The sequence below is a fragment of the Oncorhynchus kisutch genome, linkage group LG28 (genome assembly GCF_002021735.2).
Source record: "Oncorhynchus kisutch isolate 150728-3 linkage group LG28, Okis_V2, whole genome shotgun sequence".
Classification (NCBI taxonomy): Eukaryota; Metazoa; Chordata; class Actinopteri; order Salmoniformes; family Salmonidae; genus Oncorhynchus; species Oncorhynchus kisutch.
Window position 1 is genome coordinate 35,665,548 of NC_034201.2, and position 72,089 is coordinate 35,737,636.

The 72,089-nt window shown below is 41.7% G+C and overlaps 2 protein-coding genes across 7 annotated transcripts; one reads left to right on the forward strand and one right to left on the reverse strand.

The window, feature by feature from the left end:
• The first annotated feature begins 10,942 nt into the window (after positions 1–10,942).
• Positions 10,943–32,375, forward strand: LOC109873011 (protein C-ets-1). Of its 6 annotated transcripts, none has more exons than XM_020464483.2 (10): positions 10,943–11,258; positions 17,900–18,011; positions 18,129–18,209; positions 19,028–19,147; positions 22,464–22,664; positions 27,889–27,963; positions 28,109–28,339; positions 29,719–29,973; positions 30,139–30,257; positions 30,443–32,375. In XM_020464483.2, the coding sequence occupies exons 2-10, from the start codon at positions 17,945–17,947 to the stop codon at positions 30,656–30,658; spliced, it is 1,365 nt and encodes a 454-aa protein (XP_020320072.1). In that variant the 5' UTR covers positions 10,943–11,258; positions 17,900–17,944; the 3' UTR covers positions 30,659–32,375. The 6 variants fall into 6 exon arrangements, with proteins under 6 accessions (XP_020320072.1, XP_020320075.1, XP_020320073.1 ...); XM_031808288.1 differs by lacking the exon at positions 10,943–11,258 and adding an exon at positions 17,428–17,537; XM_020464484.2 differs by lacking the exon at positions 17,900–18,011 and having other exon boundaries at positions 10,945–11,258.
• Positions 32,376–64,601: 32,226 nt separating this feature from the next.
• On the reverse strand, positions 64,602–67,710 carry smtlb (somatolactin beta). The gene is made up of 5 exons (XM_020464432.2): positions 67,667–67,710; positions 67,163–67,341; positions 66,307–66,420; positions 65,943–66,122; positions 64,602–65,736 (listed from the first exon to the last, which is right to left on the reverse strand). The coding sequence occupies exons 1-5, from the start codon at positions 67,680–67,682 to the stop codon at positions 65,536–65,538; spliced, it is 690 nt and encodes a 229-aa protein (XP_020320021.1). The 5' UTR covers positions 67,683–67,710; the 3' UTR covers positions 64,602–65,535.
• Positions 67,711–72,089: the final 4,379 nt, after the last annotated feature.

Sequence of the window (72,089 nt, forward strand, 5' to 3'; positions counted from 1 at the left end):
CACCAGTCAAAAGTTTGGACACACCTACTCATTCAAGGGTTTTTCTTTATTTTTACTATTTTCTAGATTGTAGAGTAATAGTGAGTACATCATAACTATGAAATAACACATATGGAATCATGTAGTAACCAAAAAAGGGTTAAACAAATCCAAATATATTTTATATTTGAGATTCTTCAAAGTAGCCACCCTTTGCCTTCATGACAGCTTTGCACACTCTTGACATTCTCTCAATCAGCATCATGAGGTAGTCACCTGGAATGCATTTCAACGAACTGCTGTGCCTTGTTAAAAGTACATTTGTGGAATTTATTTCCTTCTTAATGTGTTTGAGCCAATCAAATCAAAATTTCTTTGTCATATTTCACCTTACAGTGAAATTCTTACTTACAAGCCCTTAACCAACAATGCTTTAAGAAGTTAAGAAAAAATAAATAATTAAGTGTTTAGTAAAAAATAGAAATGAGAAAAGGAAAAACAAACAAATAATTAAACAGCAGCAGTAAAATAACAAGTGAAGCTATATACAGGGGGTACCAGTTAAGAGTCAATGTGGAGGCTATATACAGGGGGTACCAGTACAGAGTCAATGTGGAGGCTATATACAGGAGGTACCAGTACAGTGTCAGTGTGGAGGCTATATACAGGGGGTACCAGTACAGTGTCAATGTGGAGGCTATATACAGGGGGTACCAGTACAGTGTCAATGTGGAGGCTATATACAGGGGGTACCAGTACAGTGTCAATGTGGAGGCTATATACAGGGGGTACCAGTACAGTGTCAATGTGGAGGCTATATACAGGGGGTACCAGTACAGTGTCAATGTGGAGGCTATATACAGGGGGTACCGGTACAGAGTCAATGTGGAGGCTATATACAGGGGGTACCAGTTAAGAGTCAATGTGGAGGCTACATACAGGAGGTACCGGTACAGAGTCAATGTGGAGGCTACATACAGGAGGTACCGGTACAGAGTCAATGTGGAGGCTATATACAGGGGGTACCAGTACAGTGTCAATGTGGAGGCTATATACAGGGGGTACCAGTTAAGAGTCAATGTGGAGGCTACATACAGGAGGTACCGGTACAGAGTCAATGTGGAGGCTACATACAGGAGGTACCGGTACAGAGTCAATGTGGAGGCTATATACAGGGGGTACCAGTACAGAGTCCATGTGGAGGCTACATACAGGAGGTACCGGTACAGAGTCAATGTGGAGGCTACATACAGGAGGTACCGGTACAGAGTCAATGTGGAGGCTATATACAGGGGGTACCAGTACAGAGTCCATGTGGAGGCTACATACAGGAGGTACCGGTACAGAGTCAATGTGGAGGCTACATACAGGAGGTACCGGTACAGAGTCAATGTGGAGGCTATATACAGGGGGTACCAGTACAGAGTCCATGTGGAGGCTATATACAGGGGGTACCGGTACAGAGTCAATGTGGAGGCTATATACAGGGGGTACCGGTACAGAGTCAATGTGGAGGCTACATACAGGAGGTACCGGTACAGAGTCAATGTGGAGGCTATATACAGGGGGTACCGGTACAGAGTCAATGTGGAGGCTACATACAGGAGGTACCGGTACAGAGTCCATGTGGAGGCTACATACAGGAGGTACCGGTACAGAGTCAATGTGGAGGCTACATACAGGAGGTACCGGTACAGAGTCAATGTGGAGGCTATATACAGGGGGTACCAGTACAGAGTCCATGTGGAGGCTATATACAGGGGGTACCGGTACAGAGTCAATGTGGAGGCTATATACAGGGGGTACCGGTACAGAGTCAATGTGGAGGCTATATACAGGGGGTACCGGTACAGAGTCCATGTGGAGGCTATATACAGGGGGTACCGGTACAGAGTCAATGTGGAGGCTACATACAGGAGGTACCGGTACAGAGTCAATGTGGAGGCTATATACAGGGGGTACCAGTACAGAGTCCATGTGGAGGCTATATACAGGGGGTACCGGTACAGAGTCAATGTGGAGGCTATATACAGGGGGTACCGGTACAGAGTCAATGTGGAGGCTATATACAGGGGGTACCAGTTAAGAGTCAATGTGGAGGCTATATACAGGGGGTACCAGTTAAGAGTCAATGTGGAGGCTATATACAGGGGGTACCAGTTAAGAGTCAACGTGGAGGCTATATACAGGGGGTACCAGTTAAGAGTCAATGTGGAGGCTATATACAGGGGGTACCAGTTAAGAGTCAATGTGGAGGCTATATACAGGGGGTACCAGTTAAGAGTCAAAGTTAGTTGAGCTAATTGAGGTAATATGTATATGTAGGTTGAGTTAAACTGACTATGCATAGATTATAAACAGAGTAGCAGCAGCATAAAAGAGGGGTCTGGGTAGCCCTTTGATTAGCTGTTCAAGCATCTTATGGCTTGGGGGTAGAAGCTGTTAAGAAGCCTTTTGGACCTCGACTTGGCGCTCCGGTACCGCTTGCCGTGCGGTAGCAGAGAGAACAGTCTATGACTAGGGTGGCTGGAGGGTGGCAATCAGTTGTGTTGTGACAAAGTACGGGTGGTATACAGAAGACAGCCCTATTTGGTAAAAGACCAAGTCCATATTATGGCAAGAACAGCTCAAATAAGCAAAATGAAATGACAGTCCATTATGACTTAAGACATGAAGACATGAAGGTCAGTCAATCCGGAAAATTTCAAGAATTTTGAATGTTTCTTTAAGTGCAGTCAGAAAAACCATTTAGCGCTATGATGAAACTGGCTCTCATGAGGACCACCACAGGAAAGGAAGACTCAGAGTTACCTCTGCTGCAGAGTTCAAGTTACCAGCCTCAGAAATAAATGCAGCCCAAATAAATGGTTCACAAAGTTCAAGTAACAGACACATCCCAACATCAACTGTTCAGAGGAGACTGCGTGAATCAGGTCTTCATGGTCGAATTGCTGCAAAGATACCACTACTAAGGTTCACCAGTAAGAAGAAGAGACTTGATTGGGCCAAGAAACACGAGCAATTGACATTAGACCGGTGGAAATCTGTCCTTTGGTATGAGATTTTTGGTTCCAACCGCCGTGTCTTTGTAAGTCGCAGAGTAGGTGAACGGATGATCTCCTCATATGTAGTTCCCACCGTGAAGCATGAAGGAGGTGTGATGGTATAGGGGTGCTTTGCTGGTGACAATGCCAGTGATTTATTTAGAATCCACAATCACTCGACCTCAACCCGAATAAGATGGATTGCAATGAGTTGGACTGCAGAGTGAAGGAAAAGCAGCCAACAAGTGATCAGCATATGTGGGAACTCCTTCAAGACTGTTGGAAAAGCGTTCCAGGTGAAGCTGGTTGAGAGAATGCCAAAAGCTTACAAAGGAGTCATCAAGGCAAAGGGTGGCTACTTTGGAGAATCAAAATAATAAAATATATTTTGATTTGTTTAACACTTTTTGGTTACTACTTGATTCCATTGTTTTATTTCATAGTTTTGATGTCTTCACTATTACTGTACAATTTAGAAAATAGTAAAAATAAAGCAAAACCCTTGAATAAGTAGGTGTGTCCAAACTTTTGACTGGTACTGTACTTTTCCGAGTAAAGCAGACAGAGTATATAGCATTTAGCAAAAAAACATGATTATTTGTATCTCTGAAATTAAACTACCAAGTGATTCTAAACAAATACATCTGTCAATGAACAACAAACCCATGCCATGATCAGATAGTGAAAAGATCACACCAATCTCTTTCATAATTTATTTAAACAATAAAACATTATTTACCAACATTTCTGAAAATGGATATGTATCATTTTAGAATGAAAATATTAATATGGACAGAATAAATAAATGTCCCATTGTTTCTAACAGGCATAATGTGAATCAAATCAGTAATTCTCACTCCCAAATCAGTAATTCTCACTCCCATACCTCTCACTACCACCCAAGACCTGGTCAACATCAGGATTCATAAATCAGAGTTTGGGTTAATTCAGTTTTCAATTCAGTCCATTCATTTACTTCCTGAATTTCATATTGTTTTCTATGTTTTCATTTCAGGTCATGAATTGCACATTTTCATCTCACTTCCTGAATTGACTGACTATAAAACGAAATGAATCTCAACCCATGAGTGTAGTGCACAAGTACGCCGCCAGGAGTGGAGGATGGCTCTTAATAATGGCTGGAATGGAGTTACTGGAATGGAATCAAACACATGGTTTCCATTTGTTAGATTCCATTCCAGTTACCCCATTCCAGCCATTATTATGAGCCATCCTCCACTGGGCAGCCTCCTGTGGTGAAGATGAGAGTGAGAGTGATGTTTCTCTGGATGACTGTTGAAATAGAAGTACTCCTGGCGGCGTACTCGTGTACTACATGTATGGTTCAGATTAAATTAGTTCCATTAATTCAGATGGAATTTAGTTCAGATGAATTCATTCCATTTCAGCCATTACTCTGAGCCTGTCCTCCCATATTAAGGTGCTACCGGCTGCCTGTGATCGTCACCGACCCAAATTTGTGTTAAAACGGATAAGTGAACTTTGTTATACAGAGCGACAATCAGCGGAGAGATATAAATAAAGTTTAGTTTTTCTATCCATAAAGCAGAAAAGGTCAACACTCCAATATTGCATGTCTGCAACCTCCAGGAGCAGCAGGGGCTGGCACATACATTATAACCTTCTATATACATTCTGGACACATGTACTCTGACATTTCTCTGTCAGCAGAATGCCAACAGAGCCATCTTTTACTGTAGCTATTTATCTTCGTTACTGAAGGAGCCCTCCCAATGGGCACAGACATCAGTTCAACGTCTAGTTTTGATTTGGTTGAGTTGTCAACTAAGGTGAATTCAACAAAAAATGGTCACCATGTCATTGGATCTAGATTTAAATTTGAGGACTTCATTGATTACCTTTTTCAAATCCAATCAGTTTTCCACATTGATTCAACGTCATCACAATTAATTTTTTGGTTGAAATGAGGTGGAAACAACGTTGATTCAACCAGTTTTTGCCCAGTGGACTTTAGTGCAGGTTTTGGCCATTGTTTTGGCCACTTAAAATTAAGTCTTAATTCACTGATTCAATTAATTCATAATTCATTTTCACATACATGTGAGAGGCCCTTGATCTGCTTTATCAAACACATTCTGCGACTATTAAACTGCACTTTGGGCATCACCCAGGGGCATGGCCATGGCAGTGCATGTGTGGATGTGGAAGTGGTGTGAGTAGGTGCAATTTTTTGAAAGTGAGCTTCTCTTTACGGCTGTACTTGTGATAAGGATATATGTTGAGAGTACAGTACGAAACAGGGTCTACAGTCAATCACGGATTACAAAAAGAAAACCAGCCCAGTCACTGACCAGGATGTCTTGCTCCCAGGCAGACTAAATAACTTTTTTGCCCGCTTTGAGAATAATACAGTGCCACTGACACGGCCCGCAACCAAAACATGCAGACTCTCCTTCACTGCAGCAGAGGTGAGTAAAACATTTAAACGTGTTAACCCTCGCAAGGCTGCAGGCCCAGACGGCATCCCCAGCCGCGCCCTCAGAGCATGCGCAGACCAGCTGGCTGGTGTGTTTACGGACATATTCAATCAATCCCTATCTCAGTCTGCTGTTCCCACATGCTTCAAGAGGGCCACCATTGTTCCTGTTCCCAAGAAAGCTAAGGTAACTGAGCTAAACGACTACCGCCCCGTAACACTCACTTCCGTCATCATGAAGTGCTTTGAGAGACTAGTCAAGGACCATATCACCTCCACCCTACCTGACACCCTAGACCCACTCCAATTTGCTTACCGCCCAAATAGGTCCACAGACGATGCAATCTCAACCACACTGCACACTGCCCTAACCCATCTGGACAAGAGGAATACCTATGTGAGAATGCTGTTCATCGACTACAGCTCAGCATTTAACACCATAGTTCCCTCCAAGCTCGTCATCCTGTTTGGCCCTGTCCGGGGGTGTCCTCGGATGGGGCCACAGTGTCTCCTGACCCCTCCTGTCTCAGCCTCCAGTATTTATGCTGCAGTAGTTTATGTGTCGGGGGGCTGGGGTCAGTTTGTTATATCTGGAGTACTTCTCCTGTCCTATTCGGTGTCCTGTGTGAATCTAAGTGTGCGTTCTCTAATTCTCTCCTTCTCTCTTTCTTTCTCTCTCTCGGAGGACCTGAGCCCTAGGACCATGTCCCAGGACTACCTGACATGATGACTCCTTGCTGTCCCCAGTCCACCTGGCCATGCTGCTGTTCCAGTTTCAACTGACCTGAGCCCTAGGACCATGCCCCAGGACTACCTGACATGATGACTCCTTGCTGTCCCCAGTCCACCTGGCCATGCTGCTGCTCCAGTTTCAACTTCCACCTGACTGTGCTGCTGCTCCAGTTTCAACTGTTCTGCCTTATTATTATTCGACCATGCTGGTCATTTATGAACATTTGAACATCTTGGCCATGTTCTGTTATAATCTCTACCCGGCACAGCCAGAAGAGGACTGGCCACCCCACATAGCCTGGTTCCTCTCTAGGTTTCTTCCTAGGTATTGGCCTTTCTAGGGAGTTTTTCCTAGCCACCGTGCTTCTACACCTGCATTGCTTGCTGTTTGGGGTTTTAGGCTGGGTTTCTGTACAGCACTTTGAGATATCAGCTGATGTACGAAGGGCTATATAAATAAATTTGATTTGATTTGATTTGATTTGATCAAGCTCGAGACCCTGGGTCTCGTCCCCGCCCTGTGCAACTGGGTACTGGACTTCCTGACGGGCCGCCCCCCAGGTGGTGAGGGTAGGTAACAACATCTCCACCCTTGCTGATCCTCAACACTGGGGCCAAACAAGGGTGCGTTCTGAGCCCTCTCCTGTACTCCCTGTTCACCCACGACTGCGTGGCTACGCACGCCTCCAACTCAATCATCAAGTTTGCGGACGACACAACAGAGACGAGACGACCTACAGGGAGGAGGTGAGGGCCCTCGGAGTGTGGTGTCAGGAAAATAACCTCACAATCAACATCAACAAAACTAAGGAGATGATTATGGACTTCAGGAAACAGCAGAGGGAACACGCCCCTATCCACATCGATGGAACAGTAGTGGAGAGGGTAGGAAGTTTTAAGTTCCTCAGCGTACACATCACAGACAAACTGAATTGGTCCACCCACACAGACAGCATCGTGAAGAAGGCGCAGCAGCGCCTCTTCAACCTCAGGAGGCTGAAGAAATTTGGCTTGTCACCAAAATCACTCACAAACTTCTACAGATGCACAATCGAGAGCATTCTGTCGGGCTGTATCACCGCCTGGTACGGCAACTGCTCCGCCCACAACCTAAGGCTCTCCAGAGGGTAGTGACGTCTGCACCACGCATCACCGGGGGCAAACTACCTGCCCTCCAGGACACCTACACCACCCGATGTCACAGGAAGGCCATAAAGATCATCAAGGACAACAACCACCCAAGCCACTGCCTGTTCACCCCGCTATCATCCAGAAGGCGAGGTCAGTACAGGTGCATCAAAGCTGGGACCGAGAGACTGAAAAACAGCGTCTATCTCAAGGCCATCAGACTGTTAAACAGCCACCACTAACATTGAGTGGCTGCTGCCAACACACTGACTCAACTCCAGCCACTTTAATAATGCGAATGGATGGGAATTGATGTAAAATATATCACTAGCCACTTTAAACAATGCTACATAATATAATGTTTACATACCCTACATTATTTATCTCATATGTATACGTATATACTGTACTCTATATTGCATCTATACTGCATCTCTATACCTCATCTTTATGTAATACATGTATCACTAGCCACTTTAAACTATGCCACTTTGTTTACATACTCATCTCATATGTATATACTGTACTCAATACCATCTACTGCATCTTGCCTATGCCGCTCTGTACCATCACTCATTCATATATCTTGATGTACATATTCTTTATCCCTTTATACTTGTGTGTATAAGGTAGTAGTTTTGGAATTGTTAGTTAGATTACTCGTTGGTTATTACTGCATTGTCGGAACTAGAAGCACAAGCATTTCGCTACACTCGCATTAACATCTGCTAACCATGTGTATGTGACAAATAAAATTTGATTTGATTTGATTTAGAGGGCGACACATACCCTGTGGCTATGATTGTTTCCTCCTCAACACCAAAGATGTGTGTGAACAGCTTGAAAAGACTGCTGCCTTCTTCTGTCTATGACGTGTGCCTTTGTTTGTCGCACAACTCCCACTCGCATTCATACTTTCAAACTCATAAAAGCACACAGGAATTAATACACTGAGAGAGTCAGTCACACACATGGACTGCATATGTACTTCTATGAACATAAATTAACTCATAGCTGTACATAAAATTAGATATGGAGAAATAAAATACATGTTTGGGTTGTGGCCATAGGGTGTTGCAGTAGAGGAAACCTAATGTTGTTTTCGTAATTTTTTTATTTAACTAGACAAGTCAGATAAGAACAAATTCTTATTTATAATGATGGACTTCTGGGGAACAGTGGGTTAACTGTCTTCTTCAGGGGCAGAATGACAGATTTGTACCTTGTCAGCTCAGGGATTCGATCCAGCAACCTTTTGGTTACTGGCCCAACGCTATAACAACTTAAACGACAGGAAGATAACAGCAGGGAGAAAACAGCAGGGAGAAAAAGGGTGGAGTGAAACTGGGAGCTACAACTTAAACTTGTCCAATAAGAACACGAATTGTCCCAGGATGTTGCAAAGCATTGAACTAATATGTGCTCTACAGAACACATCCCAGGCCTAGTGTGAGAGGATGTCAGAAGGACACTTTGTGGATTGGGTGGGGGGTACAGCCATGTTTCCTTTTCTCTTCTATGTAAACAGATGTGAACAAGGTGGGGCATTGGGAAAAGAGGAAACTAATCAGCTTCATAACACATTTATTCCTGTCATAAACCACTGAGATAGAAGACCTCACTCTCTCAATTATCCAAGTTAACATTGGCAAAGCGCCATCTCTTCCATTTAATCTGAATGAGTCATAAACGTGTATGTTGTATTGAGCCCAACGACTTGCTAACTTAGGGGTGAATACTAACTTCCACTTAAATGGAATTTTCCCTTAGTAATGCATTGATGTCAATGTAATGCATTGATGTCAATAAGTGAACATTTTACTTAAGTGGATGTTAGGATTCACCCCTTAATGGGAAAGGGAAAGGGGGATACCTAGTCAGTTGTACAACTGATCGCATTCAACTGAAATGTGTCTTCCACATTTAATCCAACCCCTCTGAATCAGTAAAATACATGTGTTGTTAGCAAGATTGATATCGTAATAATAATTGGTCGTCTTTGTCTGTGCCACACAATGCTTCATTCACTGTGTGTACTAATTAAGTCATTCCTGAATGCGCATTCCTCCTCAGACGTTTGGTCAGTCAGTAGGCTAGACAACGAATGCGTCCAAAATGGTACCCTTTTCCCTACATAGGGCCCTGGTCAAAAGTAGTGTACTATATAGGGAATAGGGTGCCATTTGGGATGCAGCCTATGTGATTGAGTGGGGAAGACAATGTTAAGAGAGGCCCTATGAGCCCTGGTCAAAAGTAGTGCACTATATAGGGAATAGGTTGCCATTTGGTATGCACTATACCATATGTGATTGAGTAAGGGGAGACAGCGCTAAGAGAGGCTGGGGGGGAGAGATAATGGACTTACGACCACTATGATTTGATGGAGGGCACATGATGGCAGTAACGGGATGAGCTGACTCTTTGACTGGGCTAATTGGTCGGAATGAGCCAAAGCTTTGTTCACTCTGACCCCTTGTCTGTCCCTCCTTCCCCACAGGGAGACCCTGCTGGACCCTTGCCCCACAGACCACACTACACTGTCCCCTCTGCCTCTCCACACAGTCCCCACAGACCACACTACACTGTCTCCTCTGCCTCTCCACAGAGTCCCCACAGACCACAGACCACAAGGAGAGGAGACTGGGATAGGCAAGGCACTGAGGACACAAGATGCATTGTGTGTGACAGGGTGTGTGTCTGTCTGTCTGCGTGCATGTGCGCATGCATGCGTGTGCATGTGTGTGCGTGTGTGCGAACGAGCAGGCATGTGTGCGTCCTTGAGTGAATGAGTGAGTCAATGAGCAAGCAAGTGACAAGGTGTATGTGTGTGTTTGTGCTTTGTGGTTAGAATCAGTCACCAAAGGAAATATTCCAATCAATGTGACTTGGTGTCTCTCCACTGACTGGAAATGCTAACTGGGTCTCATTAATATGGAACAATCAATCAGGCTTCAGAGTGAAGTTTCCCCTAGGTACAGATGTAGGACCAGTTTCCTTTCCCCCAATCCTATTACTTAAACATTAGTGTTGAAATTGCAAAACGGACCCAATATCAGCGCTTAGGGGCACATTCAATCTACTCACAGAAGGACAGCATTAAAGGCAAAAAACAAACTGTAACGACACAGTGCAACATTTTCTACACACACGTTGCCTCATTCCTTGACTGGATGATGGACAAGTTGAATTTGACTGACTCCCAGAATAAATCTATTATTAGATCATCTGTCTGCATTCACTCAGGCTATGGAATCCACATAGACGTTTTCACCCTGGGATATTCCATCTATTCAATGTTATTAATCAGTCATAAACCAAACCAACTACTATGAAGTTCAACTAATGCGTCCTCCTTTTTCAAGCTTGAGAAGGGAAATTAACATGAATGTAATGCTATTTGTAGAACACATATAGTTATTGGTGCATGACTCACCTTGGCATGGACTCACACTCATTGTAAATAATTTAACGGTTTTATTTACCTAAAATTGCTCTGTTTATGATTAGTAATCTGACAGGCATCTGTAGAGTTTGTGGCCTCGCCTCTAATACGCGTCATGTGTCAAACCCTGCCCCTTTCAGCGAAGAGCGTAAAACATAATCATCACGAGTGTTTGTTGTAGCTTTCAGTGGCGTATACGTCATTTCAGAGGGACTTATTACACACTTTTATGTTTTAAGAAAAATTATGGGGAATAATACCATTCGAAGTTGACAATAAAGGGATCGCAATCAAGATTCGCCCAGAGCTCAAATAGCCTACGAATCAATCAATTGAATAACTCATCAATCGGCAGCGGCTGGGACTCTGTGACGGCTGTGATAATTGGATCAACGTTGTGAAGAAGCTGCCGAGATGACGGCAGTTCTTGATATCAAACCAGCGTTAACTTTGATGAAGTCCGAAAAATTCGATTGTAAGTAGCTTTGTCTAATTATTATTTGTATTACTGATATGACATCTAGGCATACTTTGAGTTTACACAGTCAGACAACTACCAATATTAACCCTATTGCAGACTATTTATGTTGAGTGCCATAAATATGATGTGTAGCATCAGAATGCCGTTTCATTTGATAGCTTTTATTCCATTTAGCCTATGTAAATGATGGAGAACACGATTGTGTTATCATACATGCATACATTTTTTTTATAACGCAAAATTGTATTCTAGCTATGCAGATAAGTGATGATTTAGGCGCGCATCAGTAATTGTGCACACCTTTTGTTAACATCGGTAAATAGCCCACCCAATTTACCTACCTCATCCCCATACTGTTTTTATTTATTTACTTTTCTGCTCTTTTGCACACCAGTATCTCTACCTGCACATGACCATCTGATCATTTATCACTCCAGTGTTTAATCTGCTAAATTGTAATTATTCGTCTACCTCCTCATGCCTTTTGTACACAATGTATATAGACTTTTTTTCTCTACTGTGTTAGTGACTTGTTTATTGTTTACTCCATGTGTAACTCTGTGTTGTCTGTTCACACTGCTATGCTTTATCTTGGCCAGGTCGCAGTTGTAAATGAGAATTTGTTCTCAACTAGCCTACCTGGTTAAATAAAGGTAAAATTGTGAGAAAAAAAACATTAATTAATGGCAGCACTCGATTAAGATTAATCGGTGCACCGGTTTATCCCTGTGACAGTGACTTCAAATCGAACAGTATAATCTGCGCTGTTCGGTCAGGTTGTTAACAAGGCATCATGGTGCATCGTTCAGAAATATAACTCTTTTCTATAAAATATATGTTCAAATTAGTTTTCATTGGGAATGCAGATAAAGCGTTTTAAAAAAAAAATCAAAAGCAATCATTTTTGCATGTGAAAACACAGAATCCTACTCATTACCCCGTGCTTAACCTATGTCACTTTTGTTTTGAGCCGACTTTTGCTGTTGGCCAGAGCTCACCTTGCTCACGCGCGAGAGGCGTAGCATTCGTTCCAAAACGAATGCTATCACATGTCCGACGACAAACTTCTTCCACCGGGGCAACTCGGTCCCCTCACTAGCTAAAGTCGTCTATTGGCTCAGATACCCTTTTTAGCATAGGTTACTGACTTGTCTACACTTTCTTACCTGTTTTTAGATGTTCTTGTTAGTTTTCTCTCATCAGTGTTATGATATATCTCACATTGCCATAGTTGTCCTATTTGTCACCCATAGACTCAGTTGTCAATAGGTTGCCAATGCTTAAATATCAGATTATGTAGCTTGCTCCCTTTTTATATTTGTTTCATATTCTACTTTCATTGATATGATTCAAACTATATGATTTCTCAGATGTTTTTGCTCAAGACTTGCTGTGTCAATGCAGACGACATAAAACGTCATGGAAACTAGGCTATTCACACATTCGTCAACCACATTAAACTAAGATCCAAGTGCGAAAACAGAGTACCACACACACACACAATGTTCATGTGATCAGCAGAGTGTGAAAGTGCTGATAGTTACAGCATTGTCTGCACAAGCTTGCACCATCCTGCCAACTCTCCCAACAACCAGCCTCTTCACTCAAGGGGGAGAGCTACCACACTGAGTACACTTGTTTTATTACACTTGTGCTCAGTGACAATGGTATTGTAAAAAAGCGCTATTAAATGAGTTAGAGGTTGAAATGTTATGTCTATAAGCCCTAAATGTCTAATGACGTTTGTTGTGATGGGTTTAGCCTGTCACATCTTTCAAAGCCGTGTTGGGCTGGTGAGGTTCTGGCAGGTGTTGGACATTTAGCGAGAGCAGCCTTTTCCACCATTTTGCATTGTGACACACGTTACCTCTCCGGTCCTGGAGATGTCTCACTTAGGATATGCACACTAGTCACTGATAGGAATCTGTGTCCCCATCTGATCACTGCCTGTGATCACTAGACTTCTGGAGAACGTCTTTGCTTGAAGTAAGCCGATCAGCCAGGTACATGATGACTGAAACATTAGCTGTCAAAATAAAGCCAGCTACTGTGGATAGGGGACAGGCCACACCTGTGGAGATACTTTTTTTGGGCAGGATGCCCCTGAATCAACAGCAAAAAATGATTAGAATGTTATGTTACAATTGTTTAAATAATGGGTTCATGCTGAGACCAAGGTCTCTATCACAGATGATCCCTGTATACACATCAGTATACACTATACTAATCAACATACATCAATATATGAAAAGAAAAACATAATCACAGAAAAATAAACACATTCTTCACCAAAAAGTTCCTTAATCAGCCTTTTGAATTGCCCTAGAGGCACCATTTTAATTTTAATTTTTTTAACCTTTATTTAACTAGGCAAGTCAGTTAAGAACAAATTCTTATTTTCAATGACGGCCTAGGAACAGTGGGTTAACTGCCTGTTCAGGGGCAGAACGACAGATTTGTACCTTGTCAGCTCGGGGGGTTGAACTTGAAACCTTCCGTTTACTAGTCCAACGCTCTAACCACTAGGCTACCCTGCCGCCCCGAGTGGCAGGGTAGCCTCTAAATACAACTTTAGAGAGCCTTTGATATCATTCCACAAGTAAGGTACAGAAACTAAATGCAGATTTACCTAACTCAGTGCAGATCGAAGGGCTAACTCAGTGCATACCTGAGACTGAGTCTGGAATCTTGTACATCTGTAAGTAAACAATTAAGTTACAGTGGAAGTTTATGCCAGGAGGGCTTTATAGACAAAAATAATGCAATGCGTCGATCTACGAGACTTCAGAGAACCAGCCTACTTTTCAAAACAGTGGCAGCTGCACTCTTATAGATAATATTGCCATAGTTTACAGCTCTAGGATCTTAATTTGATCACTTTTGTTGCTGAGAATTTGTGCAAGAAATCCAAACTTGTATTTTATTCAAGCTTTAAAAAGGGTTCTACATTTTTATTTCCAATTTAAAATGTGAGACTTGATTTGAACTCAAAAAATGTCCATGAATTATAAATCACATTTCCTGTCACTGCAAAATTATTTCCTGCTGTAGCAAACTGGTTCAAATTAAGATACTACATCTGTGTAACGCTTATGAATGTCGACTGAAATTTTTTTTCTGCTATTTAATGAAAGGTATGACTTATTCCTGTAAAAGAAGACCATTTTAATTAGGACTGGGACAACAAGGTATGTAGGTAGTCTAGTGATTAGAGCATTGGGCCAGTAACCAAAAGGTTGCTGGATTGAATCCCCGAGTTGACAAGGTAAAAATGTCATCCTGCACCCCCTAACCCACTATTTCCCGGTAGGCCGTCATTGTAAATAAGAATTTGTTCTTAACTGACTTGCCTAGTTAAGTAAATAAAAATACCAGTATCGCAATATTTTTTTTCCATGCCAAAAATGAAAAGACTTGGTCCTTTTAAAAACCTGCTGTATGTAAAAATATTATTTACTTTATCTTGGAAAATAAATAAATGTGACTTTGGATGACAACATAATGTTTGTTTCCAACATTAGGGCTATTTTCCTAAGGAAGTTAAATCTGCTTCGTGTTTTGTTTCCTTTCCACAATACTAATGAGTATCGCGATACTGGTATTGGCCCTAATTAAATTTTCTTAAGTAACTCGTCAATCCAAATAACCGGATATTTATAAGCGAGGACACGATCAATGAGGGCACCATCCAATGTACATATGGTTAAATGATCAGATATATTTTTACATGATTTGGAAATGTTTAATTCAAAGTCAAACACAGATCTTCTTGAGTGATATTATTGCAAGATGTTTTGAATTGAAGTGAGCTATTTTAGGTTGTTTTTAGGTTTTCCTAGGTGTGTTCAATGTATTGTTTACATCATGGGGCTTTCCGTAGTGCTTGTATAGCAATTCTAGGACAGTCGCGTAACTCCTCTTGTGGTAAGAACATGTGAGGCGTCTGTTTTACTGTGAAAGGTGGCAGTTAAATATGAAATGGTCATGCCTCGAAAGCTTTGGGTATCGTAATGAATGCTAGAGTCAAAAGGTTCGGGGGGGCCGGGGGAATATTTTTATATTTTATAATGTGTAGGATTTCGTCATGTGACCTAGTTGATTATACTGAGAGTGACTTGATTTAAATAATGTAGAAAAAAAAAAAAATTATATGAAAAAAATAAACTATTCACACTTTGATGTGGAGTTCCAGGAAGTAGGTTGAGGCATTGTCCGACAAGGGTGGCTAGGTGAGCCTGTCATGTGTGGAAGAGGGGGGCCGCATTCCATTCCATTCTCTTACACCCTGGCCTTGGTGTGCTTTCTCTAAACAGTTTAGTTCTCTTGGCATGCCAGTGGACTGACTGGACTGCCTCATCCCGCCTTGTAACGCTTAGTCATAAAACACAGGGTGCGTCCCAAATTAGCACCCAAATCTCTATAAAGGGCACTACTTTTGACTGAAGCCATATGGGTTCTTTGCAATGTATAGGGTACCATTTGGGATGTAGCCACTCTCCTAATCTGAGATATATTATCAGCTCTGAATGACAGCCATGCCAGAGAATGATTAGGGTTTAGAATAATCACAGAAACCCAAGCTGACTGGTAACCTGCATAATGGTTCTGTGATCTTTTAACTAGACCACCGGGGTAACATGGCTGTGTGCGTGGTGGAGGGCGTCTCCTCAAGCAATACTCTCAATGGGAGATCATTGCTCAGCCCATATATTTTGTGAGGGTGTGTTCTCGTTTCCCTCTCCCAGCACATGATGACACACGCGTGAGTCAGGCTTAGTGGTCCACGAAATCCAGCAATGTCATAGAGGGTGTCAAACTAATTCAGTGATTTAAAAAATAAAAAAAACGTTTTTCTTCCCATCTCCCTAATCACTTATTCATGCACTTTTGAATCTGTTTCATTAGAGTTTTTTCCCCCAGAATGCCCTGAGGAAAAGGTGGATATCTTTAGAAACTAGATTTTGACCCCAAGTAATGTTTTTATCTGAAATGTTTAATCAAAATGTAATACATTACCTTTGTTGTTTGATGCCCCTGACTCAAAAAAAATCTGTTTGACTCTTATGTCTTCATCTTATGTATCCAAACAGACATCAGTATTTTTAAACAGAAATTATGTTTCTCGGCTAAATAATCTAAACTGGATATATCGCCCAACATCTTTGACACATACAAAGAGAACAAAAGTCACAAGCTTTAGGCTAGTTGGCAATTGAAATGAACAGCATGTTTGAATGTGTCAGTAGTGAGACAAACTTGCATAAACTAGGGCTGTGACAATGCCAGTATCCCAATTATTTTGTCAATAAAAAAATTAAACAAATATTTGGGGCAAAAAAGAAAACATGAAGCAGACCTAACTCTTTGGTCCTTTAAATACCTGTATGTAAAATATTGTTTGCAATAGCTTGGTAAATAAATGTGACTCTGGATGACAATATGAAGTTTGCTTCCCACATGAAGGCTGTTCGTTAAAAGAAGTTAAATCGGCTTCTTGTTTTGTCTCCTTGCCACGATACTAACTAGTGTCTTTATACTGGTATCGTCCCATGTCCCAATATGAACCTACATGTTTTTAGCAGTAACCATCTCTGGTAGCATTCAAAATGAAAAATACACACCAACTAAATTAAGTTAGTTTCAATTGCCAAAAAGTTGCTATCTGCTTATTAGGTCATTGTTAATGATTTCTGGGCTATGCAGACAGTGCAGTGGGAATGTTCCAACAACTCTGACCTGGACTGTGTTGTACACCATAACTTGAGGTTCCCACTTGGGCCCTTGTGACTTCCTGTGTCGCTGTTGGCAAACAGGGGCAGCCAGACTATCCCAGAGACATCATAGCAGGATATCCAACATGTGGTTCCCATTCCCTGTCTCTCCTTGCCACAGATTCCAGGAAATTTCCACAACTCTCTGAAAGAATATCGTAGGCTAGACTGGAGTGTTTGCCAGTGACATGTCTGGCTTTGTGATGGCTGCCCTTTTTTAAACCATGTTTTAGAACAGGAAGTTATTAAGGGAGTGATTGGATAGTGGGTGTTTTAGTAGTATGAGCTTTGATTGGGATTTTCTGTAACAGGCAGGACAATAAAGTGGGCTGAGAGTACAATGAAACAAATCAACCTGCTCACAAACTTGATACTGAGGGGAAAAAACAGAAGTTCTCAGTGCAATTCTTCTCCTCTCCTCAACCCTACCCCCTCAGTAACCAACCATGTGATCTTCTGGTGGCAAGCCACAGAATGCAGATTTCACACCCCCTGACCCCTGGTATGTTCAAAATGGAAACTGTTAATTATATTCTATATTCTCTTGATGACTCTAGATTGGCCATAGCCAGTGAGTGTCTGACACTCATCAGTCTGACTGGTTTTAAGGACAGTCTCTGGTGCATTTTTATCTTTACTGACATTAGTTGCAATAGCACCGGAGGAGATGGCTGCCGTTTTACGGGCTCCTAACCAATTGTGCTATTGTGTTTTTTTCCCCCCGCATTATTTGTAACTTTTTAAATTTTATGTGGTATTTCTGCCACCGTCTCTTTAGCGAAAATAGCTTCTGGATATCAGGACAGTGATTACACACCTCGTACTGGACAAAAATACATTATATTTTTTTATTTGGACGCAAAGGATTTACTTCAGACACCGGACAAGGTCCAAATCCCCGTCAATCGCATGAAGAAGAGACAGAGATATCGTGGAAGTAGGTCGGGGTGCCTTGTAAGGATCCGCTGGCGAGTGGGTAATCCGCCTCTACCATCAGTCCTATTAGCCAACGTGCAATCATTGGATAATAAACTGGATGAGCTCCAATCAAGACTCCCAACGGGACATTAAACTGTAATATCTTATATTTCAGAGTCGTGGCTGAACGACGATATGGATAACCTACAGCTGGGTGGATTTTCCGTGCATCGGCAAGATAGAACAGCTGCCTCTGGTAAGACAAGGAGTGGCGGTCTGTCTATTTGACAATAACAGCTGGTGCACGAAATCTAATATTAAGGAACTCTCTAGGTTTTGCTTGCCTGAGGTAGAGTATCTCATGAAAAGCTGTAGACCACACTATTTACCAAGTGTTTATCTATATTTTTCGTAGCTGTCTATTTACCACCTCAAACCGATGTTGGCACTAAGACCGCACTCAACAAGCTGTATAGGGCCATAAACAAACAAGAAAATGCTCATCCAGAACTGGCGTGCCTAGTGGCTGGGGACTTTAATGCAGGGATACTTACCAGCATGTTACATGTGCAACCAGATTATAAAAAACCTTACTCCACACACTGACGCGTACAAAGCTCTCCCTCGCCCTCCATTTGGCTAATCTGACCATAACTATATCTTCCTGATTCCTGCTTGCTACTCTGTTTATTATCTATGCTTAGTCACTTTACCTACATGTACATATTCCTTGAATTACTTCAACATTAAATATATCCAAGTTGGTGCTTTTGACTCTCTGGTTTCGGGGGGTGGACAGGCACAGGGCTTCTGTCTCTTTGGTTTTGGTGGGGCAGGCGCAGTGATCAGGGCAAGGCCCCTTTTCATGCTGTTTGTGGTATAAACCACTGTGTTTGGGCCACGACGAGTCGATGGAGCGGACAGGAGACTTGGGAAGTTGTGTGACATACTAAACAAGTAGAACCGTCAATGCATACTAATGTTTCCTGGAACCCAGTTTACAGTATGGTATCAGATTGGTGACCAAGGGTACTAGCATTGGGGCTGAGTTGTTTTTTTTGTTCTTATTGGCAGATGTGGACTTCAGCGACGTGCCCCTGCTCACCCCGGGGAGCAGGGAGATGATGTCACAGGCCCTGAGGGCCACGTTTAGCGGCTTCACCAAGGAGCAACAGAGACTGGGCATGCCCAGAGGTAAGTCCCCCCCCCCCTGCACAGCATTCAGAAACACACGGCCTGTGGCAACCAATAAAACAGGGCCCTGTTTAGGAGAGCATTAATGTTAAATGTTCAGGGCCCAAATTCAAAAAGCATCTCGGAGTTAGATTGCTTATCTAGGATCAGTTTGCATCTAAAATCACTGCTATTCTGAGACGCTTTAAGAATATGGGCCCAGATAGAAATTAATTGTGTAGAATAGGTGTCTGTACATGAAGTACAGTGCCTTTGGAAAGTATTCCGACCCCTTGACCTTTTCCACATTTTGTTACAGCCTTATTCTAAAGTTGAAAAATTTTCCCCCTCATTATTCTACACACAATACTCCATAATGCCAAAGCAAAAACAGGTTTATAAATGTTTGCTATTTTATTACAAATAAAAAAATGGAAGCCTCACATTTATAAGTATTCAGGCCCTTTACTTTGGCAGTGATTATCACCGTCTTCTCCCCCTTCTTTGGGGGAGTTTCTCCCATTCTTTGCAGATCCTCAAGCTCTGTCAGGTTGGATGGGGAGCGTTGCTGCACAGCTATTTTCAAATCTCTCCAGAGATGTTCGATCACTCCTGCGTTGTGCTTAGGGTTGTTGTCCTGTTGGATGGTGAAACTTTGCCCCAGTCTGAGGTTCTTGGTGCTTTGGAGCAGGTTTTCATCAATGATCTCTCCTTGATCCGTTCATCTTTGCCTCGATGCTGACTAGTCTCCCAATACATGCCGCTGAAAAACATCCCCCAAAGCATGATGCTGCCACCATGCTTCACTGTAGGGATTGTATCCGGTTTCCTCAAGATGTGACGCTTTGCATTCAGGACAAAGTTCAATCTTGGTTTCATCAGACCAGAGAATCTTGTTTCTCATGGTCTGCAAGTCTTTAGGTGCATTTTGTTAAACTCCAAGTGGGCTGTCATGTGCCTTTTTACTGAGGAGTGGCTTTCGTCTGGCCACTACCATAAAGGCCTGATTTGTGGGTGCTGCAGAGGTGGTTGTACTTCTGGAAGGTTCTCCCATCTCCACAGAGGGACTCTGGAGCTCTGTCATTTCCCTGACCTTGCAGGGCAGCCTGCTCTAGGCAGAGTCTTGGTGGTTCCACACTTCTTCCATTTTAAGATTGATGGAGACCACTGTGTTCTTGGGGACCTTCAATGCTGCAGACATTTTTTTGGTACCCTTCCTCAGATCTGTGCCTCGACACAATCCTGTTTCGGAGCTCTACGGACAATTCCTCTGACCTCATGGCTTTGTTTTTGCTCTGACATGCACTGTCAGTTGTGGGACCTTATATAGATCTGTGTGTGCGGTTCCAAATCATGTCCAACCAATTGAATTGTTGGACTCTAAGTTATAGAAACATCTCAAGGATGATCAATGGAAACAGGATGCACCTGTGCTCAATTTCGAATCTCATAGCAAAGGGTCTGAATACCGACGTAAATAAGGTATTTCTGTTAATAATTTTTTTAATAAATTTGCAGACATTTCTAAATGTGTCTGTCATTATGGGGTATTCTGTGTAGATTGAGTTTTTGAATAATTAAAAGAATCAATTTTAGAGTGGTTAATGTAACAAAATGTGGAAAGTCAAGGGGTCTGAACACTTTCTGAAGGGACTGTATATGAATCGTGTAAATTGTATACGTTTCTATCTGAAATGTTTTGCATATTTTACACACACAGGTCAATCAAAGTTTTTGATTGATGAAACGGAGCAATACCTGCCCTATTTATTTTTCTCTGAGGCAAATATTTTGACCCAGCAGGAATGTGCTGCCTCAACACTGTTTACAACATGCGGGTGGGAGCTGTCTGTCAAAGCCAAGTTGGTTGCAGTGGTGTAAAGTACTTAAGTAAAAATACTTTCAAGTACTACTTAAGTTTTTTGTGGTCTGTACTTTACTATTTATATTTTTGACTTCACTATATTCCTAAAGAAAATACTACTTTTTATTCCATACATTTTCCCTGACACCCAAAAGTACTCGTTACATTTTGAATGCTTAGCAGGACAGGACAGTTGTCTAATTCACAAACTTATCAAGAGAACATCCCTGGTCATCCCTACTGCCTCTGATCTGGTGGATTCACTAAACACATGCTTCATTTGTAAAGGATGTCTTTTAGTGTTGGCTTGGATTTAAATAAACTAGAAAATGTGTCTGTTTGCTTAATGTAAGGGATTTTAAATTATTTGTACTTTTACTCTTGATACTGAAGTATATTTTAGCAATTACATTTACTTTTGATACTTCAGTATATTTAAAACCAAGACTTTTACTCAAGTATTTTACTGGGTGATTCATGTTTACTTGTCATTTTCTATTAAGGTACCTTTACTTTTACTCAAGTAGGACAATGGTTACTTTTTCCACCACTGTTTGGTTGTTAACCCAACTTACAATATACCTCGACATGACAACCCATTCACTCCCTTCAGAGTAGGCATGAGACCATGTGACCTGGTGGGAGAGTTGGAGGAGCAGCCTGTTAAGAGTAAACAAACGTGTGTGGCGTGGATAGACAGTGAGTCACTCTGTCTAGGGGGTGTCTGTTAATAAGCGCCTATGAGTCTCGGCAGTTGCTGAGGAATTTTGGTGCAGGGAGTTTTAACTTTATCTGCCAAAAAGTCTAAGGATTGGGATTCGGTGCGAGAGGGTTATAACTTCTGCTAAACACCACACTATACACAAGTGTATATGATGCTCCTCAAACAGTTTTGAGAATACATTTTATTTTTGGACAAGGTCCCACTGACTTAAAGCCGGAATCCCTATTTGTGAAACGGCTACATGCGTTTTAGGATATTACAGCAACAAAGTTAGTTCAAACAAAACCATTTATTTAACCAGGTATGTACTGCAAATAGTTTATTCCACAATGCTGGATGCCTGTTTCTCCAACAAAAACGTGCTGGCAATGTTTAACTTATGGCGATTTCAGATTAAGGTTGACCTGCTCCCAGTGTCAAACCGTTGATGTTAGTGTGTTGTACAAAAAGTGCTGTTTAAAGCTGGATGTACAGTATTGCTCCACAGATAATACATTGTCATGAATGATGCACAATTTATCATGAATAATAGCAAAATACATTTTATTTGTGACTGTCCCAGCCTCTTGCTCTATGTTTTGGCCCTTGGCAGAAATACTGTGTTGATCCAACACTGTAGAGGGTCACTGTTAAGTAACCAACGTATCTGCATACACAGCGACATATGATCCAGATAGTGTGATCCCTGTGTATTCACTGACTAAGGAAGACTGTTTTTGATTTTACAACCCTTCCTCCTCTGTGTCCAGACCCCAGGCACTGGTCAGAGAGCCAGGTGGGCCAGTGGCTGCTGTGGACAGTGAACGAGTTCAGCCTGAAGAGCGTGGACCTGCACTGCTTCCGTATGGCCGGGGTAAGTCTCTGTGCCCTGGGGAAGGAGTGCTTCTTGGACCTGGCACCTGACTTTGTGGGGGACATCCTGTGGGAACACCTGGAGATGATGCAGAGAGGTAGGTAGCACCTGTGTCATCGTTACATTTCTATTAGCATCATTACTAGACCAGCAACATACAGTAGCCTATGGCTATTCACATCATTGCTAGGCCAGCAGCATACAGTAGTAGCCTATGGCTTTTAGTATCAATTTTAGGCCAACAACATCCATTAAGGCTATTAGCATCACTGCTAACCCAGCAACATGGTGCCCATAACCTTACTGGATTACTAGTTATTAAGGGTCAAAAGCTGAAGAACATATGCACATCCAGGTACTTTCCGCAGTTGCTGGAGCAAACTCATGGAAAACACCTCACTGCTGCTCCACGCCGCACACTGCTGCGCCATGCCTAATGATGACCTAAGGGTTGAAATGTTGTTATAAATAAATATCACCTGGGCAGCAGCTAAACTTCCTGGGGTCCTGCAACATTAGGGTGGTTAAATACAATTAAAAATATTAGATGACATTCATCGCCATTTACCCATTTTTGTCTTAGCTCTCCCGATCAACACCTGTGATTGCTTTATGCCTCTAATGTCAATATGTCTTGTCTACTGCTGTCTCGGCTAGTTCTTATTGTTTTATTTCACTGTAGAGCCCTCAGTCCCGCTCAACATGCCTTAGATAGCTCTTTTGTCCCACCACACACATGCGGAGACCTCACCTGGCTTAACTAGTGCCTCCAGAGACAACTTCTCATCGTCACCCAACGCTTAGGTTTACCTCCACTGTACTCACATCCTACCATACCATTGTCTGTACATTATGCCCTGAATCTATTCTACCAAGCCTAAAAATCGGCTCCTTTTATTCTCTGTTCCCGACGCACCAGACGACCAGTTCTTATAGCCTTTAGCCGTACCCTTATCATACTCCTCTGTTCCTCTGGTGATGTAGAGGTTAATCCAGGCCCTGTAGCCCCCCAGTTCCATTCCCCAGGCGCTATCATTTGTTGACATCTGTAACTGTAAAAGCCTTGGTTTCATGCATGTAACATCAGAAGCCTCCTCCCTAAGTTTGTTTTATTTACAGTTTTACAACACTCCGCCAACCCTGATGTCCTAGCGGTGTCTGAATCCGGGCTTAGGAAGGCCACCAAAAATTCTGACATTTTCCATCCCCAAGTACAACATTTTTCCACCAAGATAGAAATGCCAAAGGGGGTGGAGTTAGTCTGCAGAGTTCTGTCATGCTATCCAGGTCTTAAAGGTTTTAAAAATCCACCTTTCCAGAAATAAGTCTCACTGTTGCTGCTTGTTATAGATCCCCTTCAGCCGCCAGCTGTTAATTCCAGCTGTGAATGTTCCCCACTTATCTTCAGAGTTTGCACTGTCAGGTGACCTAAACTGGGATATGCTTAACACCCTGGCCATCCTACAATCTAAGCTAGATGCCCTCAATCTCACACAAATTATCAAGGAGCCTACCAGGTACAACCATAAATCTGTAAATACGGGCACCCTCCTAAATCAAATGTATTTATATAGCCCTTCGTACATCAGCTGATATCTCAAAGTGCTGTACAGAAACTCAGCCTAAAACCCCAAACGGCAAGCAATGCAGGTGTAGAAGCACGGTGGCTAGGAAAAACTCCCTAGAAAGGCCAAAACCTAGAGAGGAACCAGGCTATGTGGGGTGGCCAGTCCTCTTCTGGCTGTGCCGGGTGGAGATTATAACAGAACATGGCCAAGATGTTCAAATGTTCATAGATGACCAGCAGGGTCAAATTAATAATAATCACAGTGGTTGTCGAGGGTGCAACAGGTCAGCACCTCAGGAGTAAATGTCAGTTGGCTTTTCATAGCCAATCATTCAGAGTATCTCTACCACTCCTGCTGTCTCTAGAGAGTTGAAAATACCAGGTACGGCACAGTTAGCACGTCCGGTGAACAGGTCAGGGTTCCATTGCCGCAGGCAGAACAGTTGAAATTGGAGCAGCAGCATGGCCAGGTGGACTGGGGACAGCAAGGAGCCATCAGGCCAGGTAGTTCTGAGGCATGGTCCTAGGGCTTAGGTCCTCCTCCGAGACAAAGAAAGAAAGAGAGAATTAGAAAGAGCATACTTAAATTCACACAGGACATCGGATAAGACAGGAGAAATACTCCAGATATAACACTGACCCTAGCCCCCCGACACATGAACTACTGTAGCATAAATACTGGAGACTGAGACAGGAGGGATCGGGAAACACTGTGGCCCCATCCGAGGATACCCCCGGACAGGGCCAACCAGGCAGGATATAACCCCACCCACTTTGCCAAAGCACAGCCCCCACACCACTAGAGGGATATCTTCAACCACCAACTTACCATCCTGAGACAAGGCTCAGTATAGCCCACAAAGATCTCCGCCATGGCACAACCCAAGGGGGGGGCGCCAACCCAGACAGGATGACCACATCAGTGAATCAACCCACTCAGGTGACGCACCCCTTCCAGGGACTGCATGAGAGAGCCCCAGTAAGCCAGTGACTCAGCCCCTGTAATAGGGTTAGAGGCAGAGAATCCCAGTGGAAAGAGGGGAACCGGCCAGGCAGAGACAGCAAGGGTGGTTCCTAGATATCATCCTGACCAACCTGCCCTCTAAATACACCTCTGCTGTCTTCAACCAGGATATCAGCAATCGCTGCCTCATTGCCTGCGTCTGTGGTCAAATGACCACCCCTCATCACTGTCAAATGCTCCCTAAAACACTTCAACGAGCAGGCCTTTCTAATCGACTTGGCCCGGGTATCCTGGAAGCATATTGACCTCCATTCCATCAGTAGAGGATGCCTGGGGATGCCTGGTTATTCTTTAAGTACTTTCCTCACCATCTTAAATAAGCATGCCCCATTCAAAAAAACAGAACTAAGAACAGATATAGATAGCCCTTGGTTCACTCCAGACTTGACTGCTCTTGATCAGCACAAAACCATCCTGTGGCGTACTCCATTAGCATTGAATAGCCCCCGCAATATGCAACTTTTCAGGGAAGTCCGGAACCAATATAAACAGTCAGTTAGGAAAGCTAAGGCTAGCTTTTTCAAACACAAATATGTATCCTGTAGCACTAATTCCAATAGGTTTTGGGACACTGAAGTCCATGGAGAATAAGAGCACCTCCTCCCAGCTACTGACTGCACTGAGGCTAGGAAACGCTGTCACCACTGATAAAACTAAGATAATCAATCATTTCAATAAGCATTTTTCTACGACTGGCCATGCTTTCCACCTGGCCACCCCTACCCCGGCCAACAGCTCTGCACCCAAATAGCTGATGTTCTGAAAGAGCTGCAAAAACTGGACCCCTACAAATCAGCTGGGCTAGACAATCAGCACCCTCTCTTTCTAAAATGATCCACCGCAATTGTTGCAACCCCTATTACTAGCCTGTTCAACCTCTTTCGTATTGTTGGAAATCCCACACAGCTTACTGATGGCTGTGTACAGGTACAGTGAATCTGTATATAGCCCACCCAACTACCTCATCCCAATGTTATTTATTTTGAAGTGTACCTATGATATGCTATGCTTTGTAAGTAGGAAAACTTGCAAAATCGGCAGTGTATCAAATACTTGTTCTCCCCACTGTATATTAGCATAATTGCTAGGCTATTGAGAGACTATGGCTATCATCAGCGCAAAATAGTTTAACGGACATCAAACCTATTGTATAAAATGTGTTAGCATCCGATCCCACAAACATTAATACTTTACTGTGGCACTGTTTAGTTGGCATACAGTGGGGCAAAAAAGTATTAAGTCAGCCAACAATTGTGCAAGTTCTCCCACTTAAAAAGATGAGAGGCCTGTCATTTTCATCATATGTACACTTAAACTATGACAGACAAAATGAGAAAAAAATAATCCAGAAAATCACATTGTAGGATTTTTAATGAAATTATTTGCAAATGATGGTGGAAAATAAGTATTTGGTTATTAACAAAAGTTTATCTCAATACTTTGTTATATACCCTTTGTTGGCAATGACAGAGGTCAAACGTTTTCTGTAAGTCTTCAAGGTTTTCACACACTTGCTGGTATTTTGGCCCATTCCTCCATGCAGATCTCCTCTAGAGCAGTGATGTTTTGGGGCTGTTGCTGTGCAACACGGACTTTCAACTCCCTCCAAAGATTTTCTATGGGGTTGAGATCTGGAGACTGGCTAGGCCACTCCAGGACCTTAATGCTTCTTACGAAGCCACTCCTTTGTTGCCCGGGCGGTGTGTTTGGGATCATTGTCATGCTGAAAGACCCAGCCACGTTTCATCTTCAATGCCCTTGCTGATGGAAGGAGGTTTTCACTCAAAATCTCACGATACATGGCCCCATTCATTCTTTCCTTTACACGGATCAGTCGTCCTGTTCCCTTTGCAGAAAAACAGACCCAAATAATAATGTTTCCACCCCCATGCTTCACAGTAGGTATGGTGTTCTTTGGATGCAACTCAGCATTCTTTGTCCTCCAAACATGACGAGTTGAGTTTTTACCAAAAAGTTATATTTTGTTTTTATCTGACCATATGACATTCTCCCAATCTTCTTCTGGATCATTCAAATGCTCTCTAGCTAACTTCAGATGGGATTTTTGCTCACCGCTCTTGTGATAATTTTGAACCCACGGGGTGAGATCTTGCGTGGAGCCCCAGATCGAGGGAGATTATCAGCGGTCTTGTATGTCTTCCATTTCCTAATAATTGCTCCCACAGTTGATTTCTTCAAACCAAGCTGCTTACCTATTGCAGATGCATTCATCCCAGCCTGGTGCAGGTCTACAATTTTGTTTCTGGTGTCCTTTGACAGCTCTTTGGTCTTGGCCATAGTGGAGTTTGGAGTGTGACTGTTTGAGGTTGTGGACAGGTGTCTTTTATACTGATAACAAGTTCAAACAGGTGCCATTAATACAGGTAACGAGTGGAGGACAGAGGAGCCTCTTAAAGAAGTAGTTACAGGTCTGTGAGAGCCAGAAATCTTGCTTGTTTGTAGGTGACCAAATGCATATTTTCCACCATAATTTGCAAATAAATTCATAAAAAATCCTACAATGTGATTTTCTGGATTTTTTTTCTTCTCATTTTGTCTGTCATAGTTGAAGTGTACCTATGATGACAATTACAGGCCTCATCTTTTTAAGTGGGAGAACTTGCACAATTGCTGGCTGACTAAATACTTTTTTGCCCCACTGTATATATATTTTTGTGTTAAAGCGGGGAGGGGGGTACCATCATAACTAACATGTCTTTCTTGGTAAAGATGTGAGGCATTTCCCCGTCAATGGCTTGATGCCCACATTCCAGGAGTCCCGGTTCACTTATGACTACTTTGCCAGTGAGTATAGCTTCTCTGCCTCTGCCCAAAACACAAGAAACAACTATTGTCTAAATCATACTGTCCATTTTATAATGGAGAGAAATATCATTACTCCCTTTTTTGGGAGAGATGTAATGTCTCTCCCCCCAATTCTTCTCCGTAGACTATGGAACTGAACGTGCCCAGTGCATCCTTCCATCGGACAACTCAGAGCCAGGCATCATCACAGAGTCCAATCAGACACTTCTACCAACCACCTGTGAGGACCTGCTGTCAATCAAGACTGAGAACGGACATTCTACTGGCCCACTGGGTCCTAAGCAGGGGGACTACCTCACCATCAAACAGGAAGTGGTCTCCCATGACAACATGTGCATGGGGCACGTCATTCGAGGTAAGACCACAGTCATGTAATATAATAACATATGCCATTTAGCAGATGCTTTTGTCCAAAGATATTTACGTGCGTACATTTTTTTTTCACCTTTATTTAACCAGGTAGGCTAGTTGAGAACAAGTTCTCATTTGCAACTGCGACCTGACCAAGATAAAGCAAAGCAGTTCGACACACAACACATGGAATAAACAAACATACAGTAGAAAATCTATATACAGCTTGTGCAAATGAGGTAGGATAAGAGAGGTAAGGCAATAAATAAGCTGCGACGTAATTACAATGTAGCAATTAAACACTGGAATGTTAGAATGTGCAGAAGATGAATGTGCAAGTAGAGATACTGGGGTGCAAATGAGCAAGAGAAATAAAAAAATATGCTATGGGGATGAGGTAGATTGGATGGGCTATTTATAGATGAGCTATGTACAGGTTCAGTGATCTGTGAGCTGCTCTGACAGCTGGTGCTTAAAGCTAGTGAGGGAGGTAAGAGTCTCCAGCTTTAGTGATTTTTGCAGTTCGTTCCAGTCATTGGCAGCAGAGAACTGGAAGGAGAGGCGGTCAAAAGAGGAATTGGCTTTGGGGGTGACAAGTGAGATATACCTGCTGGAGCGCGTGCTACGGGTTGGTGCTGCCATGGTGACCAGTGAGCTGAGATATGGCGGGGCTTTACCTAGCAGAGACTTGTAGATGACCTGGAGCCAGTGGGTTTGGCGACAAGTATGACGTGAGGGCCAGCCAACGAGAGCATACAGGTCGCAGTGGTGGGTAGTATATGGGGCTTTGGTGACAAAACAAATGGCACTGTGATAGACTGCATCCAATTTGCTGAGTAGAGTGTTGGAGGCTACTTCGTAAATGACATCGTCGAGGATCGGTAGGATGGTCAGTTTTACGAAAGTTATACATGCATGCATGCATACATATTTTATCTTATTGACCTCAGTAGAAATCAACCCACGACCCTGATGTTGCAAACGCCATGTTCTATCAATTCAACCACATTCTCCTCCACCTTAAATGCTATAGAAGACATCATGGGAGAATGTTTGTCTGCTATTTATAATATTCTCCTGTACATTGAATGTATGACATTTTAGCCTGGTAGAATCAGATTAAGCAAGGAGATAATTTAACAAGCTCATTATGGACATTGTGTAGATGGATATTATTCACTGTGATGCAAATGAACATTCAGTTTTATGATCCTCATTATAAATACCTTGTTGGTGTTCAGTATTGCACACAGTAGCAACTATTTTGCAGCAGACTATTTTAGAATTTTGGTTCAGGTAGTGCCCCCATGCTTCACTTTGTTTCAAAATGTTTCCCCCCCCCCCAACTGAACATGGCCGTGGTGTTCCACTCTTTCATCCCAGGTAAAATTGGGGGCCAAGAATCCTTTGAGAGTGTGGAGAGCCTAGAGGCTTGTGAGCGTCTTACCCAGTCCCGGGGCAGCCACTTCTGCAGTCTGCAGCGTGTGCCCTCCTACAACAGCTTTGACTCAGACGACTATCCGGCCACGCTGCGTGGCCACCCAGCCAAAGGCACCTTCAAAGACTTTGTGAAGGAGCGCATGGACCTGACCAAAGACAAGTCTGTCATACCGGCAGCGGCTCTTGCGGGATACACAGGTGTGTGTGTTTATGTAACCCAAGAATGCAAAACAATTGCTGACTACCTGGTAGGTGACTATATTTGCTGACTACCTCAAAAGGTGATTATTTGTTTCTTTGAGATTCAATTAAATACCAAGTAATTTAAGTAATAAACTATGTTCCTTGGTTGTGCTTCCACAGGAAGTGGTCCGATCCAGCTGTGGCAATTTCTGTTGGAGCTCTTGACCGACACTTCCTGTCAGTCGGTCATCAGCTGGACGGGAGATGGCTGGGAATTCAAATTGACCAATCCCGATGAGGTGAGAACATCCCTTCCACTTAGATCATCACGTCATCCTATATCCAGTTACTAATTCACATTGACAATACCTAATGGAATAGACAAAGTTAAAAGTATGTTTACTTGATCTTGCCATAGGAAATTGGGGATAATTTGACCCTCTCCCGCTCTCTCCCACCTTTCGTCCTCACTCCTCCCCTCCAGGTGGCTAGGCGCTGGGGCCAGAGGAAGAACAAGCCCAAGATGAACTATGAAAAACTGAGCCGCGGCCTGCGCTACTACTACGACAAGAACATAATCCACAAGACGTCTGGCAAGCGATATGTCTACCGCTTTGTCTGCGACCTGAACGGCCTTCTGGGATACAGCGCAGAGGAGATTCACGCCATGCTTGACATGATGCCGGACACAGGAGAGTGATGTGGGTGTGGTCTGACACCACCAGGTAACATACACGCTTGTGTAGGACAGGGGTTGCCAACAGGTTGCCTGTGGGCTAAAACAGAATTTTTTGTGATTTTTATTTTTGTTTTTATTTTTTTTGTGGGGGGGCTCTCCAAAGTTGAGTTTAGAGGGATTTTAGTTTTGGTCAAAAAAGACTCAAATCACCAGGAATTCAGAAAAAAGGAGACTTTAGGAAATCTGTTCCCAAGAATTCCATAAAAAAAGATGTGATTATGTCTCAAAGTAGGAGTAGGAAATGATTGTTATTTTCAAATACTCTTTTTATTATTGTGTTCTGGCAAAAATCATCTCAAGGCTGAATCTAGTTGCCTACTGCTGTTGTAGGAGATCATGATGAAAGCATTTACAATCACAAAACAAAGACATTATGCAAATATAATCAGACTCCTGTCAAGTTGCTGAAGACAATGGAAGCGAGTTACTTGGAAATGGACATTGCCATCACCCAAGGAGGTTAGATCATTTTATTCAAATGGAGCACATGGTAAAAGAAATGTACCCTTTGGGACCTAAGACTGGTGTTTTTCTGTGTTCAGTATTGTTCTCTGGAAACCACATTGACAATCCACAGCCATTTTAGCAGCCAAGCATTGGGCTTTTTGTGTCAGTCTCAAAGCAATGACTCTACTCTTACACAATGGGCTACTGAAGTCCTTTTTAATGAATGATTTGTTTGAGGACTGCTACAGACATCCAGGGTATGGAGGGCAACACTAGGTGCTCTATATATCTATCAATGCCACCACTGTCATGTTTCCACCTGCCAAAAATATGTCCAATTTGTCATGTTTCCCTGACCAAAGACATGCACGAGACATAATTCACTGTCTCCACATGCTTTGTCATGAGTTCCCCTAAATGTGTTAAGAGCTTTCACATTTCGACTGTTACCCTGGGTTGTATTCACTAGGAAATAAATTGAAGAAAATGGACCGAAATGGGAGGGACTACCTGAACCTGTCCAATAAGAAACTAGTTTGTGTTGCAAAACTTTTTGCTACAGGTTGTTGCGGTGTACCCTATTGAATATGGTTAGAAAGGTGTGAAGTACTCTCATATTTGAGGGAACCAAACCCTACAACCAAATGCTATCGCAATTATTTTACAGCATTTGTTTCTTTTTTATAATGTAGTTTTGTATAATGTTAAAGTTTATTTTTTTTAAATGACAGACAGCTGGTTCTATGCGTGGGGACGCTTGATGAATACAGACCCGAGTAGGAGTGCTGATCTAGGATCAGTTGTTCCCTTAAGTTATTAAGAAGAATACATTGAAAGAGGGGCTGGCTGGCTGATCCTATATCAACACTCTTAGTCTGAGACTCTTTGAATATAGGATTTTTTAAAAAGGTGCAGTATCCTCTTTCTTGCTTTATACATTCAAGATTTCTTGGGCTGAGCCTGGCCTATCGCTGAACATGAAGAGCAGAGCTTTTATTATGATTGTACATGAGAATGTTGTATACCAAACAGTATAAACAAAACTAACTGTGTGGGTTCCTATTTTTACTCCTCACGTACACACAAATGCCCATGTAACACACAGAGCTAAAAATAGCCACAGTTGAGTAGCGGCTAGACCGACATCATTGCCAAACGTGGGGCTGCTGGACAGGAAATTCCACCTGATACATGTTAAACTTAGCTGTTAATAAAGAAGTGATTTATTGTCCATTGTTTTGCCCCTGTCCCTCTGGATTACATGCTTAGTCTTAGCCCATGTGACATACTAGGCCTAAGGTATAACATTCTCCCAGGGTCAGCTCGATGACTTGAAACAGGAGAAAGGCAAGATGACAGCAATCTAAGTCATTGAGAGAGGACATTAGTTCTGTGTGTGACTCCATGATAACAATGACAGATAAATCTCGAGGGACAATCAAGGCAGAACATGGTTGTGGGCGGAATCTCTACACGAGACGCAGGCATCTGAAGAAAAAGTGAGGGAAATGGTCTCTGAGATGGACCACAGGAAGATCGAGATGGAGCTCGCCCGCAGGACTGGAAAACCCAACACCGGCCCAGGTGATAGGCCGATAGTGGTCAAGTTTCTGAGGTTCAAGGACAAGGTAGGTGTTCTGGAAAGAGCCAAGAACTTGAGGACTTCAGAGCCAAGAACTTCAGGACTATCCTGAAGCTGTGCGCCAGAAGAGGGAAGAACTGATCCCAGCCATGAAAGCTGCCTCCCTCCCTCCCAGAAGGCTGGAAGGGATGAGAGAGCCAAGCCTATGGGTTTGTTGCTTCACACACACACCAATTGATTAATGGACTGCTGAATTTACATTTTATTATTTTGCTTTTTTTGTGCTTTTCAGTATTATGTCTATCTCTGATAAGCTACCCAGGAAAGGGCTGAAAATAGCCCATATTAATATATGTAGCCTTATTTATTTTTATTTATTTCACCTTTATTTAACCAGGTAGGCAAGTTGAGAACAAGTTCTCATTTACAATTGCGACCTGGCCAAGATAAAGCAAAGCAGTTCGACAGATACAACGACACAGAGTTACACATGGAGTAAAACAAACATACAGTCAATAATACAGTATAAACAAGTCTATATACAATGTGAGCAAATGAGGTGAGAAGGGAGGTAAAGGCAAAAAAGGCCATGGTGGCAAAGTAAATACAATATAGCAAGTAAAACACTGGAATGGTAGTTTTGCAATGGAAGAATGTGCAAAGTAGAAATACAAATAATGGGGTGCAAAGGAGCAAAATAAATAAAATACAGTTGGGAAAGAGGTAGTTGTTTGGGCTAAATTATAGGTGGGCTATGTACAGGTGCAGTAATCTGTGAGCTGCTCTGACAGTTGGTGCTTAAAGCTAGTGAGGGAGATAAGTGTTTCCAGTTTCAGAGATTTTTGTAGTTTGTTCCAACTGTGTGGGTTTGGCGACGAGTATGAAGCGAGGGCCAGCCAACGAGAGCGTACAGGTCGCAATGGTGGGTAGTATATGGGGCTTTGGTGACAAAACGGATTGCACTGTGATAGACTGCATCCAATTTGTTGAGTAGGGTATTGGAGGCTATTTTGTAAATGACATCGCTAAAGTCGAGGATTGGTAGGATGGTCAGTTTTACAAGGGTATGTTTGGCAGCATGAGTGAAGGATGCTTTGTTGCGAAATAGGAAGCCAATTCTAGATTTAACTTTGGATTGGAGATGTTTGATATGGGTCTGGAAGGAGAGTTAGAAATAAAGAAATAAAGTAGAAATAAAGTTCATGAAATCAACTTGCCAAAATCAGATAACATTCATATATTTGCCATTTCTGAGACTCAGAAATGTTTTCAAGGTGTATCCGTACCCATTGGATGCAGTGATCACAATATAGTGGCTATATCCAGGAAAGCCAAAGTTCTAACAGCTGGGCCTAAAATAGTGTATAAGGATTTTGCTGTGACTAATGTGGATGATGATAAAAATATTTGTTGGTCTGACGCTGCACTTGAATTTATGAAATTGCTTCTTCCAATTATTGATAAACATGCACCTGTTAAGAAACTGACTGTTAGAACTGTTAGCGCTCCATGGATTGATGAGGAATTGAATAACTATGGTTGAAAGCGATGGGGGAAAAATAATTGGCTAGTAAGTCTAGCTGCACATCTGAATAGCTTACTTTCAGCAAATTGAGAAATGATGTGACTAAACTCACCAAAAAGAAGAAACTTTTATGAAGCCTTAAATGAAACTTTAAATGAAATGATGGGGAGAAAGACATATGCTCCATCTTTCATCGAATCAGATGGCTTATCACAAAATCATTTCATGTTGCAAATTATTTTAATGATTATTTCATTGGCAAAGTGGGCAAACTTAGGCAGCAAATGCTAACAATGAACACTGAGCAATTGTATTCATGCATTAAAAAAATAATAATAATGAAAGAAAAGCATTGCAGGTTTGAATTTTGTCCTGGCATTGAAAACTTAGATGGAACGCTACTGAGGATGGTAGCTGACTCTATAGCCACTCCTATCTGTCTTATTTTTAATCTGAGCCAAGAGGAAAGTATTTGTCCTCAGGCCTGGAGGGAAGCCAAAGTCTTATCGCTACCCAGAGTGGTAAAGCGGCCTCTACTGGTTCTAACAGCAGACCTATTAGCTTGCTGCCAGCTCCTAGCAAACTGTTGGAGAAAATTGTTTGACCAAATACAATGCTATTTCTCTATAAACAAATTAACAACAGACTTTCAGCATGCTTATAGAGAAGGGCACTCAACATGTACTGCACTGACGATTTGTTGAAATAAATTATTAATAAGAAGATTAGAGACAAAGTAGAGTTGCAACTGCTCTGCCCACAACCGTAAGGCTCTCCAGAGGGTAGTAAGGTCTGCACAACGCATCACCGGGGGCAAACTACCTGCCCTCCAGGACACCTATACCACCCGATGTCACAGGAAGGCCATAAAGATCATCAAGGACAACAACCACCCGAGCCACTGCCTGTTCACCCCGCATTCATCCAGAAGGCGAGGTCAGTACAGGTGCATCAAAGCAGGGACCGAGAGACTGAAAAACAGCTTCCATCTCAAGGCCATCAGACTGTTAAACAGCCACCACTAACATTGAGTGGCTGCTGCCAACATACTGACTCAACTCCAGCCACATTAATTATGGAAATTGATGTAAAAGATGTTTCACTAGCCACTTTAAACAATGCCACTTAATATAATGTTTACATACCCTACATTACTCATCTCATATGTATATACTGTACTCCATACCATCTACTGCATCTTGCCTATGTCGTTCTGTACCATCACTCACTCATATCTTTATGTACATATTCTTTATCCCTTTACACTTGTGTGTATAAGGTAGTAGTTGTGGAATTGTTAGGTTAGATTACTCGTTGGTTATTACTGCATTGTCGGAACTAGAAGCACAAGCATTTCGCTACACTCGCATTACCATCTACTAACCATGTGTATGGGACAAATACAATTTGATTTGATTTAATTGTGGGAGCTATACTCTTTGATTTCAGTGCAGTCTTTGATATTGACCATAACTTTTCAACCCCAGCTCTGAATCTACGATATGGCAATCTTCATAATAGAACTAAAGAGTTTTTTAAAAATGGAAGCTTCTCTAATGTCAAACATGTAAATTGTGGTATATCACAGGGTCCATGTATGCTGATTATCAGCATCCACAGCTAATAAAGAGTTGCAGTCGGTTTTGGAATAGGTGGCCAGTAAAAAAATGGTCCTGAACATCTCTAAAACTAAGAGCATTGTATTTGCTACATATCATTGCCTAAGTTCTAGACCTCGGCTGAATCTGGTAATGAATGGTGTGGCTGTTGAACAAGTTGAGGAGACTAAATTACTTGGTGTTACCTTAGATTGTAAACTGTCATGGTCAAAAAATATAGATTCAATGGTTGTAAATATGGAGAGAGGTCTGGCTGGAATAAAGAGATGCTCAGCTTTTTTGACACCACACTGCACATGTAAGTCCTGCGGGCTCTAGTTTGATCATTTTTTGATTATTGTCCAGTCATATGGTCAAGTGCTGCAAAGAAAGACCTTGTTAAGTTGCAGCTGGCCCAGATTCGGTTGATCATTTGGTGTGTCTAAATAAAGGGTCATTGATATTACTCAATTTAATAAAAGGGAAATTACATTGTGAACTAAATTATTAATCATATTGCTTTAGTAAATCATTTTTAAAGTGCTAATGACCTTATATTTGAGCATCTGTGGCCTCTTCAATAACCTAAAGCCATTAGTGTTACTAGTCCTACCTGTGTCACAATGTTATAATAATGGTACAAATTATATAAAGTCACTGAGCTGTCATATTAGTTCATTTAGAATGGGAAGATGTACCCAAATACATTTAAATAAAAGCATATAGAAAAATGTACTTCATTTTTTCCAAAAGGCCTGCCCAAATGCCACCGCAATTCTAGAATGACCCAAACATTGAAAGTACAATGAATAAAGGCAGACAATTGAGTATACAGTGCCTTGCAAAATTATTCATCCCCCTTGGCGTTTTCCTATTTTGTTGCATTACAACCTGTAATTTAAATGGATTTTTATTTGGATTTAATTTAGTGGACATAAACAAAATAGTCCAAATTGAATGTGTTTCAAAAAATTCAAAAAAATAGAAAACGGAAAAGTAGTGTGTGCTTATGTAGTCACCCCCTTTGCTATGAAGCCCCTAAATAAGATCTGGTGCAACCAATTACCTTCAGAAGTCACATAATTAGTTAAATAAAGTCCACCTGTGTGCAATCTAAGTGTCACATGATCTGTCACAGGATCTCAATATATATATACACACCTGTTCTGAAAGGCCCCAGATTCTGCAACACCACTAAGCAAGCGGCACCATGAAGACCAAGGAGCTCTCCAAACAGGTCAGGGACAAAGTTGTGGAGAAGTACAGATCAGGGTTGGGTTATTAAAAAATATCAGAAACTTTGAACATCCCATGGAGCACAATTAAATCCATTACTAAAAAATGGCAAGAATATGGCACCACAACAAACTTGCCAGGAGAGAGCCACACACCAAAACTCACAGACCAGGCAAGGAGGGCATTAACCAGAGAGGCAACAAAGAGACCAAAGATTTGCATCTCTCTTGCTGTAACCTGAATTGAGAATGTTCAAGTGGATGTCACACATTGCCTGCTCACACGTGTCTTATTGGTGCTCTATGATAACTGCAACTATACTGAACAAAAATCAAAATGTAACATGTAAAAATGTCAAAGATTTTACTGAGTTACAGTTCATATAGTGGAATCAGTCCATTTAAATAGATAAATTAGGCCCTAATCAATTGATTTCACATGACTGGGCAGGTGTGCAGCCATAGGTGGGCCTTGGAAGGCATAGGCCCACCCACTGGGGAGCCAGGCCCAGCCAATCAGAATGAATTGGTCCACACAAAAAAAGGGCTTTATTAGACATAAATACTCCTCAGCACCACCCCCACCTGTGGTCTCGGATGGTCCCACACGTGAAGAAGCTGAATGTGGAGGTCGTGGGCTGGCATGGTTACATGTTTTCTGCGGTTGTGAGACAGGTTGGAAGTACTGCCAAATTCTCTAAAACGATGTTGGAGGCAGCTTATGGTAGAGAAATTAACTTTCAATTATCTGGCAACAGCTCTGGTGGACATTCCTGCAGCATGCAAATTGCACACTCCCTCAAAACTAGAGACATTGTGGCATTGTGTTGTGTGACAAAACTGCACATTCTAAAGTGGCCTTTTATTGCCCCAAGCACAAGGTGCACCTGTGTAATGATCACTTTTTAGGTGGATGGATTATCTTGGCTAAGGAGAAATGCTCACCAACAGGAATTTAAAGAAATTTGTGCACACAGTTTGAGAGAAATACATATTTTTTGTGCATATAGAAATATTTTGAGAGCTGTTTTATTTCAGCTCATGAAACATAGGACCAACACTTTACATGTTGTGTTTATATTTTTGTGTACAAAAGAGCCAATTCTAAATCAATGGATTTCTTCCACATGGTTACTAACACAGAAAGCCCTTACGTTGTGACAACTTCTTCTCAGCTCTGCGCTTACTCATCAAACTAAAATGATGATAATTGCTTCCACTTTGCGTACTACCTTTTCAGTAACCTTTTGCATTGTTTGGGCTTGTTGCTAGGCAAGTGAAGGGTATGTGGTAAAATGCTGTCAGTATTACACCTTACTCTGAGGTGGTAGGTAGGTGGATGTTCTGCAATCACATGGCTTTTGATAAGTAAAAAATATACTATACTTTGAACTTCTCCTTTGTTTATACATAATGTCAATTAGATAATGGTAGGAGTTACAGCAGAATATCACAGTGGTGTCATATGGTCATTGAGTTAATTAATTTGATATAACCTGATAAAGGCACTTTTCTTTTAAAATAATCCCCAATGCTTCTGATGCACTGACATCTGGGGAGAAATCTGAGAGGCTGTTAAAGCACAATGTTTGAGTCTGATAAATATACATGGAGATTAGCGGCAGTTTTGGATTCAATACTCGGCTTTAATGGATACAGATGGGTCAGTTATGTCACTTCCTGACCTTAGTTCCTTTTTTATGTCTCTATTTTAGTTTGGTCAGGGCGTGAGTTGGGGTGGGCATTCTGTTTTGTGTTCTGTTTTCTATTTCTATGTGTTTGGCCTGGTATGGTTCCCAATCAGAGTTAGCTGGAAATCATTGTCTCTGATTGAGAACCATACTTAGGCAGCCTGTTTTCCCACTATGGGTGTGGGTAGTTATTTTCTAATAAAATGCCGAACATGTACCACGGTGCACCTTGGTCCTCACGTTCTTCCTCACCTTCTTCCACCAATGACAATCGTTACTTTGCTCTCTGTTACTGGGTCTGTCCTAATATGGACTATAACAGTGACATACCTCCACATGGTGTGTTTCCTCCATACTCATTGTTTTGCTTGACAAGGACAGCAATGGAGTTAGCAAGAGCACAACAAGATCTGGGACCAGGCAAGGTCAGACCAGTAACACACTAAATAAGATGTACCAATGCACTGAAGTCAGAGTATCATTTTCTGAATAACACATATAAACACAATGAGGGTGAAAGGTCCCAGTTAGGCCACAAACCGCAAACTGCACAGGCCATGACCTCAACTCCATTTAACTACAAACATCCCAGGGGGTTTCTGACAGGGAAGTATGATCTGTGCATATACATTAATTGGTTGCATCAGGTCATTATGACACCAAAAAACTATTTTCTATTTCTGATCCACTCCACTCCACACGACAGGAAACAGCAATAAAAAAATGTATTCTAAAAACTGAGGTTGTCCTAATATGGACACCATGTTTTCCAAATGAGTGTGCGACACCACTATGTTAAATTATATACGATTGGCCAGTATTGTAGTACTCGAGACTGGTCTTGAGTCCGGTCTCAAGAAAATATATTGAGTTTCTCAGTCTTCTCTCAGTTCTCAACTGGTTTTGGCATGGAACAGCTCACAGAAGAATGACATTGGTAGCCGATAAGGTACGAGAGACGTATCATCGTATGATATGTAGTAAATGCTAACTAAGGCAACAACAGGTATACAAACCAGCTATTGAAAAAGTTTGGTCTGAAGTGTTGGTTAGTAAGCTATTTGTGAAGAGCAATTGTCGTCACACGCTGTTTGCATCAGGGGGGTAGACATGGATGGACCTGAGTGGATAGAGGCCCACCCACTGAGGAGCAAGGCCCTGATAGGCCCACCCAATCATATCGATAGGGTTTAAGCATTATTGTGGACGTAGACCATCACACAGGGTGCCTTTCCTTCGCTGGGCAGGCCGTTTGGGAACTTTTTGGCAAAATGATGACTTCCCATTCCAAAAAACACTTAATGTTCATTAGCACACAAAGCAACTGGTGACCTAAAGTTTAAAGTGGAACTGACAGCATTTTAACTACTTTGCAGATATGAAACAAACAGATAATCATAGTATCAGTCCAAAATATCAAATTCCCAGTTTATGCTACAAAACCAACTTTATAAGAGGTTTAAAAATAGGTTCTATTTGACTCAACATTCCATGACATACACTAAATCATTGTTGGCAGAATAGATGGATTCAGGTCAATGCATGATTAATATAATTCATCAATACATTACTTGGTTGTCCAAAACATATTGCTATCCCATTGTAAATCACAGCTGCCCTGGAACATTGTTTGCTGCCTCCATTCAATATGCACTGTTTCAGTTATAATGACTCAATATTCTGGACAAAAACGAACAAATGTAACTAAGGCTGGGAATGTCAATACAATCAAACTGGCAAGGGCAATGATCACAAGTCATTCAAACCCTGGCTATATCGTATCTATTTATGTAGCAAGCTAAAAACACGGCGTGGGTGAGTGACTGACTTTTCCCCCTCATATCATTTTTTTCTTTGATTATACACAGCCAAAGATGCAAGTGTCATTCGGTTAGCCTGCAAGAAGTAGAAAGACTGTTATACAGTGTCATGACGTTGGCTTGGGGGAAGGTTTATGACAGTCATAAATACCTACTACCCCCTTTTTCCTCTCTCTACCCTACTGATGTTACATTTGCAAACCCCTTGGTTAACATAGAGATTCTGGCAACATCAGAAGGTGGGGGGAAATTAACTATATTCTGGTAATCTGAACAATTGAACATATGCAGTGGTACTTAATGAATATGATGTCAGTTCGGTTGTCATCTGAGACTTCATCAATGATAAGATGACAAACTCTACAATGGAAAGTCTACACATCAGAGTTATCGGATTCACATGGAATTGTTGTGCAATTTAAATGTTTGAATATTAAATTATTCGTGATGGGATGAAATGTGATTTTAGCTTCTAAAATGTGAGATTTGGGTTTTTATAAGGTAGGGCTCTGCTCAATCAGTGGCCCACCCCTTATGAAGGGACATGGGCTATAAAACCTTTCAAACACGCCCTGCTCTCCCTTCCTATATAAAGCCTTGACGACAATGTAACCTCCTGTTCTGAGGATGTGAGGACGACGGTCCGATGTCAGAATGGTTCAGATAATAACTACAGAACGAAGCCAACTTCAGCGTGAGCTTTGGTTGCGAATGGTATGAACTTTGAACTCTTATTCACTACAGAAGTGATACCTCCTAGCCGTTGAGTTAGCAACAGCAGATGCAAACGCAAGTTAGGAAGGAACAGACAGAGTATTCCGTCTACCACACAACGACGTTACTACAACGTATCCAATTGACCACCAGAGACATTCTTCAAAGGACAAAGGACTCGGTTTGGCAACACGGCCTTCCATCTACCACCAACCTACTGAAGTGCAGCTCAGAGTAAATATTTATTCCATTTTCCTTTTCCAAATGGGCGGTAATTTAGAATGCATAAGATATTGTATTTACGATAGGATAGCACAGCTTGGCCCTTTGTTCCTCAGTCTTCCCGCTCTTTCACTCAAACCCAGCCCCTTTTCTCTTGTGTAACCAGCTGTCATATCTGTTCCGCCCGCTAGGGATGTTTTCCTTTATGACGTAATTTGTAATCATGTTATGATTTAATTATGTGTATGTGTAATTCTGTGTGATTAGTTAGGTATTTAGTAAATAAATAATTAAACCCAATTTTGTATTGCTAATTCAACTTGTTAGCCAGGGTTCGTGCAGATAACCAAGAATTTACAACTTTCAGATGAGACTGTATTAAGATGACGATTAATATTGACTGCTATTGATGTAAAATATTACTAGGTCTTTAAGAGTTTATTCGGAAGATAACAGCTCTATAAATATTATTTTGTGGTGCCCTGACTCTCTAGTTAATTACATTTACATGATTAGCTCAATCAGGTAATATTAATTACGGAGAAATTACACTTCCGGCATAGCCAAAGACACGACAACAGTTAGCATATCTCTTGGATTCACCTGATTAATTTACGAATGCGCAACACCTGCTGAATAAGACCGATGTCATTAAACGTAGGCAAAAAAAGTTATAATTAGTCAAGAATGCTCTAGATAATATATAAACAGCCTAACCAGCTCTGTTTCGGTGGGTAAAATGATCAGAGTGAGGTGTTCTCTCGTTTGTGTAGCTAAACTCAGCAAAAAAAGAAACGTCCTCTCACTGTCAACTGCGTTTATTTTCAGCAAACTTAACATGTGTAAATATTTGTATGAGCATAACATGATTCAACAACTGAGACATAAACTGAACAAGTTCCACAGACATATGACTAACAGAAAATGAATAATGTGTCCCTGAACAAAGGGGGTGTCAAAATCAAAAGTAAGAGTCAGTATCTGGTGTGGCCACCAGCTGCATTAAGCACTGCAGTGCATCTCCTCCTTGTGGACTGTACCAGATTTCCCAGTTCTTGCTGTGAGACGTTACCCCACAATTCCACCAAGGCACCCGCAAGTTCCTGGACATTTCTGTGGGGGAATAGCCCTCACCCTCCGATCCAACAGGTCCCAGACGTGCTCAATGGGATTGAGGTCCGGGCTCTTCGCTGGCCATGGCAGAACACTGACATTCCTGTCTTGCAGGAAATCACGCACAGAACGAGCAGTATGGCTGGTTGCATTGTCCTACTGGAGGGTCATGCCAGGATGAGCCTGCAGGAAGGTTACCACATGAGGGAGGAGGATGTCTTCCCTGTAACGCACAGCGTTGAGATTGCCTGCAATGACAACAAGCTCAGTTCGATGATGCTGTGACACACCGCCACAGACCATGACGGACCCTCCACCTCCAAATCAATCCCGCTCCACAGTACAGGCCTTGGTATAACACTCATTCCTTCGATGATAAATGCAAATCCGACCATCACCCCTGGTGAAACAAAACGGCGACTCAGTGAAGATCACTTTTTGCCACTCCTGTCTGGTCCAGTGACGGTGGGTTTGTGCCTATGGGCAACATTGTTCCTGGTGATGTCTGGTGAGGACCTGCCTTACAACAGGCCTACAAGACCTCAGGCCAGCCTCTCTCAGCCTATTGTTGACAGTCTGAGCACTGATGGAGGGATTGTGCGTCCCTAGTGTAACTCAGGCAGTTGTTGTCCCGCAGGTGTGATGTTCGGATGTACCGATCCTGTGCAGGTGTTGTTACATGTGGTCTGCCACTGCGAGGACGATCAACTGTCCGTCCTGTCTCCCTGTAGCACTGTCTTAGACGTCTCACAGTACGGACATTGCAATTTATTGCTCTGGCCAAATCTGCAGTCCTCATGCCTATTTTCAGCATGCCTAAGGCACGTTCATGCAGATGAGCAGGGACCCTGGGCATCTTTCTTTTGGTGTTTTTCAGAGTCAGTAGAAAGGCCTCTTTAGTGTCCTAAGTTTTCAGAACTGTGCCCTTAATTGCCCCACTCTTAGTGTCTTAACGACCGTTCCACAGGTGCATGTTCGTTAATTGTTTATGGTTCATTGAACAAGCATGGGAAACAGTGTTTAAACCCTTTACAATGAAGATCTGTAAAGTTATTTCGATTTTTATGAATGATCTTTGAAAAACAGGGTTGTTTCTTTTTTGCTGAGTTTAGCAAGCTAGCCAACTTCAGCTAGTTAACTTGGGTGCTTGGTTGGGACAAGCATGCATTGGCAGGCAAACTTCAGAAGGACGAGGAGGCTACAATTCCTCATTGTTTATCAGTGCAAATTTTATTTAAATTAAAAAATAAAAATCCCACATTTTTTTCTCCCCAATTGGTAGTAGTTACAGTCTTGTCTCATCGTGTAACTCCCATACGGACTCTGGAGAGGCAAAGGTCGAGAGCCATGCATCCTCCAAAACACAACCCAACCAAGCCACACTGTCCATCCAATTGGAAGCCAGCCACACCAAAGTGTCGTAGGAAACACCATACACCTGGCGGCCGTGTACTGCGCCCGGTCCGCCACAGGAGTCGCTAGTGCTGGCCAAACCCTCTCTAACAACGCTATGCTAATTGTGCGCCGCCCGGTCGCGACAGAGGCTGGACTCGAACCCAGAATCTCTAGTGGCACAGAGATTGCAGTGCCTTAGACCACTGCGCCACTCGGGATGCCTATCAGTGCAATTTTATAGGCCAACTAGCTGAAATGTTCCTTCTTTAGATTTTAGCTCATCTAGCTCTAGCTACCATCAGTTGTTGATCTTGTTGTTGGCTGGCGGGTAGCCTAGCAGTTGGAGCATTGGCTAAGTAACCAAAAAGTTGCTGGATTGAATCCCTGAGCTGACAAGGTAAAACATCTGTCATTCTACCCCTGAACAAAGCAGTTAACCCACTGTTCCCCGGTAGGCTGTCATTGTAAATAATAATTTGTTATCTAACTGACTTGCCTAGTTAAATAAAGGTTACATTAAAAAAAAGTGCATAACGGAGGTATAGAGAGCCTGGTCTTCCATGGTTGTTTGATCAATAGGATGTAAAGTTTCCCAAATGTAAGATGACTCCCGTGGTGTTTACATATTTACAGAAATTCATTCTGGTGTCTTTTGGCGAATGCGTTCTAATGATCTAAAGTCATGCTGTTGCAACTGCCTTTAAACACACAGTCCAGTTCAAAGTCAACTGTAGCTCTGATTTGGCTATAGCATTCCGGTCTTTGTTGACCCCGGTCCTGGACAAGACAAATGTCTTTATTTGGTTTTATTTACTACAGTGTCTATTAATTGTCCAAACGCATGGCCAATGTCCCACTCTATATTGCTATAGTGTTTTCACAAATGCCTTAGTATACATAATTCCCAAACATTGTAAGAATTTATGAAAAACTGGAAATGTCCAAGTGGTAGCTTGTCAGATTTTATTAAATTTATTTAAAGGGTCATTCTTCCTGGGGTTGTATAGATACAGATTTTAATGAGATTTAAACAATGTTTCACAACAAAAATTATTTTGAAAGAGATGGCTATATAACACAATTGTAGTTTATCTACGTCAATTTGAATGCACAGGGATACCGTGATGAGATCCTGAGGCCCATTGTCGTGCCATCACCTCATGTTTCATTCTGATGATGCACAGCCCCATTTTGCAAGGATCTGTACACAATTCCTGGAAGCTGAAAATGTCCCAGTTCTTCCATGGCCTGCATACTCACCAGACATACCACCAATTGAGCATGTTTGGGATGCTCTGGATCTACAGCGTGTTCCAGTTCTTGCCAATATCCAACTTCGCAAAGCAATTTAAGAGGAGTGGGACAACATTCCACAGGCCTCAATCAACAGCCTGATCAATGCTATGCGAAGGAGATGTATTGCTCTGCATGAGACAAATGGTGGTCACTTCAGATACTGACTGGTTTTCTGATCCACGCCCCTATCTTTTTTGTTAAGGTGACCAACAGATGCATAGCTGTATTCCCAGTCATGTGAAATCCATAGATTAGGGCCTAATGCGTTTATTTTGAGAGACTGACATCCTTATATGAACTGTAATTAAGTAAAATCGTTGAAATTGTTGCATGTAGTGTTTGTATTCTTGTTCAGTGTATAAACAAGCATACATTCCTAACTGCATTGTGGTAGACGTCATTACCACACGTAAGCATACATGGGTTTAGAATTGGATTGGAACTGGGAGTTCCCAGATTGTGACAGCAATGAGTTATAATCACATTAACCAAGTCCAGTCTGAGGACTCCTTAGGGAGATCAGATGCACGCAGGCAGGCACGCAGACACACAGACACACAGTACAACCACACAGTGAGACATGGCTGTGTGTGTGTGCGTGTGTACGTGTTTGCACTCTGTCATCTGCTCATTCCTACCATGCAACAGTAGTTTATCATTAGGCCCATAATCACTGTTCTCCATCATTTATTAGCAGGACTCTAACTGCAGGGCGAGATCAGAGATTTAGTGAGGAAGGAAGGGGCATACATTGGCAGGAGACTGCGGTGCAATGTGCAAAACCAATATAGCATAAGCAGGTGTAATACTGATCTTACATGCTTCTTTTATTATTCTAGACCTTTTACAAATTCGCCAAACTGTTGAACGTTAAATTGTAAAAGGTACTGGTAAAATGCCCTTCCTTTGCAACACTACACATGCTTGATCTACTCTCACTCAAAACGCAGGTATGTGTCTGTGTGCTGACGTATAGATAGAGTCCTTGGTGTGGTTGATGTCTACTTTTTGAGGAAGGTTTTACTTTCAATTACTGTGATATGTGGTTGTCTTACCTTGGTTGAATGCACCAACTATAAGTCGATCTGGATAAGAACATCTGTCAAATTACCAAGTGTGGGTATGTTTTCTACCACAGGGCACAGTTTTGTTCAATCTTTTTAGTTGTAGATCAGAGTTCAGACTTCATACTTTAATGAGGCTTTACTGCCACCTTGTGACAAAGTCATATCAGCATTCCACACACTCATACATTTCAAATCAAAATGTATTTGTCATATGCTGTGTAAACAGGTGTAGACTAACAGTGAAATGCTTACTTACGGGCCCTTTTCCAACAATGCAAGAGAGAAAAAAATTATAAAATAATACTATGAGGTATAAATACACAATGAGTAATGAATGATAACTTGGCTATATACACCGGGTACCAGTACTGAGTCGATGGGTACTAGGTAATTGAGGTAGATATGATTATAATATTTTTACCTAGGTAAGTCAGTTAAGAACAAATTCTTATTTTCAATAATGCCTATAGGAACAGTGGGTTAACTGCCTTGTTCAGGGGCAGAACGATAGATTTTTACCTTATCAGCTCAGGGATTCAATCTTGCAACCTTTCGGTTACAAGTCCAACACTCTAACCACTAGGCTACCTGCTGCCTCCTGTACATATAGGTAAGGATACATAATGAATAGTACCAGCAGTATATGTGATGAGTCAAAAGAGTTAGTGCAAAAAGGTTCAATTCAGATAGTTAAACAGTTAACCAGTAGATACTCAGAATAATTATTTGGTCCTACTGGTTCCAGACTTTCTGCATCGGTACTGCTTACTGTGCGGTATCAGATAGAACTTGGGTGGCTGGAGTCTTTGACCATTTTTAGAGTCTTCATCTGACACCATATTGTGAGGTCATGGATTACAGGGAGCTCGGGCCCAAGTGATATACTGGGCCGTTCGCACAACTCTCTGAAGCGCCTTTGCATCAGATGCCAAGCAGTTGCCATACCAAGCGGTGATGCAGCCAATCGTATTGCATTGTACAATCAAATCAAATTGTATTGGTGGGATACACATATTTTGATGATATTATCGCGGGTGTAGCTCCAAAGGTGCAGTAATACCTAACAATACAAGCAAATCCCAATAACGAGCAATGTTAGAGTCCAGAATATAAATATACAGTGCCAGTCAAAGGTTTGGACACCTACTCATTCAAGGGCTTTTCTTTATTTTTACATTGTAGAATAATAGCGAAGACATCAAAACTATGAAATAACACGTATGGAATCATGTAGTAACCAAAAAAGTGTTAAACAAATCAAAATATATTTAATATTTTAGATTCTTTAAAGAAGCTGCCCTTTGCCCTGATGAAAGCTTTGCACACTCTTGGCATTCTCTCAATCAGCTTCACCTGGAATGCTTTTCCGACAGTCTTGAAGGACTTCCCACATATGCCTGTTGGCTGCTTTTCCTTCACTCTGCTGTCCAACTCAAACCATCTCAATTGGGTTGAGGTTGGGTGATTGTGGAGGCCAGGTCATCTGATGCAGCACTCTATCACTCTCCTTCTTGATCAAATAGCCCTTAAACAGCCTGGAGGTGTGTTGGGTCATTGTCCTGTTGAAAAACAAATGATAGTCCCACCAAACACAAACCAGATGGCGTATTGCTGCAGAATGCTGCTGTAGCCATGCTGGTTAAGTCTGCCTTGAATTCTAAATAAATCTCAGACAGTGTCACCAGCAAAGCACCATCACACCTCATCCTCCATGCTTCACGGAGGGAACTACACATGCTGAGATCATCCATTCACCTACTCTGCATCTCACAAAGACACGGCAGTTGGATCCAAAAATCTCCAATTTGGACTCATCAGACCAAAGTACAGATTTCCACCGATCTAATGTCCCTTGCTCATGTTTCTTGGCCCAGGCAAGTCTCTTCTTATTATTGGTGTCCTTTAGTAGTGGTTTCTTTGCAGCAATTTGACCATGAAGGCCTGATTTCACGCAGTCTCCTCTGAACAGTTGATGTTGAGGTGTGTCTGTTACTTGACCTCTGTGAAGCATTTACTTAGGCTGCCATTTCTGAGGCTGGTAACTCTAATGAACTTATCCTCTGCAGCAGAGGTAACTCTGACTGTTTCGGACAATGAGGACTCGTAATTTCTTCCCAGTCCAGCGGAGTAAAAAACGTGTCGTTATCGTCTTCATTCAGTCAGCGCATAAAACCGCTTCGCCAGGCCGAATATATACACTCCTTTCTTGAAAAATGTATATCTTAACAGCCTTTATATCTGTTACAGACATGTTTGCGCAGTGTCAAACCTATAGGCCTTCGTTGTTTTACAGGTTTGTACTGTATATTCTTGTGTGTGCTGCACATACTGTATAGCCTAGTTTCAGTGGAATCGCTCACAGAAGAATGACATCGGTAGAAGGAAGGGAAGAAAATACATTTCTACTTATGATACAGTATCTACAAGTAAATGCTAACTAAGGCAAAAATGGGCATGCAAATCAGGTATTGAAAACATTTAGTCTGAAGTATTGGTTAGTAGGCTATTTGTGATGTTCAATATTGTCATCATATGATGTTTGCATCAGGGGCGTAGACATGGATGGTTCTGGGTGGACAGAGGCCCACCCACTGGGGAACCAGGCCCTGACAGGCCCACCCAATCAGATTGATGTGGTTTAAGCATTGTTGTGGACTTAGATCATGTGTGATTTTGAGAGTGAAAATCTGAAAAATCTACAGGAAAACAAATACATTTTTTGGGGGGGATTTTTCACACAGGATGACTTTTCTGCGCTGGCCGGGCCGTTTGGGAACAATTACAGTATACCCACTTCTCCAGACACCACAACACACCACTGCATAGGGCTGATGGAAAAACTCTGACATAAATACCCAGTCGGTTCCAATTATAAGAATACAAAAACACAACCATTTAGCATTTCCCAGTTGAAATGTATAACTATTACTTTCCCAGTGCAAAACAAAAATCACTTTCAGCACAAAAAGTAACCGGTGACCTGAAGTTTAAAGTGGAACTGACATCATTTCACTAATTTGCAGATATGAAACAAACAGACCATCATAATATCAGTAAAAAATATCCAATGCCAAGTTTATGCTACAAAACCAACTTCATAAGAGGTTTTAAAAATAGGTTATATTTGACTCAACGTTCCATGACGTACACTAAAGCATTGTTGGCAGTATAGATGGATGCAGTTCAATGCATGAGAAATATAATTCACCAATACATTTATTGGTAGTCCAAAGAATAATGCCATCAGGTTGAAATCACAGCTGGCCTGGTATGTTATTTGCTGCCTTCATTCGGGATGCACTGTTTTGGTTTCAATCACTCAATATTCTGGACAAAACAGATGAATGTAACTAAGGCTTGGGATGTAAATACAATCAAACTAGCAAGGGTAATGATCACAAGTTAGTCATAACGTAGCTAATAGGCTAGTGTATCTATTTATGTAGCAAGCTAAAAAAACGGAGTCTAACATTACCTAGATAGCTAGCTATGTAGCTGGTAGGAGGATGTCATGCCATTGGAGGGGGAGTGACTGACTTTTCTCCCTCATATTGTTTTTCATTGGCTGTACACAGCTAGAGATGCAGGGGTAATTTGGTTAGCAAGAACTTGAACGACTGTTATACAGTTAGCGTACAGTGCATTCTGACATTTTCCATATTTTGTTACGTTACAGCCTTACTCTAAAATGGGTTTGAAAAAATGTTGCTCATCAATCTACACACAATACCCCATAATCACAAAGCAAAACCAGGTTTTAAGAAATTTGTGCAAAAAAAAAGTATTCAGACCCTTTACTCAGTACTTTGTTGAAGCACATTTGGCAGCCATTACAGCCTTAAGTCTTCTTGGGTATGACTCTACAAGCTTGTCACACCTGTATTTGGGAGTTTCTGCCATTCTTTTCTGCAAATCCTCTCAAGCTCTGTCAGGTTGGATGGGGAGAGTCGCTGCACAACTATTTTCAGGTCTCTCCAGAGATGTTCGATCGGTTTGAAGTCATGGCTCTGGCTGGGCAATTCAAGGACATTGAATGGCCTAGCCAGAGGAGGAGTGGCTTCTGTCTGGCCACTCTACCATAAAGACCTGATTGATGGAGTGCTGCAGAGATGGTTGTCCTTCTGGAAGGTTCTCCCATCTCCACAGAGGAACTCTGGAGATCTGAGTGACCATCGGGTTCTTGGTTACTTCCCTGACCAAAGCCCTTCTTCCCCAATTGCTCAGTTTGGCCAGACGGCTAGCTCTAGGAAGAGTCTTGGTGGTTCCAAACTTCTTCCATTTAAAAATTATGGAGGCCACTGTGTTCTTGGGGACCTTCAATGCTGCAGAAATCCCCAGATCTGTGCCTCGACACAATCCTGTCTCGGGGCTCTACGGAGAATTCCTTCGACCCAATGACTTGGTTTTTGCTCTGACATGCACGGTCAACTGTGGGACCTTATATAGACAGGTGTGTGCCTTTCCAAATCGTGTCCAATCAATTTAATTTACCACAGGTGGATTCCAATCAAATTGTAGAAACATCTCAAGGATGATCAATGGAAATACGATGCACCTGAGCTCAATTTTGAGTGTCATAGCAAAGGGTCTGAATACATATGCAAATAAGGTGTTTCTGTTTATTTATTTTTAATACATTCTCTACAAACCTGTTTTCACTTTGTCATTATGGGGTATTGTGAGTAGATTGATGAGGAACATGTTTTATTGAATCCATTTTAAAATAATGCTATTTTGTAACAAAATGTGGGAAAAAGTCAAGGGGTCTGAATACTTCCCGGATGCACGGTCTCTCTTGCGTTCGTAAATTCACTCTGGCCATCTACTCCGATTTCAGAGCACGCTCATCTGAATGTGCCAGAGTGCAGAACTAATGAATTTACGAATGCACAAAACCTGCTGAATATGACTAGTGTCAGTAAACATAGGCAAAAAAGTAATAGTTAGTCAAGAACGCTCTAGTTAACATGTAAACAGCCTAATCAGCTCTGCTACAGTAAGTAAAATGGTCAGAGTGATGTGTTCTCTCATTTGTGTCTAGAAGTATCTAGCTAGCAAGCTAGCCAACTTTAGCCAGTTTGCTTGTCCCAACCAAGCACCCAAGCTTTCATTGATAGGCCTGCTAAGACCTGCTGCATCCGCTGCAAACTAGTCGACAACAAAAGCTAGCTAGCTAGACTACTACTGGGGGAAAACTACTGCTCACTATTGCACAGTGACCTGTTGGCCTTCAAGAAGGCAGAAGTTCCCATTCGGTTTTGTAAAAATGGTCCCACTCATTAAGTCAAAATGTGATTGGTTGATTCAGCGTGCACTCCAAAATGTTACCTTAATACAGTTGAACGGCAGATACCTTTATCTAGCTTCTTATGGTCTAGCTAGCCAATGGCTGACTTAGCTAGCTAGATTAATTTCCCTAGAGACAGAAAAATATATTTTATATATTTTTTCTCTTTAGTGTTAACCCGTTCCTTTCCAACAAAAACTGAAGAGATTGAATCAGAACATAATTGAAAATAATATAATTGTCATTATTATGATATTATAATAATAATTATTTAATAAAACCATAGCCCACCTCTGAAGGTGTTGAAGGCCCATTGTTCCCCACTGTGTTTGGGTCACTAATAATTCATAGAGTGACTCTAATTTCCCTCAGAATGCATTTTTTCACTATTCTGAAAGTCTAAAGAATCCATATGTTGTCCTGAAATATAAACACAGGAATACTGGACATTTTGAAGCCTTATTATGCTGGTGATTTGACAAAATTACAATCATGGTCTTAAATTGGACTCACATTCTTCTGGTCTCGGTCTTGACTCGGTCTCGGACCCTTTGTCCCCCTCCCGGTCTCGGTCTTGAATTGGTCTCGCCCCCCCCTCCAGTCTTTGTCTTGACTCTGGCTCGATTTGCTCCGGTCTTGAATCAGTCTCACTTTAGGTGGTCTCGAACAAATCACAGTGTAACTGACATGTAACTTTAGCTAATGTTTCATCCACTCTCGACTGAAGTGCTGTCTGAAGAGAATGAACTAGCTAGCTAGTAGCTACCACAGCTAGTTTGGCTATAGACTTTAGCTATCTATCAGTTAGCAGTATCTAACAGCTGTTGTGTGTATGGAAATGTTTTGTAGCCTTTTTGTCCTATTTCAACAGAAATAAAATAACTTGGATGTTCCACGCAATTAGGGCTCTATTTAATACTGTACGCTTTCTTTAATTTGCTCTGGATTTGGGGACTGTGAAAAGACCCCTGGTGGCATGTCTGGTGTGATAAGTGTGTGTGTCAGAGCTGTGTGTAAGTTGACTATGCAAACTATTTTGGATTTAATTAACTTCTTGGATATAGGGGGCGCTATTTTAATTTTTGGATGAAAAACGTTCCCGTTTTAAAGAAGATATTTTGTCACAAAAAGATGCTCGACTATGCATATAATTGACAGCTTTGGAAAGAAAACACTCTGACGTTTCCAAAACTGCAAAGATATTGTCTGTGAGTACCACAGAACTGATGTTACAGAAAAAACCCAGATAAAAATCCAATCAGGAAGTGCCGCATTTTTTGAAACCGCCTCATGCCAATGACTCCTTATATGGCTGTGAAGGAGCTAGGAGTCAGCTTACGTTTTCCACGTTTTCCCCAAGGTGTCTGCAGCATTGTGACGTATTTGTAGGCATGTCATTGGAAGATTGACCATAAGAGACTACATCTACCAGGTGGTCACTTGGTGTCCTCCGTCGCAATTATTGCGTAATCTCCAGCTGCAGTATTTTTCCGTTTGCTTCTGATGAGAAGCCAACTGCCACCACTGATAGATTATCGAATAGATATGTGAAAAACACCTTGAGGATTGATTCTAAATAACGTTTGCCATGTTTCTGTCGATATTATGGAGCTAATTTGGAAAAAGTTTGGCGTTGTAAGTGACTGCATTTTCCGGTCTTTTTCTTAGCCAAACGTGATGAACAAAACGGAGCTATTTCGTCTACACAAATAATATTTTTGGAAAAAATGAACATTTGCTATCTAACTAAGAGTCTCGTAATTGAAAACATCCAAAGTTCTAAAAAGGTAAATTATTTTATTTGAATGCTTTTCTTGTTTTTGTGAAAATGTTGCCTGCTGAATGCTAGGCTTAATGCTATGCTAGGCTATCAATACTCTTACACAAATGCTTGTGTAGCTTTGGTTGAAAAGCATATTTTGAAAATCTGAGATGACAGTGTTGTTAACAAAAGGCTAAACTTGTGTTTGAATATATTTATTTGATTTAATTTGCGATTTTCATGAATAGGAAAGGTTGCGTTATGGTAATGAGCTTGAGGCTATGATTACACTCCCGGATACGGGATTGCTCGACGCTAGAGGTTAAGACAATAATCAAGATTAGACTAAACTAGAGCCTGCAGAGCCTTTCTTTTTGGAGTGTGGTGTCAAAAAAGCATATAATCTCTTTATTACGGCCAGACCTCTCCCCATCATTACAACCATTTCATCTATATGTTTTGACCATGACCATTTCCAATATAAAGTAACACCAAGTAATTTAGTCTCCTCAACTTGTTCAACAGCCACACCATTCATTACCAGATTTGGCTGAGGTCTAGAACTTAAGGAATGATTTGTACCAAATACAATGCTCTTAGTTTTAGAGATGTTCAGGACAAGTTTATTACTGGCCACCCATTCCAAAACAGGCTGCAACTCTTTGTTAAGGATTTAGTGACTTCATTAGCTGTGTTTGCTGATGCGTATATGGTTGAATCATCAGCATACATGGACACACATACTGTGTTTAATGCCAGTGACAGGTCATTGGTAAAAATACTAAAAGAGTGGAGGGCCTAGAGAACTGCCCTGCAGTGCACCACACTTTACATGTTTGACATTAGAGAAGCTTCCATTAAAGAAAACCCTTTGAGTTCTATTAGATAGATAGCTCTGAATCCACGATATGGCAGAGGTTGAAAAGCCATAACACAAGTTTTTTCAACAACAGGTTATGGTCAATACTATCAAAGGCTGCACTGAAATTTAACAGTACAGCTCCCACAATCTTCTTATTATCAATTTCTTTCAACCAATCATCAGTCATTTGAGTCAGTGCAGTACACGTTGAGTGCCCTTCTCTATAAGCATGCTGAAAGTCTGTTGTTCATTTGTTTACAGAGAAATAGCATTGTATTTGGTCAAACACATTTTTTTCCAACAGTTTGCTAAGAGCTGGCAGCAAGCTTACAGGTCTGCTGTTAGAACCAGTAAAGGCGACTTTAACACTCTTGGGTAGTGGAATTACTTTGGCTTCACTCCAGGCCTGAGGACAAAGATTTTCCTCTAGGCTCAGATTACAAATAATAGGATAGGAGTTGCTATAGAGTCAGCTACCATCCTCAGTAGCTTTCCATATTTAAAAAAAACATTTATTTAACTAGGCAAGTCAGTTAAGAATAAATTCGTATTTACAATGACAGCCTACCAGGGAACAGTGGGTTAACTGCCTTGGTCAGGGGCAGAACGACAGATGTTTACCTTGTCAACCCAGGGAATCAATCTAGCAACCTTTCGGTTACTGTCCCAGCACTCTAACCACTAGGCTACCTTCCACCCCAAATCTAAGTTGTCAATGCCAGGAGGTTTGTCATTATTGATCGATAACAATAATTTTTCCACTTCTCCCACACAAACTAAAAGAATTCAAACTTGCAATGCTTTTCTTTCATTATTTTTTTATTTTAGTGCATGAATACAATTGCTCACTGTTTGTTGTTGACATTTGCTGCCTAAGTTTTCCCACTTTGCCAATGAAATAATCATTAAAATAATTGGCAACATCAAATGGTTTCATGATGAATAAGCCATCTGATTCGATGAAAAATTTAGTTGTATGCATCTTTCTGCCCATAATTTCATTCAAAGTACTCAAAAAATAAAATACAGTATTCTTTATATCATTGATATTGGCTTCATAATACAGTTTCTTCTTCTTTTTGTTGAGTTTAGTCACATGATTTCTCAATTTACAGTAAGTAAGCCAGTCAGATGTGCAGCCAGACTTATTAGCCACTCCTTTTGCCCCTTCTCTTTCAACCATACAGTTTTTCAATTCCTCATCAACCATGAAGCATTAACAGTTCTAACAGTTAGTTTCTTAACAGGTGCATGTTTATCAATAATTGGAAGAAGCAATTTCATAAATTCCTCAAGTGCAGCATCTGGATTCTCCTCATTAATCACATCAGACCAACAAATATTTTTAGCATCATCCGCAATAGAGTCACAGCAAAATATTTTGTATGATCACTTATTCACTATTTTAGGCCCAGCTTTTGGAATATTTGGCTTTCTGTAACGTCTGCTTCCAACTCACACTCTCAAACACGTAGATCCCCGAATGCAGCTCACTTTCCAGCCAGCTTTCCAGCTCACACTCTCAAACACATAGATCCCCTGAACACAGCTCATTCTCCAGATCCCAATCACCTGAATTCTGAACACCTGTTCACACACCTGTATGTCATTATCACACACTATTTAGTTGAATTCTTTCCAATATCCCATCATTGTGAGGTATTGTTTCTTTTTTGACACACTTCTATTCAGGGAGCTGGGATTCCAGTGATTTAATCCTCCCATGTATGATAGTTTTGGCCTGCCTCACTAACGATGGCTATTATCTGCCTGTACTTTCGGATTTCCTGTTATCAACCTATTGCCTGGACGACGTTACTAGCCTTTTCCCTGCCTGTACTGTTGCCTTTTTGGACCCCCTGTGTATGACCTTCTGCCTGCCCCTGGACCCAGCTACCTGCCTCCTCCTGTGGTCCTTTACAAATAAACACCTGCTGCGCCCTGCGCTTGAAACCAGCTCTATCTCTCCCATCGTGTTCAATACACTTTCCTAGATATAGCCACTATATTGTGATCACTGCAACCAATGGGTACGGATATAGCTTTAGAACAAAGTTCTACAGTATTAGTAAAAATGTGATCAATACATGTGGATGATCTTGTTCCTGTAATGTTTGTTAACATCCTGGTAGGTTGATTAATAACCTGAACCAGATTACAGGCACTGGTTATAGTGAGAAGCTTCCTCTTGAGTGGACAGCTTGATGAAAACCAGTTAATATTCAGGTCCCCAAGAAAGTAGACCTCTCCGTTTACATCACTTACACTATCAAGCATTTCACACATATTAGTTAGGTACTGACTGTTAGCACTTGGTGGCCTATAGCATCAGAAAAGGCTTTAGATGTGCCAAGATGTGCCAACCTGCAACCACAACACTTGACATAAGATATTCTCTAAGCAATACAGTGATATGGCTCTGAATATATACAGCAACACCTTCCCCATAAGCATTTCTGTCTCTTCCATAGATGTTATATCCGTGTATTGCTACTGCTGTATCATCAAATAAATTATCTAAGTGAGTCTCAGAAATGGCTAATATATGAATGCTATCTGATGGTAGCAAGTTTTTGATTTCATGAACCTTATTTCTATGGCTACATATATTAATATGGGCTATTTTCAGCCATTTCCTGGGTAGCTTATCAAAGATAGACATAATACTGGAAAGAGAAAACAAAGCAAGACAATAAAATATACATTCAGCAGTCCATTAATCAATTGGTGTGTGTGTGTGTGTGTGTGTGTGTGTGTGTGTGTGTGTGTGTGTGTGTGTGTGTGTGTGTGTGTGTGTGTGTGTGTGTGTGCTGCGGGGTTGAAGCTACGAACCCATAGGCTTGACTCTCTCATCCCTCCCAGGCTTCTGTGTTTGCAAAGCGACAAGACTAAGAAGACTAAGACTCCTACTACACCGGCTCTGACGCTCGTTGGATGTGGCAGGGCTTGCAAACTATTATGGACTACAAAAGGAAAGCTAGCCGAGAGCTGCCCAGTGACACGAGCCTACCAGACTGAATAACTGCTATGCTCGCTTCAAGGCAAGTAACACTGAAACATGCATGAGAGTATCAGCTGTTCCGGACGACTGTGTGATCACGCTCTCCGCAACCGTGATGTGAGTAAGACCTTTAAACAGGTCAACATTCACAAGGCCGCAGGGCCAGATAACCAGGTCGTGTACTCCGAGCATGCTCTGACCAACTGGCAAGTGTCTTCACTGACATTTTCAACCTCTCCCTGTCTGAGTCTGTAATACCAACATGTTTCAAGCACAACACCATAGTCCCTGTGCACAAGAACACTAATGTAACCTGCCTAAATGACTACCGACACGTAGCACTCATGTCTGTAGCCATGTAATGCTTTAAAAGGCTGGTGATGGCTCACATCAACACCATTATCCCAGAAAAGCAAGACCCACTAATTTGCATACCGCACCAACAGATCAAATCAAATCAAATGTATTTATATAGCCCTTCATACATCAGCTGATATCTCAAAGTGCTGTACAGAAACCCAGCCTAAAACCCCAAACAGCAAGCAATGCAAGTGTAGAAGCACGGTGGCTAGGAAAAACTCCCTAGAAAGGCCAAAACCTAGGAAGAAACCTAGAGAGGAACCAGGCTATGTGGGGTGGCCAGTCCTCTTCTGGCTGTGCTGGGTGGAGATTATAACAGAATATGGCCAAGATGTTCAAATGTTCATAAATGACCAGCATGGTCAAATAATAATAAACACAGGCAGAACAGTTGAAACTGGAGCAGCAGCACGGCCAGGTGGACTGGGGACAGCAAGGAGTCATCATGTCAGGTAGTCCTGAGGCACGGTCCTAGGGCTCAGGTCCTCCGAGAGAGAGAAAGAGAGAATTAGAGAGAGCATACTTAAATACACACAGGACGCCGTATAGGACAGGAGAAGTACTCCAGATATAACAAACTGACCCTAGCCACCGACACATAAACTACTGCAGCATAAATACTGGAGGCCAAACAGGAAGGATATACCCCCACCCACTTTGCCAAAGCACAGCCCCCACTCCACTAGAGGGATATCTTCAACCACCAACTTACCATCCTGAGACAAGGCCGAGTATAGCCCACAAAGATCTCCGCCACGGCACAACCCAAGGGGGGGCGCCAACCCAGACAGGAAGATCACATCAGTGACTCAACCCACTCAAGTGATGCAACCCTCCTAGGGACGGTATGAAAGAGCCCTAGTAAGCCAGTGACTCAGGCCCTGTAATAGGGTTAGAGGCTGAGAATCCCAGTGGAAAGAGGGGAACCGGCCAGGCAGAGACAGCAAGGGCGGTTCGTTGCTCCAGAGAATTTCCGTTCACCTTCACACTCCTGGGCCAGACTACACTCAATCATATGACCCACTGAAGAGATGAGTCTTCAGTAAAGACTTAAAGGTTGAGACCGAGTTTGCGTCTCTCACATGGGTAGGCAGACCATTCCATAAAAATGGAGCTCTATAGGAGAAAGCCCTGCCTCCAGCTGTTTGCTTAGAAATTCTAGGGACAATTAGGAGGCCTGCGTCTTGTGACCGTAGCGTACGTGTAGGTATGTACGGCAGGACCAAATCAGAGAGATAGGTAGGAGCAAGCCCATGTAATGCTTTGTAGGTTAACAGTAAAACCTTGAAATCAGCCCTTCCCTTGCCAGGAAGTCAGTGTAGGGAGGCTAGCACTGGAGTAATATGATCAAATTTTTGGTTCTAGTCAGGATTCTAGCAGCCGTATTTAGCACTAACGGAAGTTTATTTTGTGCTTTATCCGGGTAGCCGGAAAGTAGAGCATGCAGTAGTCTAACCTAGAAATGCCAAAAGCATGGATACATTTTTCTGCATCATTTTTGGACAGAAAGTTTCTGATTTTTGCAATGTTACGTAGATGGAAAAAGCTATCCTTGAAACAGTCTTGATATGTTCTTCAACAGAGAGATCAGGGTCCAGAGTAACGCCGAGGTCCTTCACAGTTTTATTTGAGACGACTGTACAACCATTAAGATTGATTGTCAGATTCAACAGAAGATCTCTTTGTTTCTTGGGCACTAGAACAAGCATCTCTGTTTTGTCCGAGTTTAAAAGTAGAACGTTTGCAGCCACCCACTTCCTTATGTCTGAAACAAGTGCTTCTAGCGAGGGCAATTTTGGGGCTTCACCATGTTTCATTGAAATATACAGCTATGTGTCATTCGCATAGCAGTGAAAGTTAACATTATGTTTTCGAATTACATCCCCAAGAGGTAAAATATATAGTGAAAACAATAGTGGTCCTAAAACGGAACCTTGAGGAACACCGAAATGTAAAGTTGTAAAGTTGATTTGTCAGAGGACAAACCATTCACAGAGACAAACTGATATCTTTCCGACAGATAAGATCTAAACCAGGCCAGAACTTGTCCGTGGCGACAAATTTGCGTTTCCAATCTTTCCAAAAGAATGTGGTGATTGATGGTATCAAAAGCAGCACTAAGGTCTAGGAGCACGAGGACAGATGCAGAGCCTCGGTCTGATGCCATTAAAAGGTAATTCACCATCTTCACAAGTGCAGACTCAGTGCTATGATGGCGTCTAAAACCAGACTGAAGCATTTCGTATACATTGTTTGTCTTCAGGAAGGCGGTGAGTTGTTGCGCAACAGCCTTTTCTAAAATTTTTGATAGGAATGGAAGATTCGATATAGGCAGATAGTTTTTTTTATATTTTCTGGGTCAAGGTTTGGCTCTTTCAAGAGAGGCTTTATTACTGCCACTTTTAGTGAGTTTGGTACACATCCGGTGGATAGAGAGCCGTTTATTATGTTCAACATAGGAGGGCCAAGCACAGGAAGCAGCTCTTTCAGTAGTTTAGTTGGAATAGGGTCCAGTATGCAGCTTGAAGGTTTAGAGGCCATGATTATTTTCATCATTGTGTCAAGATATATAGTACTAAAACACTTGAGTGTCTCTCTTGATCCTAGGTCCTGGCAGAGTTGTGCAGACAACTGAGCTTTGAAGGAATATGCAGATTTAAAGAGGAGTCTGTCATTTGCTTTCTAATAATCATGATCTTTTCCTCAAAGAAGTTCATGAATTTATTACTGCTGAAGTGAAAGCCATCCTCTCTTGGGGAATGCTGCTTTTTAGTTAGCTTTGCGACAGTATCAAAAAGGAATTTCGGATTGTTCTTATTTTCCTCAATTAAGTTGGAAAATTAGGATGATCGAGCAGCAGTAAGGGCTCTTCGATACTGCACGGTACTGTCTTTCCAAGCTAGTCGGAAGACTTCCATTTCCGTTCCAATTTTCTGGAAGCTTGCTTCAGAGCTCGGGTATTTTCTGTATAATAGGGAGCTAGTTTCAAATGAGAAATGTTTTTAGTTTTTAGGGGTGCAACTGCATCTAGGGTATTGTGCAAGGTTAAATTGAGTTCCTCAGTTAGGTGGTTAACTGATGTTTGTCCTCTGGCGTACTTGGGTAGACAGAGGGAGTCTGGAAGGACATCAAGGAATCTTTGTGTTGTCTGAGAATTTATAGCACAACTTTTGATGCTCCTTGGTTGGGGTCTGAGCAGATTATTTTTTGCGATTGCAAACGTAATAAAATGGTGGTCCGATAGTCCAGGAGTATGAGGAAAAACATTAAGATCCACATCATTTATTCCATGGGACAAAACTAGGTCCAGAGTATGACTGTGACAGTGAGTAGGTCCAGAGACATGTTGGACAAAACCCACTGAGTCGATGATGGCTCCGAAAGCCTTTTGGAGTGGGTCTGTGGACTTTTCCATGTGAATATTAAAGTCACCAAAGATTAGAATATTATCTTCTATGACTACAAGGTCCGATAGGAATTCAGGGAACTCAATGAGGAACGCTGTATATGGCCCAGGAGGCCTGTAAACAGTAGCTATGAAAAGTGATTGAGTAGGCTGCATAGATTTCATGACTAGAAGCTCAAAAGATGAAAACGTCATTTTTTTTTGTAAATTGAAATTTGCTATTGTAAATGTTAGCAACACCACTGCCTTTGTGGGATGCATTGGGGGATATGGGCACTAGTGTAGGCAGGAGGTGAGGCCTCATTTAACACAGTAAATTCATCAGGCTTAAGCCATGTTTCAGTCAGGCCAATCACATCAAGATTATGATCAGTGATTAGTTCATTGACTATAATTGCCTTTGAAGTAAGGGATCTAACATTAAGAAGCCCTATTTTGAGATGTGAGGTATCATGATTTCTTTCAATAATGACAGGAATGGAGGAGGTCTTTATCCTAGTGAGATTGCTGAGGCGAACACCGCCATGTTTAGTTTTGCCCAACCGGGCTAAGGTCGAGGCACAGACACGGTCTCAATGGGGCTGGCTAAGCTGACTACACTGACTGTGCTAGTGGCAGACTCCACTATGCTGGCAGGCTGGCTAACAGCCTGCTGCCTGGCCTGCACCCTATTTCATTGTGGAGCTAGAGGAGTTAGAGCCCTGTCTATGTTGGTAGATAAGATGAGAGCACCCCTCCAGCTAGGATGGAGTCCGTCACTCCTCAGCAGGTCAGGCTTGGTTCTGTTTGTGGGTGAGTCCCAGAAAGAGGGCCAATTATCTACAAATTCTGTCTTTTGGGAGGGGCAGAAAACAGTTTTCAACCAGCGATTGAGTTGTGAGACTCTATCGCTGGAGAGCTCATCACTGTAGAGCTCATCATTCCCCCTAACTGGGAGGGGGCCAGAGACAATTACTCGATGCCGACACATCTTTCTAGCTGATTTACACGCTGAAGCTATGTTGCGCTTGGTGATCTCTGACTGTTTCATCCTAACATCGTTGGTGCCGACATGGATAACAATATCTCTATACTCTCTACACTCGCCAATTTTAGCTTTAGCCAGCACCATCTTCAGATTAGCTTTAACGTCGGTAGCCCCGCCCCCTGGTAAACAGTGTATGATCGCTGGATGATTCGTTATAAGTCTAATACTGCGGGTAATGGAGTCGCCAATGACTAGAGTTTTCAATTTGTCAGAGCTAATGGTGGGAAGCTTCGTATCTCAGACCCCGTAACGGGAGGAGTAGAGACCAGAGAAGGCTCGGCCTCTGACTCCGACTCGTTGCTTAATGGGGAATCCACAGATGATGTAATCTCTATTGCAGTCCACACTGCCCTTTCACACCTGGACTAAAGGAACACCTATGTAAGAATGCTATTCATTGACTACAGCTCAGCGTTCAACACCATAGTGCCCTCAAAGCTCATCACTAAGCTAAGAGCCCTGGGACTAAACTCCTCCCTCTGCAACTAGATCCTGGACTTCCTGATAGGCCAGGCACGACTCCAACACCATCAATAAGTTTGCTGATGATACAACAGTGGTAGGCCTGATCACTGACAATGTTGAGACAGCCTATAGGGAGGAGGTCAGAAACCTGACCGTGTGGTGCAATGACAAATATTTGACATGGGTCCCTAGATCCTCAAAAAGTTATACTGCTGCACCATTGAGAGCATCCTGACCGGTTGCATCACTGCCAGATATTTCAAATGCTCGGCCTCCGATCATAAGGCACTACAAAGGGTAGTGTGTTCGGCCCATTACATTACCAGGGTGAAGCCTCCTGCCATCCAGGACCTCTATATCAGGCGGTGTCAGAGGAAGGCTCTAAAAATTGTCAAAGACTCCAGTTGGTTTAGCCACGGAAAAAGTCATCAGCCTTCCCACTAGTCATGATTGGCTGAGATAATGAGTGGGCTGGACATGCCAAGAGATGACTTCGGATTGGTCTGCCATGTAGCAAGGTTCTGTCTATAACATGAGCTGGTTGACTCGCTAGCTAACGTCACATGTATGATCTGTGTAGTAATATTATTTGCAGCTCAGAGCCATTTCGATTGCTAGCTATAGCCTAATGTTAGCTAGCTAACATTGATCTGGTTGGTTAGCTACCTGCAGATTCATGCAGGGCAGTAACATTATGAGTTGGGATTATGGTTCATTGTTTAGCTATCTAGCTAGACTCCACTATGCAAGTAACCATTTCAGTAGAATGTCACTGCGATAACTGTCAATAAACGTAGCTGGTTAATTCACTCTGTCTATCTACTCCGATTTAAGAGCGCAGAATAACTGACAAATTTACGAATGCTCAACACCTGTTGAATATGGCCGTGTTATTAAATGTTGGCAAAAAAGCGTAATCAAATTGTTGCAAACAGCACAGTTGCAGTCACCAACACTCTGGATAACACAAAAACAGCCTAACCAGCTCTGCTAGGGCAAGTAAAATGGTCAGAGTGAGCTATTCTCTCATTTGTGTTTGGAAGTAGCTAGCAATCTAGCCAATGTTAACCAGTTAGCGTGGGTGCTTGACTGCTCTTATTAGGTCAGAATGTTCGAATCAACCCTACTCCTCGGCCAGAGCGTCCAGTGTGCGCTCTGAACACTCCGAGAGTGAAACACTCAAACGAATAATCTGACAAGCTTACAAATGCCCAGAAAACACTCTGGCACTCCAAATAAAATTTACGAACACACCCGTAGTATAAACCAGCCTTTTGTCTTGAAATCTTTGATTGTTTAGTACATGGCCTCACATGTGATTCTTTAAAAAATATATATATTTTACCCCTTTTTCTCCCCAATTTCATAGTTGTTGTAGTAGCTACCATCTTGTCTCATCGCTACAACTCCCGTACGGGCTCGGGAGAGACGAAGGTTGAAAGTCCTCCGATACACAACCCAACCTAGCCAACCGGCCCGCCACAGGAGTCGCTGGTGTTCGATGAGACAAGGACATCCCGACCGACAAAGCCTTCCTTAACCCGGACGGCGCTAGGCCAATTGTGCGTCGCCCAACGGACCTCCCGGTGAATGATGCTGAATGGGTGTTGACAAAGAAGAGCTCTCCAGTATATGTACCAAAACACTCAAGGGCCATTTTCTCAAAAGTGATTTTTCAAGTTTATCAACTTTCAGGCAGAATTAATTTCCCATTGTTCCTCAACTATAGTGTATGATATGCCATTTACTAGCTCCGAGTCTACTTTTATCCAATGTAAGAAACATAATTCCAAATTTTGCTACGTAAGACCGAATCTAGCCGGTCGGTCAGAAATGGGAAAGTTTGTGACTGCTCGTATAGCCTATTACTGGCTACTTCAGAAGTGTAAGGGCAGAATCTGCGAAGGCCAGCAGCAGTGGGAGGAGGGTAGGAAACTTTTGTTTTATTATTCTGGCTAGGCTATCTTGATCTCTGGCTCCCTCTTGAGTCATTTGTGTGTCTTAATTTAACAGCATCAGACAAGTTAAGGACATATATTTGATTTTATTAAAACACATAGGGTGTGTCTATATACGGAAAAATACACTTTTTAAAATTTAGACCCATCGATTGGTCCAAAGAAAAGACAACTCTTGGTGGACTAATATTTTTGTTATTGTTGGGGACAGCCCTAGTAGAAATGCAGGAAATAAGCTTTTGATGCCTCCCCCCCAAAAAATCTGAGGGAAGACCCCCTGATAATTTATGTCCCCCCCACTTCTAAATCCAAAGTTGTGCCCCTGTCTATATTATTCTATTCTAACATGAGGAAGATTGTGATGAGTCATACCTCCCCCTCTGTACAAAGATGTCAGTCTGCTGTTCTTATATTTGCTGTTCTAATCTCTTCTCTCTTGCCTTCTTAAAAAGGCAACACGAGCTCCCATTCCTGGTGCTTTTTTAAACTTAAAAATGGAAACATATTGTAGACATATCTTCTGCAGCTCCTATGCTGAATGCTATGTCAACATATCGTGTATAAAATACTAAATGCTATGTTAGCATAGATTGTATAAGCACATGTTAGAATTGCTAAAAGTAAAACTTTGAAATAGACATGTATTCACATAACATTTCATTTTACGCCTACCTAAATATATAGCTACCATTACAGGTATTCAAGCAAGCTTGATAGGGCAGCAAGAACATACATGGCATATTTAACTTTAGCATGTTGATAGGTACTGCAGAAAGCAGCTGAAGTTGTTGGAGGAATAGAGGAATAATGCCTGTGTTCATTTCAGATAGTCGGTTGAAAGGACAGATTGTATCTATTGGAGGCTCCGAGAGAAGTTCCCCCTAGGTACAGATCTAGGATCTCCTCCCCCAATCCTAACCTTAGCCATTAGTGGGGAAATTCAAAACTGACCCGAGGTCAGCACCTAGGAGCAACTTCACGCTACTCCATACGGGAGGGACTCTGCTATAAAAGAGAGCAGCCCAGGCCACCTTTCTGCCGGCACTTGAGCAGCTTGAGGAAGGTCTCCATCTTGTGAGTGTCTTTTTTGAAGCAGGCCAGTAAGCTATAGTCCCTGAGCACCGATTCTAACATGTCAAAATGCACAGGGTAGTCTGCCAGGCTCTTGTTGTTCTGCTCCAGCATCACAGCACCCTCACCCAGCATCTGCAAGAAAAGATAAGGAACGTTCATTAGCTTTAAAACAAACCAAAACAGATAGATTTGGAGAGAGAGAAAATACTGTACTATACTCCTGTATTTTGTAAAAAATACTTCCAAAAGTGGTTGAGACACTATATGTTAGGATATCTCATGAAAGCAGTGTACTGTATGCACATCTGTTTGCAACAGTGATATGACCTATGACTCACCTTTTGGATGAGGATGGTCACTCCTTGCGCCAGGTTCATCAGCTTGTCTGATATCCACTTGGTTTTGTTGATCAGTGCCATGGGGGCATTGTCATAGCGATCCAACGAAGTCTGCAGCTTGACCAGGGGATCAATCCAGAACTTGATTAGGAACAGAATGGAGTGCAAAAGCCACTTGTCCTGAAACAAGAGAGGACCAAATAGAGAAACAATGGCATCAAGCTCTTTCAGTCACCACAAAAACCCATCATATGCAGAGGATATTATGAGCAATAGGCATTGAACAATTTTATTTTGAAGTAAAACCAACATCTAGCAATATAAACAGAGCCTTTGCCTCTCTGTCAGTTCCATGCCTGCTTACAGAGTTTTCTTGGACCTCACTTCTGGAAGTGGAGATGGATAAGGTGCTGGTGGTGCATGTGTTCCCTGTTTGAGTCAACGGAATTCGAACTTGGAAGGGAATAAACATCTCCTCCTACACGGAGCCAGAGAGGGAGAAATAGAACAAAGTAAGAAGAAAACACTAACAGAGACTGGCGCATAGCAAGATCCTTCCAGCATAAGCCATCTGTTGACAAGAAACACATTTAAGTTCTGATCGGTTTTCATCTAGGGAGTTCACAAACCTCACTTCCCTACCCCACAAACCATACTGAGCTTTCCAAACAGGACATTTTAAAGGATATTTTAACAGCAACAACATATGTTAGTCTTTTTTTTATAAGTGCACACACTTCATATCATTCTACACTGGATAAAACAGTTTTTCAAGTTCTCACTGGGATCTTGAAAGAAGTGCAGTTGGATTCAGGCATTAGTAATAGTAATAGGTTTATACAGCTAGCACTTCTCAGAAAATACTACAGTTATGAACATTCCAGTTTGAATAAAGTTATGAAGACATTTGGCATGAGCTCTGTTTCTGCATGATCGATCCATATACAAAGGAGTGATACAATCGATCAAAATCAAGAGGTTTGAATGAAAGAAGACAGACCATGGCAGATGTGAAATTACTTGATCATCTGTTTACAACACATTTTAAATGTATGTAGAAACAAAAAAATGCACTCCAAACCAGCTTTTCATGTGTTTTTGAAAGCAAAGGTAGAATACATTTTTTACGTGTTACAATTAAATTTGTGCTACAATAAAAAAACATAGTTATTGTATTTCCAACCCATGTTTAACATACATTTATGGTAGGGTGTACTCACAAACAAGGTGAGAGAGTTCTCTGAGACCAGGTAGATGAGCTCAGCATGTTGGATGGCCCGGTCCAGGAGTTTCTCCAGGGAGATGGTGCAGTGAGTGCTACCAGGATCCTGACACTCTGCCATAGACCCCGTAGTGCCTTGGAAGGGCCAGAGTAGTAGCAACACACAGCCATGCAGAGCTGGGTAGCACACGGCAGACAAAAGGTACACAAACACAGGTCATGGTTAGCATACAGGATGTTCTCTTTTTTTAACAAATGTTTTCTCCTTCTCAAGGACTACAAGGTGACAGATCTATAAACTCTCCAGCGGTGTCTGTGTTTTGATGTTGTGGCTAGGGTTAACAGACAACAACACTTTAAAGCACAGGCGAGTCATATTTTTGGGATAATTTAGCAGAGAGTCATTCAAAGTACTTCAGGAGGATGTGCAATCACATTTGTGTGATTCGGAGTTCACTTTGGGTTTGTTGTCATCTCTGTAGAATTTAAGAGGGTAGACTACCTTTGTTGTTGTTCATTTTGCTGGTTTTGAGGTGAAACCTACACTCTGGATAACCTACCTTGTTTTGACTGAATGTTTCAATGGTCTTCTTATACTATTCAGGTGTTATGAATGGCCATGAGGGGTTGTGTGGTTCCAACGTAAGAGGGGCCAAGTTGATCTTTAAAGACCATTTCCCTTTCTTGTTTTTATGCATCGTATTCTCCTGGAAGGAAAAAGAGAACCATGAATACCAATTTTACTGAGCAGGAATAAATAAATGAGGAAGAAAGATTATTGCTTTAATGTATGGTGTGTGGATGGAAAAAACACTTTGAATGGAATAAACATGAACCAGTTCTCCACCATGAGTTAAAATAGTATACTTTATTAGTCCATGAGAGATAGAAATGTGTCCTCTGATTTTATCCAATCCCCCACCCTAATACACACACACACACACACACACACACACACACACACACACACACACACACACACACACACACACACACACACACACACACACACACACACACACACACACACACACACACAGATGGACAAGGGTGGTTCACAGGTGACGCTAAGCTGTCCCCAGCTAGCACATTTGGTACCTTGGAAGTTGTGGGAAAGTACATCTTTGGTTTTCCATTGGTTCTGGGAACAAAGCCATACGTTCTGAGAACAGAAATTAATAATGTGTCTGTTCTGGAAATGTTTATTTTAAGTTGTAGCGAGGTTCTGAGAATGTTTTACTTTGGTTCCTTGAAAGTTTTACTGGGAGGTTTTCTTAACGCTCTGAGAATGTAAACTAGGTTATTTTGAGGTTTTTGAATAACTTCTTTAACTTTCACTGAATGTTTTTTTGGGGGTATTTTCTTTCTTCTGTTGCAAAACCAGCAGCTACAGTGGTTCCTCCTTTAAATGTTGTGTCAGCCGCAGCATTCTATGGCACGTCATTTAATTGTCAGACATTTTTTCTGTTACTGCAAGTTAGTGCTAGTTTGACCACCAGAGGGCATCTTTGAGAAGCATTTGATAGTCTTCCATATTGGCATTACCAGAGATGGGGAGGTCACGCGGGAGACAGGGTTAAATTCCCCGACAGGGAGGAATGAGTAGGCTGTCCTTGTTAATAAGAATTTGTTCTTAACTGATTCCATATGTGATATTTCATAGTTGTGATGTCTTCACTACTATTCTACAATGTAGAAAATAGTAAAAATAAAGAAAAATCCTGGAATGAGTAGGTGTGTACAGACTTTTGACTGGTACTTGCTTAATTCATGTGATTAATATTATGGTGTTCCTATTCCATGAAAAACAAAAAACCCTCTGGGTTTCTCTTAGTATGGAACAGAAAATATGGCACTGTACAACGTGACTCTCATAATTTCAGAACATTGAGAGATTGTCAATTTGTCAGTTTGTAAATTCAGACCGTTTTGCTCCCATGTTGCAGGGTTGATTTGAGGGTTCTGGCCCTACAATGGCAGTCAAGCACCCAAGCTAATGTTGGCTAGCTTGCTAGCTACTTCCAGACACAAATGAGACCACTCTGACCATTTTACTCACCCTAGCAGAGCTGGTTAGGCAGTTTTGTGTTAACCAGAGCGTTGGTGACTGTAACTGTGCTGCTGGAAACAATTTATTTATGTTTTTTTGCCGATGTTTACTGACACAGGCCATGTTCAATGGGTGTTGAGCGCTCGTAAAATGAATTATTCTGCGCTCTGGTACTCAGATGAGAGTGCTCTGAAATCGGTGTAGATAGCCAGAGCAAATTTACGAAAGCACCGGAATGTCCATTGAGAATGCACAACGACAATACCATTTAGCTAAGCTAAGAATGACAGGAATAATCAAGTCAATAAACGTTGGGTAGTTAGATTGCCTATAGTTAATATACTGTCAAGTTTGATGTATAACTACTAACGTTAGGTAGATAACTAACATACCGGTACATACTGCTGTAATGATATGCTATGTGGTTCGTAAGGACAGCGTAGCTAACAAATTGTCAGCCAAAATAACGTGTAAGGTAACTTATTTGAAAAGTCATTACTTTATTACATTGAGTAGCAAGCTACCGCGAGGACGCGCTCTATCGACTCTGCGGCTTGAGCATGCTTTTGGTGCAGTCGATAGCACGCTGGACTTCAGGCAAGAACGTTGAGGGATCGAAACCTGCTTGTTTCATTTGAAGTCGTGCACAATTATCAGTTTATTATTTGGTTTATATTGCACAGTCATTGTCAGTTAGAGACAAAGTAGTGCATTGGGACCCAAATGCATAATCAGTGCTCTAACTCCCCCTTGGTTGTTAGGGCAAATCTGGTCTGCGATAGGAGGGGGGGTTTTCACACCTAGCTCAGCTATTAGACTATTCTTTAGTAAAGGTTGACTAGTCTATTGTTTAGCTATTAGCCCCCCCCCCCAACTTGCAACAAACGGATGTATTTTTGTCGAGAGCAAAACTTTATTTTCAATCAAATATAATATAATATAATATATTTTTCTGAAAGCAAAAACGAGGCTTCAAAGTACAAAAACTATTTTTTTGCAATTAAATATTTTGTAATAAAGCGCAAAACTTTATGCATTTTGTTCCCCAAAAATATTTAGAGAACAAAAAAAGTATTTGAAAACAAAACTTCATTTAATTTCGCTATCAACCACCCTCCATTTTTGCCATTTTTTGAGTTTCAGTTTGGCTACAACCAATACTGTTCAGCCTTTCTTTCCAACACAAAGGAAGTCATAGCGGACACCTACGAAGAAGGTCTGTGTGATGATGGCATCCCAGGTAAGCAGCACTGGGCGTTCTTCCGTCCAACTTTTACATAGCTAGTAGTTAGCTCCTATGATTCAGTGTATTACACTATATTACATACATACCGTAGAATGATAAATCATGCAATTATTATTCTCAAGCTAACCAAAAGCATTTAGCTACAAATGCCTGTACTCGCCATTTTCAGTTGAATTAATCTAACACTTTCATGGCAACTCATAAGCAGGCAATGTCCTATTTGTTTCATAGTCGATATATAATCATATTTCATGACAGTGTAACGGTTAGATTTTTTTTACAGAAGGATGAAAGAACACAATAGGTCTATCAGGGAATGCTATTCTGATATGTCAGATGAAGAGTTAGACCGGAAAATCAGCTCCATTAAGTCAAGGATGCCCCATGTGGGCTTTAGAATGGTCAAAGGAAGTCTCAGAGCAATGGGCCATCGTGTACAATGGCCAAGAGTTAGGGAGTCTTTGTAGCGTGTAGATGGTGCAGGTATCATTGCCAGAATGATACAGATTCGTTGCATTGCTCAACAAAAAACTCTGTTCCTGCTTTTTAGTCTCTCGTCCACATTAATACAAATCATAAATTGATAAGGTACTAAGAAGTGTAATTTCTCCATCAAATCTAAAAAGTTGTTTTAACTTTTTATTCTTATTTATTCGTAGACAAATGTTCAATGATGTATGAAAGTGGAGTTGTTCTTCATCAACTGGTAATGCATAAATAATGAAGCAGGTTAATAGGTTAAACATTTCACTTTTAATGCCAATGCCTTTTTTTTCCGAGATACGACAGGTAAGTACATTATTGTGTATACATACTGCATATTTCCCATCACCTAATGAACGACCACAATACCAGTCCGGTGTTAAGCTTTCTGTGCTGTATTGACGTATCCTGAAAATGACATCTGCTGCTTTAGATTGAACGGTCATATCTCAGTTATTGTTTTCATATCTGCAAAAAATAAGCAATTTTCTTTACTTTCAGAGTGCGAGCTGATCAAGGGGTCGAAAATGTAGATATTGCCAGATGTTCACTGTCCGAGGAACAGGCCGTAGAAGCTTTATTGCTGGCAAAGTGTCCATGACCAGAGGTAATTAAACTTCTTAGGGCTGCAATCCCGTTAACGGGATGATATGACAACAGCCAGTGAAAGTGCAGGGTGCCAAATTCAAAACAACAGAAATATCGTAATTAAAATTCCTCAAACATACATGTATCTTATACCGTTTTAAAGGTAATCTTGTTGTTAATCCCACCACAGTGTCCGATTTCAAATATCTTTACAGCGAAAGCACCACAAACGATTATGTTAGGTCACCACCAAGCCAAAGATAGGAGTCACAAAAAGCACAAATAGAGAAAAAATTAATCACTAACCTTTGATGATCTTCATCAGATGACTTCATGTTACACAATACATGTATGTTTTGTTTGATAAAGTTAATGTTTATATAAAAAAAATCTGTGTTTACATTGGCGCGTTATTCTCACTAGTTCCAAAAACACCCAGTGATTTTGCAGAGAGCCACATAGATTCAACAGAAATACTCATCATAAGTGTAGATGATAATACAATGGAATTATAGATATACCTCTCCTTAATTCGACCGCTGTGTCAGATTTCAAAAA

Bases quoted from the DNA above. Each gene is read 5' to 3' on its own strand.
- smtlb (XM_020464432.2), bottom strand. The intron at 66,421-67,162 runs GTGAGTACACCC...GGCTCCGTGTAG, and splicing joins AGAACTCTCTCACCTTGTTT to GAGGAGATGTTTATTCCCTT. The intron at 66,123-66,306 runs GTAAGCAGGCAT...CTCTTGTTTCAG, and splicing joins GTGAGGTCCAAGAAAACTCT to GACAAGTGGCTTTTGCACTC.
- LOC109873011 (XM_020464483.2), top strand. From the start codon at position 17,945: ATGAAGAAGAGACAGAGATATCGTGGAAGTAGGTCGGGGTGCCTTGTA. The intron at 19,148-22,463 runs GTAAGTCCCCCC...CTCTGTGTCCAG, and splicing joins GAGACTGGGCATGCCCAGAG to ACCCCAGGCACTGGTCAGAG. The intron at 27,964-28,108 runs GTGAGTATAGCT...TCTTCTCCGTAG, and splicing joins CACTTATGACTACTTTGCCA to ACTATGGAACTGAACGTGCC.